Genomic DNA, 70,493 nt, shown 5'->3' on the forward strand with positions numbered 1-70,493 from the left:
AATTAACATACCATTAACTATTTACACGAATAACATAACGCAACGGTTACGTGCAATAAGTTTTTTTGCTAAGAGGGTGTTGTTAACGGCCAGAGTCATGAATCCTTTTTCCTTGCAGCTTCTGTGCTGCATTTTCCATGAGAAACTCCCTTTTCAATGCTTTGGCTTCAACTTTAAACCCTCCATCTTTTTAACCATCATTACTCTAAATAATGTTAAAGGAGTACTGAATCCAATCTAGAAACCGTTAATAAAAGCCGTTAGACTCCTTATTTATATTAGTTAGAGTAGGATTATTTGTTTTCGATCAATTTATTCATTATAATTTATATGTGTTTAAATTGAAAATATTTAAATTTATTTTTAAAAATGTAGCATATATTATGTAAGTTTTATAAGTTTTAAATTTTCGTTTAATTAATTCAATCAATAATTGAATCAATTGAACCAGGAACAAATAATAGTTTGATTTTCAAAACAGTGGTCCAGAGTTGTAAAATTTTAGGTTCAACTTTTTAATCGTGACTACTAAGAACTTTTAACAATTTTTCTAACCTAATTTTTGGTCCACTTGATTATGAATTACTTCATCAATTGCTAGGAAAAGAGTACCATACTAGCATACCTCTCATTTACAGAGAACAACTAATGTTAATTAAAAACATTATAGTTAGGATATAATCATATTCTTGTAAATTTTAAAACAAGACTATCGAGGAATTTCCGAGAGACATTTTTCGAGGGGACTATATCGAGGAGCATTTTACGCAATTCCTAGCATTTTTACCGCCCCCTTCCCCGGGCCCCACACTCCCATGCAGAACACATACACGTGTTGTATGTTGAGTGTCGAGTGCAAACACCTCCATCCAGTCATTATGTATATAGATAGACACACACGAGATTATTAACGAGCTATATTCAAGTAGCATAAACGCTAAAAAAACACATTACGTTAAAGTTGTGGGTCTAATTCATCTCACAATCACTCACTCTTCTCTATTATAAAAAATAATTAAGTATAGATTCATTTTTGTTTTTGAGATAAAGTATAGATTTATCAAAATAAAGAAAATAAAAAATAAAAAAATGGAAAAGTTGACAAATTTTCCACCCCATGAGAACATATGCTGACAGACAGCTAAGTCTTTCTTTTTAGAATAAAAAAAGAACCAGAAAGTCCCTATCTTCTTCATCTTTTTCCTCCTCACCTTTATTACCGTTATACGTTATACTTAACCCCCTTCTGCAACTCCCCTTTACATTCTTCAAGTAAGGCACCACAAAAAACATTATATTATAATTTATAACCACATAATATTACAATTATACGGTACATCACCCATGCTCATGGCGTTCTCTAAATTTTATTTTCTTCTCTGTTTCTTCTTCCTTCATCATTTCTACTTAACCAGTAAGTTCTTACTTTCAAAACGCCGTCGTATTTGTTAATTCTAGAGTGTAGTGATTTATTTATTTATTTACAGGTTCGGAGTCTTTTATCGGCGTTAACTACGGCTTACTAGCCGACAATCTCCCGCCGCCGACAGCCACCGCTAAGCTTCTACAGTCAACGGCAATTCAGAAAGTTCGGCTCTACGGAGCCGATCCTGCTGTGCTCAAAGCTCTCGCCAATACCGGAATCGGCATCGTCATCGGAGCAGCCAACGGCGATATTCCGGCGTTGGCTTCCGATCCCAATGCTGCAACTCAATGGATCAATGCTAATGTTTTGCCATACTACCCCGCCAGTAATATCATTCTCATCACCATTGGTAACGAGGTGGTGCTCTCCGGCGATCAGAATTTGATCTCTCAGTTATTGCCGGCGATGAAAAATATGGCGAATGCGATCAACGGAGCTTCGCTTGGAGGGAAAATTAAGGTGTCGACGGTGCATTCTATGGCTGTGTTGTCTCAGTCCGACCCGCCGTCTTCCGGGTTGTTTAACCCGGCTTATCAGGATACCATGAGAGGGTTACTTCAGTTTCAAAGAGATAATGGGTCGCCTCTTGCTATTAATCCTTACCCGTTTTTCGCTTACCAGAGTGACCCCAGAGCTGAAACGCTGGCGTTTTGCTTGTTCCAGCCGAACTCAGGACGAGTTGACTCGGGTAATGGGATTCTGTACACCAACATGTTTGATGCTCAGGTAATTAATTTAAGACCTAACTGATTTAATTACTTTTGATTGGTTAAAGTTAGGGGAAATTAGAGTTGTCTTTTTTTTCTTTTATTACAATCAATTTTGGAAAGTTGTCAAAGGTGAGAATTAAGACATGGTTGAAAGTTTGATAGGGAGTGAGTGTCCAAAATGGACCATTGATTTGTGAGGTCAATAGGGGGAGTACAAAAGACAAGCTTGAGTGTTTGTGCTATACATTAATATGGTGTTTTGTTTGTTTGGCTCTATGTAAGAGACTCCACTTATTAAAGAATCGGAACGGTCGGTTGAACCGGAAACCAGCCAGCTCTTCACTGCGGAAACCATAAAAAAACGGGAAAATCGGATTGGACTAGCGGTTGAACCGGTAGTTGGACCGGTTAAACCTGTTGAACCGGATATAGAAAATTACCGGCCCATTAATTTTTCGGTGAATAACCAAAATCTGTAGCTAATTTTTTAATTTTACTAAAACCGGACTTAAATTTTGGGTGGGGGGATTACATTCTATGTGGACTTGTGTTTACTTTAACCTATTACCTTCTTTAATCAAATTATAGAAATATTTCTTAAATTTTTTAGTGTTAAAATATCTTACACATTTTTTAAAATTTCAACTTTTATTGGATATGTAAATAATAGGTCTAAATAATAAATTATATTTAGAAGTTAGGTGTTAGTGTTAATGTCTGGTTATTAAGTTTTCTTGTAGCAGCTTCTTAAATTGCACCAATCAAGAATTGCCATTCCTAAATTTTTTTTTTTTTTTGAGAAATCCTATCCTAATTTTTCAGTTGTATTGTTTTATACGCATTGAAAACTAAATATGTTGGTAGAGGCATTAAGGTTCATTTCCCACTATTTCATATGATTTGGAACTCTACTTGTTCCTGAAATCATATAAGGCTAAGAATAAGATTCATTACCAATTATATATATTAAGAATTGAGTTTGCATTAGAAAATTGTAATCTTGGCATATAAGTTACTTGTGCCAGAATGTTAGAGATGCTCATAGAATATTAATTTTCTTGTTACAATCATAATTTGACAATCTGAACAGTAGAGTAGATTGCACGCAAATGCTGCAAAAAGAAAACTCATGAAAAGCATTTGTAACTAATTCTATTGCCTTTCCTTTTTTTCATGAAATATAAAGAGAGCCTTGAACTACATCACTATGATTTGACTTTTGGTGCGCCGTGACAAGCTGCGCATTCAGTTCGAACAGAATCAAACCGATATATCGAACTGAACCCAATTTATGAGAAAAAACTGAAACTGAAACCAAATATTCAATTTTGTTTTTTCTGATCGGTTTGCACTAAAACTTAATCGAATTTTTTTATGTTTAAAATTGAACTGAACCACAAAAAAGTGTCAAGCCAAATTCGTGGGTTCTTTTCGATTTGGTTCAATTTTTGCATACCCCGAGTTACAGGGACCATTCAATTACAAGAATAGCAATTAGACATTGATCAAATAGTTTGCCTATTTGTAAATTTGCACATAATCCGTTACGTTATCAACTCAGGAATGATTTGCAGGTAGATGGGGTGCGTGCTGCCTTGAACGCATTGGGGTTCAAGGACATCGAGATCCTGGTTGCTGAGACTGGTTGGCCTTACCGCGGGGATAGCAATGAAGTTGGTCCTAGCATTGAGAATGCAAGAGCCTATAATGGCAATTTGATTGCTCATCTTAGATCATTGGTTGGTACCCCACTAATGCCAGGAAAATCTGTAGACACATATCTCTTTGCAGTCTATGATGAGAATTTGAAGCCAGGACCTTCCTCCGAAAGAGCATTTGGCCTTTTCAAAACCGATCTTTCGGTGACATATGATGCCGGTCTTTCAAAGACTACTGTGGTAAGATAATTTATTCATAGCTTGATTTTTATACTGCACAGAAATGAAATTGTTGAGACAGAAAACAGCTAAACCATAAGTTATAGATATCAAATGTCGCAGTTTTAGAAGTATTTCTGGAAAGGAATATAAAACGCTAAAACATAGCGCTCAATAAGTTTTTGTGCAACATAGCTTGGCATAACTTGCTTTCTGTAACATGATTTATGCTTTCTCGTGTACTATCAGACTCCATCAAGCCCCAAAACGCCAACGGCTCCCTCAGGAAAACCGACGACAGGAGCAGGTTGGTGTATGCCGAAATCTGGTGTTCCTGATGCTCAGTTGCAGGCAAGTCTAGACTATGCTTGCGGTCAAGGAATAGATTGCGGCCCAATTAACCCAGGAGGCGCCTGTTTCGAACCGAATACTTTAGCATCACATGCTGCTTATGCTTTGAATCTCTACTACCAACAGTCAGGCAAAAATCCTTGGAATTGCGATTTCTCACAGACAGCTATACTTACATCAAAAAATCCCAGTAATTTTTCTTCAACTTCACCTCTTATACATCTATTTATTTGTTCTATATAGAAAATCTGCATCTCAATTTCTAAAATTAATTAGCAACTTCAAAGCTTCATTAGGACTCTGCATTATATATCAACTTGATTTGTAGTTAATGATAAGATGAACCATTTGAATCCTCTCATATAAACATGATTTGTCATGTTAAGTTAATCTATATCATTCATATAAATTGACAAGTTAAGATTGAATTAATGACCATTATTTTGGTAATATTAATAAGAATTAATTACTATCACATTTTGAGATTACGTCAAAATTATATTTTCTCCGTGAATTTTAAAAATTATTCTTTTTCCCTTAATTATTTTATTTTTCTTTAACTGGAACCTCTTTTGCAAGAAAGTTTCAATTATCTAATACCTAAGAATTAGATAGAAAATAGTGATTTCTCAAAATTCATAAAAACAATAATAATAATCTTTTTGATCTATTCTTAGAGGTGATAGTCATCAATTCAATTAATAATGTCTTTCTTGTATAATAATAGTAGTAAGAAATTCTATTTTAACCTTTTATTCCGTAAGAAAATAGGTCGGGGCCCACAGACTTTTTCATTTTGAACGAAAATTCATCGTTTTTCCGCTCATCGTGTTTATTAGAACATGAGAGAGGATTCAAAACATAAGATAAAAGATGAATGTGTATAGTTATGGAGCAACTAGTGGCAAACTCCATTCATATAATGGAGTATAAACTTTATTAAAGAAGTGATGTGATGAGATGAGATGAGATGGGAATAGAATTTAACTAAAAGTTGAACTTTTAATCTAACATTAATCATCTTTTTGTGATTCATATAATTATACTTTATATCCCATCTTTTAGGTTGGAATCAATAACATAAACAGTATTTCTTTCATGCTAAGTAACTTTTTTTTTCTTTTTTTTTTGTGAGCTCAATATTTTAGTTTGCTAATCTAATTGTATGCTCTTTTTCCTCCTTGTAGGTTATAATGGTTGTGTTTATCCTGGTGGAAGTACATGAAAAAACAACACGATTTATATTTTCAGGATAGAATATTAAAAAAAAAGTTAGAGTAGCTAAATAAATTATAGTGCATTTTAATGGGTTTTATTTAAAGCTGTAATTGTAAATTATCCCTTCTGATTTGGAAGCATTGGTGTTGATCTCTTTTCTTCTTTCTCCCCTTTATGTTTAGTTGAGCTTAACTTATTTTTTTGGTTGTTAAAAAGTAGGATTGAATTGCATATATTTTTTTAAAAAAATTAACATGTTTTGCAAATACAACACAAAATCTAAAGTTTAGCAATTTCAAAATCAATTTTAAACTTCCGGCAAATTAAAATACACATGAAATTTTCGATATACTTTTGCCAATATAAAGAATATACTATAATTTTTTCTCTTTAGGCGTCCATATTAGTAAAAATATGTTTAATAAAGAATGTGAATCGTAAAAATTAAAAGCTGGTGGTTAAAACTGCTAAAACAAAAAGTTTGATGATTTTATTTATAATTAACTCTAAAAAGTATGCCAAAAGTGCAGTCATGTTGAAGAAGAATTTGCAAGCTTTTTATTTAAGCTCAAGTGACATGATTTCATATATTCAATTATGATATATGATGATGCTCAACAAGTCGGCAATTGGCATTTTTAGTAAATTTGGTAGTCCTTAAACTCCATAAATATTTGCAAGTTGTGACATAATTTTAGTTTCTTTCATTATTTTTGTCATAAGATTATGTGTCTAACAGAATTTTGCTTGTTGGTAATTGGCGTTTAACAAATAGTATTAAGACCTTAAACTTTATATATTTTTGCAAGTTGTGAATTAATTTTTATTTTTTCAATTTAATTACTTTTGTACTAAGGTTATGTGTCTGACAGAATTTTGCTTGTTAAACACATCTTTTATTTACTAATGATTTGTGCAGATCTCAATTAATTTATAAAAACAAATAAGATGAGATTCTATACAGAATTTCATATGTTGTTGCTTTTCTAAGTATAATTAAATTTTGGATTAATATATATAAAATCACCGCCTTTACACGAATTTTCAAAAATAACACGACCTTTAAAAAATATCAATTCAGAGCATCATCTTTCATTTCTTTTCAAAAACAACATGAGCACGTTTTTAGATAAAATTTTGCTGACTTGGACACCCAATGAAAGTGCCACGTCAACAAAAACGCCACTAAAAATGTACTCATGTTGTTTTTGAAAAGAATAAAAAACAGTGCTCTGAATTGACACGTTTTAAAAGTCGTATTATTTTTACAATTTTATGTAAAGGTGTTGATTTTATATGTAATTAATCCTTAAATTTTATATAAATTTGTCTTTCAAACTTCTCACTTGGTTGGTTCTGTGAAGAAAAAACAAAAGAATATGAGAAAACCAAAATTTAAAAAAAACTAAGAAAAAAATGTTCCGATGCCGGGAATCGAACCCGGGTCTCCTGGGTGAAAGCCAGATATCCTAACCGCTGGACGACATCGGAACCATATGCTGAATTTTAACATTAATAAAATATGAACAAATGAAAAATACTTTTTGCTCGACATATTTTTGGCTTATTGTGCGAATTAACGCCTAAACTTGTACATTCCACATCTTTGATTTTCCATCTCTTCATTCAAATCAAACATGTTTAATAGTAAGAAAGATTAACAATATATGTGTTAGTGATTAAAATAGTGCATGGCACAATGGCCATGTAAAATAGTTCTATATTTTGATTGAGAAAGAAATAGAAGATACAGATGACGGTAAATTTATAATTTTATTTAAAAAAATATATAAATTGTAGAACATATAAAATAAAAGTTAAAAACCAATAAAAATTATAAATCCATAGATTAAATTAGCAGTTCGGAGATTGAAAGAATGAAAATATAGGATTTCAAAAGTTAAGTAACGCTAGGGGTGTGCATTCGGTTAAACCGAACCAAAATTTTTAGTTTTTTAAAAAATCAAACCGAACCGAAGTTCTAGAAAAAATTAATTTTTTAAACCGAACCAAATCTGTCGGTTCGGTCAGTTATTTCGGTTTGATTCGGTTTTTCGGTTCATTTTTTGGTTCGATTTACGTGTAAAAGTGACTGAAATTTTTTTACTCTTAAAACCGAACAGAACCGACCAATCAAAATTATTCCACCTTTTCAAATCGAACCGAATTGAATTTGTTGGTTTGGTTCGGTTATTCGGTTTCGGTCGGTTTTTGCACACCCCTAAGTAACGCATCAAGTTATAGTACATGTCATCTCATTATAGACACGTCGGTAAAATTTTACCGCATTACAACAATTGTTGCTCACTCTTTAAAATATTTTGAATGTTAATTTGGTAAAAAAATTAATAGTTAGTACATTTAATAGATTAAATATTTAGATCTAATAGAATAAAGTGTACAAGTTCATAAGTTTTTTTTTAACAGAGATAGAACTACACTGTTACAAACAAACTATAAATATACTATTATTTACAAATTTAAACGCCATTCACGCCATCCACATCGTTTACGTTGAATACATCGTTATTCTGAACTTGCCAAACATAGCGGACGATGCCGCAGTCGCTTGCTTCTGACGTTTCTGACGCTCTGAGTCTTCCTCCAGATATTCTTCAATATCTTCATCTTCTTTTGTACATAAGGGGATTCGAACCCATGTCCCCTTGGACTTGATGCCTCATTCTTTAGGCAACTGAGCTAGAGGTCATCGGCTCATAAGGTTAAATCAAGCGTATAGCCAATAATTTTTCAGCAATTTAAAGAAAAGTAGAGACTACAGTCTATATTTTTTTATTATAATGAGTATAGAAAATAGAGCTATTATATTACTATTTAATTTTGAGCAAATTACACTAAGACCCGTCACGTTTGTTATAATTTACAGTTTAGTACTATTGTTTAAAAATTAAACAATTTGGTATCTCGTGAATTATAAGGCCCTTCTGTTAAATATAAGTACTAAATTGTTAAATGAATAAAATGTGAGGTACCAAATCGTTTGAAAATGAGGTATCAAATTGTTTACATAATTAAAATTGAGGTATCAAATCGTTTATATAATTGAAATTGAGATATCAAATCGTTTGAAAATAGATTTTAAATTATTAACGAAGTAACAGAAGGGTCTTATAGTTTATAAAATTAAAACTGAGGTACCAAATCGTTTGATTTTCAAACAAGGGATACTAAACTGTTAATTATGACAAACGTGAAGGGTCTTAGAGTAATTTTATTCATTTTGTCCTTAAAAAAAGTTTATTCTATAGGAAAACCAAAAAATGTCTAATAGTAAAATAAGTCTAAAACTTTACAAGTTGTTGAATTTTATATATTTTTATAATTTTTATAATAAAAACTTAATTTTGATATTTAATTACAATTTTAGTCAATTTTTCATGTCAGTTTAATTGTTCCAGTTTTTAGTTGGATTTATAAATTAATTCTGTAATTAACAAATTTATTTTTAGAATTTTAAATTTTAGCTTCTAATATAAAAAAATAAAAAACAACATTAAAATCTAATTGTAAATTCTCAATCTTTTTCGATGATAATAGCAAAAAAAAAATGAATTTGAAGCTAATAATATGCAAAAAAATTATAAGAAGCTAATAGATAATATATTGAGGTGATAAGATCAATAAATTTAATTGAATGAAAAAAATGGCTAATATTGCAATGAAATGTTAAAATTATTATTGCTATTATTATAAAAATCAAAAAATTTGGATGAAAATGTAACATTCCGCAAAAGTTTGGACTTAATTTACTATTAGGCCAAAAAAATAATCGATAAATAGATGTTTCCTTATTTAAAAATTATTAAATTATCTACTTTTAATTTAATTATCTAGATATTATTAATATTATTAATTACATATTGTAAAAATAACAAATTACGGAGAGGAGATCTCATTTACGCTAGGTCAAGCTATCCTCTTGACTTATGAAGATTGTAAGTAAATTCCAAAGAGTGAGGTCTATGCTTACTTTTTGAGATTAATATATTTTCAAAAAATAAATTTCTTATTAATTTTTATTCAAATAAAATGACTATTAATAATATAAATGTTTAAAATCTAATAAATGATAAAAGTAGTGCTATTTTAATATAATTTTAAATTAAAATAATAAGTTCATTTCTATTTTTAAATATAAAGTAATTTGTTTTATTGCATTATGAAGAATATGAGAATGTGAACATTATTTCTTCTATTTAGCACTCTGCCAAAACAAAGTGAGAAAAGTATATCAAATGATTGAGTTTGATCAATCCTTTAGTGTGGTGTGGTGGATAATTCTGACTAAACATGAATATGAATTATTTTGGAAAACAAAATTGTGAAGGTAGTTGAAAAGCTGGTGACAAACTTGTTATCTATCAATATCTGATCTGTATTTCTGGATTGACCATATAACCTTACAAAGTATTCAACTATAGGAATAAAGATTAAAATTAAGGGTTAATGTTTTAAAAAAATCAAGAAATTTACGCGTTTTTTTATTTTAATTACGAAGTTTAAATTTTCTAATTTTTATGCACGAACTAATACTTTTTCTCAAATTCATACACGATGCTGAGGTGGCACTCATTTATTGATGTAAAAAACCTCCACCTCAGCGAATTACACCAATGGAGCCGCGACACCTCAGCTCCGTGCATGAATTTGAGAAAAAGTGATAGTTCGTGCATAAAAATGAGAAAATTTAAATTTCATGATTAAAATGAGGAAACGTGTAAAGTTCGTGAATTTTATAACATTAATCCTAAAATTAAATTATAAGAGTTAATCAATGTCCACCAATGTTCTATTTACCATGATGAAAGAGACTCAAGGTTTGTGAGACAATTTTAAGTTGTATTTTTTCTTCCACAATTAGAATCTATCAATGAAGATTAATAAAAAAATAAATCATATAACAGAATTAATATATAATCTTTCAATTATTGAATTAAGAAAAAAAATACAACAAACATTGCAATAAAAAATCGAAGGAACAAATCTAGACATACATTCCGCATAAGTTTACCAAATAAGAAGTAAAAGTTCCATTGGTGGGGATACTTCGATTTGCCCATGTTTCCGATAATCGACCACACACTCGACCCGCTTGATTTGGTGAAATAGTATTTCCAATCATCTTTATTTATGGAGTCCTTAGAAGCTAAATAGTAAAAACTTTCAAAATTTTAGATCTACAAAAAAATTGACTATGAAGTTTGAAGAATCACTAGAGATTCTTGAGAGATCTAAGAAAACAAACCATTAAAATATAAAACTATAAAATTTCGTTTTAGAAAACGCTAAGATCCATACCGGAAAAACCATATAAGAAGATGTTTTATAGAAATAATGACTAAAACTATCAAATATTAAGTATTTATGGGCGGAGAGGAGTTGATTTCCAATTGAAATCGGAGAATTACCTTCTCCCACCCTTCAAAAGATGGAGAAAAAAGGAAGATGTTTAGAAAGGAGGAGGGGGAAATTTTCTAGAGAGAGAGAGAGGCATATTCCAGTATTTTTTGACAATTTTAAGTTGTAATCTTAAGAGAAAATTCAAATAAACTTCTCACACTATTTTATTTTTAAAATCTATTATGATATAAATGCAAATTTAAATGATATGAAATAATATAAAGTTATAAACAACATATTTAAACTTTTTTACATTTCAATTTGGACAGATTGTTACAATTGAAAGTGAAAATTAAAAATAGGTTAAAATTTAAGATTTTGAAAGATGTGACCATAAACAAAAAAAAAATCAAAAGATTTTTTTGAGTGATTAAACCTTTTAAAAAACTGTTCGCCTGGAAATATTCCGGACTCGAATCTTTGAATTTATAATCGGGATCGGTTTGAGGTTTGATACTTTAACGAACCTATGTAGATATTCACAGGGCTTGTTTGGTTAAAGACACTTAACCACGTGATTTAAGAAGTAATAATCTGGGAGTTAATAACTCAGGCGAGATTAATACCGAGAACTACTCCTAAATTAAAACAATCCGGAGATTGCGAGATAAAAAGCACTGGGCTTGGTTTTTGATTGATTGATTTGTTGATACAAAAATAATGAAGTTCTGTGCTATTTATAGCTCCTCACAATCGAGACTCCTAATCTAACTACGACTAAAACTCTAATAGAAAAACACTCCTAATGAGCTACAAATTCCTATAAAATAGAAAAGGCAATAATAAACAGGCTTTACGTTGGGCCTTAATCCCTGATAAGCCCACATGAAGTTCTACTCGGAAATTATTTGGGCCGGTGTAAACAATGCCCCCAATAAGTCTGAACGTTTATCTTTTGGGCTTGTTCTTCTTCTCAGCACTTCCAAGCCCACTACTGAGGCCCAAATCATTCGAAAACAGATTAAAGGGGTGCGCATCTATAAACCTTTCGGTACCCCCCTTCGGCCACGTCATCTCCAGCTGTTCCCCACGATGCCACGTCCTTACTCCATGACCTTTCGGCTTCTTTTGATTTCCTCCTTTAAACAAAAACAACATTTCAATTTCTCATTTCACCTACTCTCTGATATTTTGCTAAGTTTTCTCTCTCCTCAGCAACTCCAAGTATCTTCGAAACAACTCTCCTGGTAAGTGTTCGCCCTTATTTCCTCGCCTACCTTAAGCGATCTCTTTTCATGTTTATTTGCCTGATATGAGCGATCTGTTTCAGGAATCATGGCTGCTCCTAACAACCTCGCCGAGCAAGTATCTGCAAAGATTGACGAAGTCCGAACCAACGCGCCGAACACAGAATTCAAGGTAATTACTGATGCGGGTTACGGCCAAATATGCGTCGGTCCCATTGTCACCTCTCCGAGTCATTTATGCGACCTAGCCTCTCCCTTTCACGATGCTGCTCCTCCCATATTCTCCCTACCTCATCGATCGTCGGTTTGGGTCGGCACTACGTTGCGAAATTGGCCGATCGAACACGCTGGTTTCTCTCAATGGGTAGTAAGGCTTTCACCACACTTCCGCCAATCCTGGATCGACACTGGCATCCATGATCTAATCGAACTATGCAAGGCAAGCAGGCCGATAGCAAAACACTACATCATGGGGGCCTCTCTATTCTGGTCAAGCGCCGTTAACTATTTCTGCTTCAAATCTGGACCCATGACTGTCACCCTGCTCGACTTAGCTCTTATGCTCAACGTTCCTCTAAACGGCGAACGAATCAACCCCAACCTTCGCGCCGATACTCCAAAGTTTAACCTATCTAAGGCGCAGAAGAGTTATGGTGCCTTTGTGAAGCTTTTCATGGGCGAGGAGCCTTACAAGCCTGACCGCAATGAACATATCGCCTTCCTGGCTTTTTTCATCGCTAAGTACATTCTGTGCACCTCATCCTTCAGGGTAACCGAAGACTGTTTCCTCCTAGCAACAGCGCTTGCCGATGGACGAAGGTGTAACTTGGGCGAATTCATCCTGGCACACCTATATCGATCTCTGGGCGATATAGCACCCCTGAAGGATCCAAGAACTTTCAAATGTCTAGGAGGCCCGCTTTGGATCGTTCAATTGTGGCTCGCACTATACTTTCCCGAGCTATTTGAAGTCGGTCCACCTATCAAGGCCGAATTATGTGGCTTCCAACTGATATCGGCCGGGACTCGCCTTCCTCATGTACTCGACGTTTTACAAGTCTTTAACAACCATGCTATAAGGTCGCCTGAGCTGATGTGCCCTGCTCTTCAGCTTACTTACCCACCGTCTTGGTTGCTCGCCGGCTGGGATGTAGAAGACCTGGAAGAAGCAGCACAAGCCGATCCAAGGCTAAAACTTGGCGGTCCATATTGGGGAATCGCCCTTAAATGCCGAAACTTAATAGCTGGGCTTGATTATGATCGGAGTGGGGTCGAGCCATATTGTCCGAACTTCGTTTCTCGCCAATTTGGCTTCTGCCAAGGCCTTCCCTGTCCTTTATTGATCGCCTTCAATAATCGCGGGACCCATCGAGCCTCTATAGAAAACTACCCCGAACTCCAATACATCATTCGCCTCAATAAAGCCTACATTCCTCCTCTGTCCAAACTGTCTCGCCCTATCATCACTCCTTCCTGTACTCCGGAATTCACCAACTGGTGGACTTCCATCGTCCAAAATTCTTTCGACCTGTCGCCTAAAGAAATTCTTTCTCTTCATAATTTTGATTTACCTCCGTTAAACAGAAAACCTACTCATGCCGATTTATTTCTTTTGCAGGCTCCGAAACGCCAAACTTTCACAGGTATTATTGGCTATCACTATGAAATTGCTCGTTTTGAACGTTTTTATAAATTCAAATTTGACCCTCTAGATCGCCCAGGCATGAATCTAAAAATGCAAAATCATAGGAGAATAGCTCGGCAAAATTTCTACACAAAATGGGATAAAATTTGGGAGGAAAAATATAAACACCTACCCTATCAACTCTTCTTAGAAAAAGTTCGGCCGAAGTTTAAGTATAAGTCCCCAATCGTCCCTAAGTGTAATATGACTACCATCGCCCCAATTAAAAAACCTAAGAAAAGGAAGTCTAAAAAAGCTAAGGTAGATCTAACTGATCTGGGTGTAACTTATACTGGCATCCGATGTCCACCTGATGAAGAGGCTATAAATGAACTGGTGCGCATCGGTTACCAGAGAATCCCAGGTATGGGCGATCATTCGTCATTATAGTTCACTGATTTTGTTTATATCCTAACTTTGGTTTCTTTTCAGTCGGCATTCCTCATTTCGAAAAGGAGGACAACTGGGAGCAAGACGACGAGGAAGAGAACCCTGCGGCCAAGAAGGGCAAAAAGAAAAGATCGGCCAAGACTTCTGTCAAAGAGCCGAAGGCCAAGAAGGGAAGAGCCGAGTCTTCAAAGAAGTCCGGTAAAAAGCCTACCGAGCCGCAAGGTTCGGCCATGTTCAATCCATCCCCTGCGCCGTCTCAAAGCTGCCAGTCTTCATCAAAGGGAGATACCCATACTGACGGCGATCAACAGAATGTGGGCGATTCCTAAGGCGCCGAAGGGGTTAATCAAAGCTCAAAGGCGACCAGCTCTCAGACCCCCAACATCTCGGAGATTTTCAGAAGAATGGAGACACCTGCTCTACTGTCGCCCCTGGCCTCCGAATTCCTCAATCTTGGGGCTGACAAAACTCAATCTCCTACTTCTAAGGTAAGTCCTTTGCATTTTGTACTTCAGAACATATCGCCTAGCAGCTTATCTTTTACTGTGGGCGAACTTGGCAGATTCCAGCCTCTCCACCTTCTATCACCGATGTGGCGGCCAAGGCAGCAGCTTTCCTGGACTCGGACAGTGACATCGAAGAGCCTCTTCCTGTCATTGAAACCGAGAAGGTGACTGAGGTGATCGGTCAAGCCCCGAACTGGGAAGACTACCTCGACGTGATGGCTCGCATGAAAAACGAGGGCATCCAGCTTTTCAAATCTCCCGAGGACGTCGCAAAGTTGAGGAAGGCGACGACTGTTCTGGCCGAGGCTCCTGCTGAAATTTTAACGAAAGAGGCTTGCTCTGCTGTGGCGAGGCTCTCGGCTTCCCTGGAGGCTTTTCAGAGGATGTACAATGAGTCGGTCTCGATTCAATCCGAGCATGAAAAGCTGGCTCGGCAGGAGCTCGAGTCAAGGGAGAAACTGGACTCCTTGAAGGCCAGTGTTAAGACTGCTGTCACCACCCTTCAGGGCCGCCGATCACGTGCCAAGGAGCTGGAAGAGAAGATCGCTTCGATGCAACGTGAGTTGAGTTCTGAACAGAAAAGCATCGGCGATCTTGAGGTCTCAATGGACAAAGAGATGGCAGAGGGGATAGAGGTAAAGAAGCGTTGGAACCTTCTCAAGGGGGACCTTTCAAAGATGAAGCCGAAGTATGATACGGCGATGACTGAGTTCAATCAAGTTCGCAGCGAACTGGGCGCTTGTTTCCGCCATTTTTAAATTAGTTCAGAACAATTTTATCATTTAGATTTTTGCGAGTCCAGAACAATTTAGTCATTTTTTTGTAATAGCACCGAGTTTTGGTACCCTTTGATCGGCCAGGGGGCCGTATCTTGTATTTTTTCGTTATTTTTTCAATGTTTATTCGGCCAGAGAGCCGAAAATTTCACCATTATTCACAACTTGCATTACTTTCATGTCTGATTATTTTCATATTATCGGTCCGTAATTGGTCCGATACGAAATAATGTTATTTATTAAAAAATAATTACAATATGTTGAGAAAAACGGAGAACCCGTTGAAAAAACTCAACGAATGTGAAACGCCGAAAACGCAAACGGTGCTACCGAATGATCGGCGTTGACCTATATTCGCCGCATACTCCGTGAATTGTAACATTCCAGGATACTCGGCGGGAAAGCATCAACAACACTACTCTTTGTCGGCTCCAAATAACCGATGGTCTACGCCCTCCCAACAGCTCGGAACGTACTTTTTCAGGAACTGACCGTTGATCGCCCTGTCGTGTTCTTCCCCATCAATATCTGCCAACAAGTATGCTCCGCCTGTTAGCTTGTTGACCATAATAAAGGGGTCTTCCCAGTTCGGGCTCCATTTACCAAGCCGAGTGTCTTTATGGCCGATAGGCAAGACTGCTTTCCATACTATATCGCCCATGGTAAAAGCTTTCCGTTTTACCCGTTTATTGTAAGCTCTCTCGACCCTTCTTTTCTGAGCTTCTAAGTGATCTAACGCCGTTAAACGTTCTTCGTCAAGGTCAAGAGAATCCATCACCATTTTGTCAAGTAATCTTCTTTGGACAATTCGCTCTGGTATCTGCGGCGAGTAGACGTTACGATCAGCTCCATTGGCAACATCGCATCGTAGCCATAAACCAGTCTGAAGGGCGAGGTCCCAGTAGCCGACTTCTGACTTGTTCTATTCGCCCAAACAGCTTCTGATAAAAACACATGCCATTGCCTTGGGTTTCCTTCAATCATCTTTTGAACTATGAGCTTGATGGCTTTGTTCGTGGCTTCGGCTTGTCCGTTGGCCTGGGCGTAGTACGGTGTTGAGTGCAACATTTTTATCTTCATTTGGGAGGCCCACCAACTTATATCGCTTCCTGTGAACATCGTCCCTTGATCTGTGGTTATGGACTCGGGCAAGCCGTGTCGGTGGACGGTGTATTCTTTGAAGAACTTGATCACCGCTTCTTGTGTCGGCGACTTCAAAGGTTTAGCTTCGACCCACTTGGTGAAGTAGCAAGTGGCGATAATCACAAAAGTGTGACCGTCAGACGAGCCGGGGTATACTTTCCCTATCAGGTCGACCGCCCATCCTCTGAATGGCCATGGCTTGATGATGGAGTGCAGGTCTTCGGCCGGGACGTGTTGTATTGGGCCGAATTTCTGACAAGCTTCGCAACCTTTGGCATATCTTATGCAGTCTTGTTCCATTTTCGGCCAATAAAAGCCGTATTTATGGATAAGCCACTTCATTCTGGGGCCTGCCTGGTGGACGCCTGCTATACCTTCGTGTACCTCGGCCATAGCCAGCATCGCCTCTTTTGGACCGATGCATCTGAAGAGTAGCCCTTCAAAGCCCTTCTTATATAATTCGCCGGCTAAGACCACGTAATTAAGGGCTAAAGTCCTCAACCTCCTATTCGTGGCGTCTGGTTTTTCGAACCACTTCAGGAGCTCGTCCCTCCAATCTTGGGTGACGTCCAGCTGGTAAACCGAGAATTGTCTTTCGTCGATCGTGATGCCCCCGGTGTGGAGATTCGGTGTTTCCCTCTCTATGGCGTCGAACTCTCGGTTTACCTTGTAACCACTACCGTGCTGAGCTAGGTCGTTTGCAACGCCGTTATCGGCCCTCTCTGTGTATTCTATCCTCGTATCCTGAAAGCCTTCGATCAGGTGTTTCGCCTTGTTGCAATACCTCACCAACAGCTCGGACTCGCATTTGAATTCTCCTGTCACTTGTTTAATGACTAGCAAAGAATCTCCTTTTACACTGATCGCCCTTGCCCCTAGCTCGGCTAAAATCTCAAAACCGAATATGAGGGCCTCATAATCTGCCTGATTGTTGGTGCATTCGAACTGGAGTCTGAATGACAACTGGTAGGATGCCCCCAAGGGCGTGACGATGTGTACTCCTGCGCCTGCCCCCTGGCTTGTCCTGGATCCGTCGAACCACATCTTCCACACGGCGATGTCGAAGAACGTGACTGTTTCTTCCTTGAGGGTAATACCAGGGTGATCGGCCAAGAAGTCTGCCAACACTTGTCCTTTTACTGCTCTTTGGGGAACATACACCAATGTGAATTCGGACATTGCAATCGCCCATTTTCCAATCCGATTCCTCAGGTATGGCTTCGATAAGATATACTTAATGATATCGGTCTGGGACAATACATACACTACGACCGGCAACATATAGTATCGCAGCTTGCAGCATGTGAAGTACAGGCATAGACACATTTTTTCTATGTCGGTATAGCGAATCTCTGTGTCCGTCAATCCTCGGCTTAAGTAGTAGACTGCTCTCTCGAACCCATCGTCCTCTTGGGCGAGCATACATCCTAGGGATTCGTGTGCAGCCGATAGGTATAGCAACAACGGCTTATTCGGCTTTGGAGGGGTCATAACCGGAGGTTTTGCCAAGTAACCTTTCAAATCGTCGAACACCCGCTGTTGCTCGTCCGTCCATATCCACTCGTCGGTCTCTTTTCCTCTCGGCAAAACACTCCAGCTGCGAAGTCGGCCCGCTGTGTTTGCTATGAATCTTCTTAAAAAATTGATTTGACCGATGAGCCTCTGGAGCTGCTTCTTGGTTTTGGGTGGTTCAGCATTGATAATCGCCTTGGCTTTGTTCTTGTCTATTTCTACTCCCCGCTGGTGAATCAAGAAACCCAAGAAGTTTCCAGCCGAAACGCCGAACGCGCATTTCAGAGGATTCATCTTTAACCCATTACGTCGTATACGCTCGAAACCTTTCCGGAGATCGGCCAAATGAACTTCGCCGGTATTTGACTTGATTACGACATCGTCGATGTAGACCTCAAGGAAGTCAAGGCCTCTGAACATCTTGTTCATCGCCCTCTGATATGTTGCCCCCGCGTTTTTTAAGCCAAAAGGCATCACGACCCATTCGTAGGCTCCGATCGGCCCGGGGCATCTAAAAGCCGTTTTGGAGATGTCTTTCTTGCTGATTGGAACTTGGTTGTACCCGGAGTGCGCATCGAGGAAACTGAGTATCGTGTGTCCTGCTGCCCTGTCTATCAGCATATCGGCCACAGGCATCGGGTATTCGTCCTTAGGTGTAGCCAGGTTGAGGTTCCGAAAATCTACGCATACTCGTAGCTTCCCGTTTTTCTTCATCACTGGCACGATGTTAGAGAGCCATTCGGTGTATTGGGCTTCCCGAATAAACTTGGCATCTTCCAGCCGCTTAATCTCATCTTGTATGAGAGTATCCACTTCCCTGGACATTCGCCGGGGAGGTTGCCGAAATGGCCGAAACCCACTCTTTAATGGAAGCTTATGTTCGGCGATATCAGGATCAAGGCCCGGCATTTCCTCGTACGACCAGGCAAAACAGTCGCGGAACTCAATGAGTAGGGTGATCAGTTGCTCTCTGAATCCCTCGTCCAGTCCTGCGTTGATATATATAGGCTTAGGCGATTCATCTGTCCCCAGATTGATTTCGAGGAGGTCGTCCTGTACTTGGGCGGGATCGTCTTCTAACTTCCCGGTTGCCAATCGTATGTCCACGATCCGCAGCGATCCTGTTGGGTCCTGATCCTGGTCCTCATAGATGCATTCGGCCGATGTAATATCATACAGCGAGGTTAACTGTCTAATTTTCTCCCTCAATTCTTTATGTCGTGCTATCATTTTGAATCTTTGAGGATAGTGGATCGGCCTTTGCCCCCAAGGGTCACTGATACCGGCCGATCCGAGTTAACAAGCAAGCGAGGAACGCTCGTCTCTCCTTTCGAACTAAGGGATTGTATGTTGCGCACCTCTTCATCATATAAACGTGCTTCGAGTACGTTATGGTCCTCGCCGAAGGGGTTGGGATCACCCTGCACAACTTCGGCCTCGCCGTCATCTCGCCATATGAAGAGCATTTGATGCATAGTCGACGGTATACACATGTTAGAGTGTATCCAATCGCGGCCGAGCAAAATATTGTAGTTGCTCCGGGCATTGACTACGAAAAACCCTTCTTCGGTTTCTACTCGCCCTACCTTAATTCTGAGGGTAATGTACCCCTCGGCCGGCGTTTCGCCCCCTGCGAAGTCAGTCATGTAAACATCGGTCGGGTCAAGCTGATCCCGCGTTATGCCCAGTTTTTTGAGCATTTTCGCCGGTAGTATGTTGACGCCAGCCCCGTTATCGATGAGGACTCTGTTAATCGACACCCCGTTCAAATCGGCCGTGATGTACAGTGGCCGAATGTGCCTAGTCATCCTTGTTGGAGGTTTGCTAAGGGATACTACCGCGGTATCATCGGCGCTATCTCCTTCTGGTACGATTACATCGCCTTCCAACGTTGCCTTCTGCCCCGGTTTACTTCTGTATGAGTTGGGGAGCGTGACCACTTTTACTCCGTATTCGTCCCTTACCACCGGGACCCAGGCTTTCAACACGCCCTTCTTGTGCGAGACGACGACCTCGCGGTCTTTAGGCAATCTTGCTTTAAGCTGACCACCGTGGTGCGATACGAGTACGTCCTTGTAGGACGATCGGCCGCTAGAATCTTTGTAGTCTTTGTGAACTACTGCCGTAACGGACACATTGGCCGCTTGTTTTTCGCTCTTTGGCATCCATACCTTCCTTACCTTGGCATTTCGCCTATCAGGTGATTTGGCATCCGCATCGGCCTGGTTCCTTGCCCCCAGTCTCTCGGCTATTGGCTTATTTCCGTGCTGCTCTCTGGGAGCCGATTCTGTCCCGTGATTCGCCCGCGACTCTTGTCGCAGCCTTTGCATTCGCCTCTTCTGGGTTTTCGTCATACGAGGGGTCTCCTCCGTTGGCCGAAATATCCTCTTGAATACATTAGTGGCAGGCCTCCGCTGTGGCTCATGCCTCTGCCACTGTTCTGTAGGCGATCTCGGTTTAAAGGTCTTGGGATGCTTCCTCGTGTTCTCGCCTCCTTTGACCTTAAAACACGTACTGCATGAGGGGCAAGTCATATCTGCAGTGGGCGAGCTGTATCGCTTCCTCTTCTGTTGCTGAGGTCGCCCTTTTTCTCCTCGCCACTTTGAACCGTCGGTCTCTACTCTCGGCTTGGGCCTTCTAGGGTTCCACTTGCTCTGTATCTGCCCTTGCTCTAGGTAGCTATCAAAGTGAGGCCGAACTGTGTTAATAGACACGTATTTAGCATCGGCCTCTTTCTTTGTTGGGAACAGAAGTTTCCCTTCGTTAATCGCCTTCTGAATCACGTTTCTGAAATTTACGCAATTGTTCGTGCTGTGCCTCCAGGAGTTGTGGTACTTGCAATAATCCTTACCGACTAGCTCCTCCGACGGTGGAATCGTATGACCTTCGCTTAGGGCGATCTGCCCATCCTTCAACAGGGCATCGAATATGTCGTCTGCCTTAGTCAGGTCGAACGAATACTCTTTTTGTACCACCGCGGTTTTATTTCTTTTGACAAAGCCAGGCTTTCGCAAGGCCGAACATTCCAGGGATTTTGTTCCCAAAAATTCGGCCATGTTGACTTCATCTTCGGATCCACTATCCTCGCTATCGGACACCACGGCCACGTCGAGCTGGTCTTTGTAATAGGTCCCTTTAGATGCGCCTCTCCTCTGTTCTCTCCTGGAGGAGTCTTTCGTAGCTCGTCACCCTGTTCGTTAGCTCGAACAAGTCCCGAAACCTGTGGCCCTCGAAGTGCTCCCTCATGGCGAAACTCATCCCTCTTACTACCATAGGTACGCAATCGGCCTCTGACATTTTGGTGGAGCACCTAGTCCTGAGATTTCTAAATCGGCCGATATACTTCTCTGCCGATTCGCTTGGTAGCTGTGAGATTCGGGCGAGGTCGGCCAGGGTGACATCAGGTGGTGCCCTGTAAAACTCTTCATGGAAGAGGATTTCGAGGTCCTTCCATGTGTCCACCGAATTGGGCGACAATCTAGAGTACCACGTAAACGCCATTTTTGTCAAAGAGCTGGCGAAAAGCCGGAGCTTCCAGAAATCGTGAGCGGCTGCTTCGCCGCATTGGGCTGAAAACCGGGCGACATGTTCAACCGTAGATTGCCCCTTCTCTTCGCCTGAAAATAGACTAAACTCCGGCACTTTATACCCCTTTGGGAAAGGATATAACTTGTCGATCCAGTCTGGATATGGTTTCATGTACGATGGGCGAGGCATAGGTCGCAAGTCCACTCCGAGCCTTTCTAGCATGTCCACGAGTTGCCCTTGATTGTATATATTCGGATCGCCTCCCTCCGAGAACGATCGTTCGCCCACGTTGGGCTCCTGGGTGTTGGCTCCAGTAGCTCCCCCTTGTGGTTTAGCTTCGCCTTGTGGGTTGGACGAGCTTGCCCCTGGGTGATCGGCCCTTCCTGAGAACTCGGCCTCGTTCCTTGTTAAGAGCTTAACGGAACCATATGTATACCCCATTTTGTTGGGTTGTTGTTCGGCCGAACCACCTGGTTGACCAAAACGGCTCGGTGTTTGGTTTTGTTCGGCCCTCCTGTACCCCTGATCGGCGGTGGGTTGCCCAGAAAATAATCGCCCCAGGTTTTCCATTGCCTTGTTGAGGCCGTCCAAGTTCCCTTGGATCTGCCTCTGGACCGACGTTTGGTCGGCCATGATGTTCCTCATCACTTCGGACATCTGATGCATAGCACCGTCGAACATCTGCTTGTTCTCCTGTGCTATCTCGCCCCTCATGGCCGAGAAATCGGCCTGTGATAAAGAAGGGCGAGAGGGAGGAAGCTGACATGAGTAGTCTATCATATCATCGGTCGCGTCGTCATTCTTGTCCTTAGGCAGGTTCCCCTCGGTGTCCGTTGTATTCGGCACCTTGTTTGATTGGTTCACCTGTTTGTCCTTGGCCATGGTTTCCGATCTATCCGAATCCGATTCGTCTACTATGTCACCTTCCTTCCGTTGTTGTCGGCGTATGGACCGAGCGTGCCTGGAATCGTCCTTAAAGTCCGTTTTTGTGCTAACCATAAACTGGTGCCCAGTGGAGTCGCCAAAAGATGTTCGCCTGGAAATATTCCGGACTCGAATCTTTGAATTTATAATCGGGATCGGTTTGAGGTTTGATACTTTAACGAACCTATGTAGATATTCACAGGGCTTGTTTGGTTAAAGACACTTAACCACGTGATTTAAAAAGTAATAATCTGGGAGTTAATAACTCAGGCAAGATTAATACCGAAAACTACTCCTAAATTAAAACAATCCGGAGATTGCGAGATAAAAAGCACTGGGCTTGGTTTTTGATTGATTGATTTGTTGATACAAAAATAATGAAGCTCTGTGCTATTTATAGCTCCTCACAATCGAGACTCCTAATCTAACTACGACTAAAACTCTAATAGAAAAACACTCCTAATGAGCTACAAATTCCTATAAAATAGAAAAAGCAATAATAAACAGGCTTTCCGTTGGGCCTTAATCCCTGATAAGCCCACATGAAGTTCTACCCGGAAATTATTTGGGCCGGTGTAAACAAAAACATAAGAACTAGCATGATTCAACATTTTAAAAGACATAAAAATTATCTAAGCGCAGTGATTGTTTTTGTATTTGCTCTATGAAAAATGCGAGGGATTACAAATTTCCCATCTCATTTAGGGCGAAAAATGAATGGACATCTCAATTTGAAAATACTTGTTTATTTTAATTCAGAAAGCCCAGTGAAATGGAGACATTTTATAATAAAATCACACGAATTTATTGGTGTTACACTTTTTTCTTGATAAAAACGGATTATGATAGAGTACGCAGTGTGTCTTTTTAACGAAATTGACGAATTTAATTTGTTGAATAAAAAGAAAAAAAATAAACAGTACTTTATTCATACACACATAAATATAATGACAGATCGATTCGTAACTTTATTTTACCATGGTGTTAATTTTACTTTATTTATGCTCTCTCCACAGTCGAATAATCTTTTTTTATTTTAAGTTAATTATGAGAGTTGTCTGTTTTTTAATTTTTCAATGTGAATCCGGACTAAACTCTATCCAAAATTTGGAGTAGTTTCGTTGTTATATATATTATCGGTTGAATAATAGACATGTGTTTTAAATATTTATATTGAATAAAAAAATTGGCACGTATTCTCTTAAATTCAATTATTAATGCAGAAATGTCTGTTTTGGAAGTTGTATGTTCTCATGCATGTACGTAACTTGCTATAGTGAGCGTGTTTTTGGTTCTTACCACGTATAATGTTTTAGCAACAAAATGAGTCTTCATTTTCGCTTCATATGCTGTTTGTGGTAGCGCGAAGGAGTTGGAAAATCATCTTTTTATCTCTTGCCCTTTCGCAATGGATTGCTGGAAAGACGCGAATCTGGAAACGTTGAATTATTTGGGAACAAGCTTCTCGGATTGGTTAAAGTCTTGGTTGACAGATTTAAAAGTGGAGGAAGCTTGTTTGGCCGTAATGATTTGCTGGAACATCTGGGCGCATGGGAACAACCTAATATGGTTAGATAAAAGATCGACGGTGGCAGAAATTTTGAATCTGGTGGGTCATCAGCTGGTGCCTTGGAGGAAATTACGGGCATGCAAGTCTCTCTCTGATACTTGCAGCTTGATGAAAGAGGATGGAAAAATCAAATGGTTGAAATTGTTGAAGGTTAATGCAAATGCTAGCTGTAGGAGTGACGAAAGATCAAGCAGTGTTGGGATTACTGTTAGAGACAGTTCTGGAGTTAGTTTAGGCGAGGGCTGTTTATTTTATGGATAATTTCGAACCTAGTGTGGCTAAAATTATGGGCATTCGTGTGGCTGTGAGCTGGATGAAAGGCGAGCATAAGGTGGAGATAGAGTCCAACGGCTTGGAGGTTGCGATGGATATTAGAAATTCAAGTCGAGATGAGTTAGATTTCTTGATTTTGGACGGTGTTGAATTAGCGAAACAATTTTCTAAATTAAATTTTATTTTATGAGGCGATCAACGAATCAGACTGCACATGTAATAGAACAATATACTTGTTGTTTGTCAAGTCATCAAAATTTATTTAATCATTATCCTGAATTTCTTACAATTGTTATCGCTACTAATTTTAGTTAATAATGGGCCAAATTACTAAAAAAATGTCAAACGTTTTATAAAAGTTTCACAAAAGTTTAAATTTTATTCAATTTGTTCTAAAACGCGTAATTTTTTATAATTTTGTCCAATTATATAATTGTACTCATGTGGCACCTACATGTACAAGTAAAATTATGCGATCGGACAAAATTGAAACAAAATCATATGTTTCAGAACAAATTGGATAAAGTTGAAAAACATTTGTGAAATTGTTATAAAATGTATGACCTTTTTTATTTATTTATTTATTTATTTGGCCTTAATAATATGTGTCGTTTTACTCTAAAAAAACACAGAAATTTCTCAGAATTGAACATGATTATCCACTAAAAATAAACAAAAGGAAAATATATAATTAAACAGATGACACGGTGTCAACGAGAAAAAATACCGGACACAGATTGACACATCAGCAGAAGCGGGACCCGGCGGCGTCAGTCAATACAGTCTTTCTCAGAAAAAAAATGTTCGTCAGTCACAACTCATTTTTATAATTTCACCACCACCACCACCACCACAGCACCGCCGTGAGTTAACTATGATAAAGCCGTTGATTTTTCTTTAATTTGTTTACGATCGTTCAAGAAGAGAAGAAGAAATGTCAGTAACGGAGCTAAAAGCGCGGCACATAGCGGCGACGGAGACGGTTAATACACTTAAAGAACGCTTAAGGCAGAGGCGCCTGCTTTTGCTCGACTCCGACGGTATTTTCTTTATCTTCTAGAATATTTTATTTTCTTTAATTTGAAAAAGAAAAGAAAATTGAGAGTGATCTGAGTTAATTTGATGTGGCAGTTGCTGGATACGCGCGAGCGCAGGGTAAGTCTCCGGTCAGTTTTGGTCCAACCGATCTGGTTTGCTGCAGGACGCTTCAAGGACATACTGGCAAGGTTTGTTAGGTTTTTCATTTAGTCAATGAATTACTATAAATGTAGAATTGCTTAGGAATTTCATTGTGTTACTTTTAAGTTAGGCTTTGAAATTTATTTGAGTTAGTAGTTATTTAAATTGAGAGATAGGTGTTGTTATGGTGTAGTAATGATATAGATGTTAGGTTTTGTTATGATAATTAATAGAGAAAGGTAGCACGGACATGGACACGGCGAAAGTGTTATTAAGATTTCTTATGTGAAAAATGAAGTTTTATGTCCGAAAAATGAAGTGTCTGAAACGTTTCTGAAACTGGACATGTTGATTGAATGAAGTGTATATCCTTCTTAGGAGGAGGGTCATTTGGTGTATTCTTTTTCTTTATAAGGGTTTAGACTTTGTAATGTTGGAAGAATTTGCATGACTCTCTTGATGTTCAAAATTGATACTCTTCCGTGACGGCAGTGGAGGTTTTTGTATGTTTACGTTGAATTTTCGGAAAAACAGAAAAGAATTTTGCAAATAGAATCCTAATGTTAGAACTTTATAGGTGTATTCTCTGGATTGGACTGCTGAAAAGAATCGAATTGTCAGTGCATCTCAAGATGGGCGGTTGATTGTGTGGAATGCTCTAACAAGCCAGAAAACTCATGCCATAAAGTTGCCTTGTGCATGGGTCATGACTTGTGCCTTCTCACCTTCTGGTCAGTCTGTTGCTTGTGGGGGTCTTGATAGCGTTTGCTCTATTTTCAACCTGAATTCACCAACAGATAAGGATGGGAATCTTCCGGTATCAAAGATGCTTAGTGGTCATAAGGGTTATGTTTCTGCCTGTCAGTACGTGCCGGATGAGGACACTCATCTAATCACGAGTTCTGGTGATCAGACTTGTGTTTTGTGGGACATTACCACAGGTCTCAGAACTTCTGTGTTTGGAGGGGAGTTTCAGTCTGGTCACACAGCTGATGTGCTAAGGTATGCTAGCTGCTTGTCAAGTCGACTTTAGATGTAGTCATTTTTCTATCATTGAAGTGTAATTTTACAATAGTGTCATTTCTCTTGCGCTTGGAGTTTATAATATCAGTTTACCAATGCGCGAACACGATATTAATGCTCCAAATTTTTTGACCAACTTAATACTATTGTATACAGGGGTAACAATCTTCTTAAAGAGTTTATTTTTCTATTGCGTTGATAATGCTATGTTGTCAAGAATCGAGTAAATCTTTTGCTTTCTTTTTTCCTATGTGATGATTCCTTAAGTGTGACACACTTAAGCGATTGGATTACACCTTAATATTTGAACTAACAAAAGGAAAAGTAACTGTAGGTTTTGTTAAAAATGCAGAGCTGTTGAACCTTTTCATCAAAACATGTCTCTCTCCATTGACTGCTTCTAAAATATTACAGTGTACATGTTTCAGTATTTCAATCAATGGAACGAGCTCAAGGATGTTTGTATCTGGTTCATGTGATTCAACCGCCCGACTATGGGACACTCGTGTTGCAAGTCGTGCTGTACGCACTTTTCACGGGCATGAGGGAGATGTTAATTCGGTTAAGTTCTTTCCTGATGGTAATAGATTTGGGACTGGTTCAGATGATGGAACGTGTCGGTTGTTTGACATTAGAACTGGGCACCAACTACAAGTATACAATCAGCAGCCTACTGACAGCGAGGTCCCACATGTGACCTCTATTGCGTTCTCCATATCAGGAAGACTTCTCTTTGCTGGATATTCAAATGGCGATTGCTTAGTTTGGGATACATTATTGGCACAGGTACGTGGTTCTTTCTCCTTATGCTCTGCAAGGGAGTGCTTTGTCTTTTCTTTTTTTGAATATTAGGCAGTACTTTCTCTTAGTCTGCACAGATGATCTTCTGTTTAGCACTTTAGCTTGTGTAGCTCTATCTAGCTCTATTTAAAGGTGTGCTGTTTTAGTTTCTACTTATCAGTGCCTTCGGAACATTTGTTCTATTTTCAACAATTCTTTTTTTTTTTTCACAAACCAAAAATAGTCTTCTTGTTTATTTGAGTTTTTATCATTATCTACACAAGGTTGAAGTTATCGGGCTTAACTATATAATTGGTTTTCATGTAGATGTTAAGTTGATCATATATATATAAGCTAAACCCATATGAGCGCCCCTTTACAATGCATAATTAGATAACCGGTCCATGTATTTCATTTTTGCTATTTTGAATCCCTGAACTTACCATTTTTTTGGAATGGGTCCTTTTTTAACGGATCCGTTAGCGCGTGTGCACAAACTCCATTTCTGCTTGTGTTAGAAACATAATACTGCCACATCAGCCACATACACAAATAGAAAAAAAAACACAGTGTCGTTTTGTTATATCTTCTTCATCTCCTTCCTCTTGTTTTCTTCTTATGCACAATCCCTTCCTCTTCTCTCAACTCCTCGGAGTCTCTACTAGGAGTATAAGGAGGGTAATAACTATCATTACTCTGAAACAAATTCAAGAAATCCATGAACTTGACGGAGGGGGAGGCGGAGGTGGCGGTGGCCGCTTTGAAGATGAAGCCATGGCTGGCGGTAGATGCATAGATCCATATGGAGGAGGTTTAGAACTATTGTACCCACTCATTCCAACGCCATAATCTTGGATAAAAAGATGCAAAGAATTACCAACAGCTTTATAGATTCAATATAAGCTCTACGCTCGTCAGTTAGGAGAAATCTCTGGTTAGTTGCTTCATCAAGAAAAGCACACCTCTCACGGCATAACGACATTGCTGGAAGATTGTCAACCTTTGAACTAGCACAACCCAATTAAAAAATAAAATCCCCAAGATTTGAATATTCGAAAAATCAAAAATAATTAAAATTAAAGGGAGAGACAGAGGTTGAGAATTTGGCCTTAATTACTGGGTGTTAATTAAGTTATCTGGTGGTAGGTAGGTAAGTAAGGTGAAGAAGATTAAAGACAAAAGAATTTCGCCTTAATTGTGTCGTCGTTTAGAAGCAGGAAAAGGAAAGAGAGACAACGAATGACAGTGGGAAAGATAGTGTTAAAGTGAGTGGGCATATTGTTTCTTTGTTAGCAGTAGAAAGAAAGAAGTGGCGCTGAGGAGAAGACATGCATGTTGGAGTTTCTAGGTTGGAGGAGATCAAACAATGGTTTTGGGATTATTGAGTTATGAAACCAGACGTCATGATTTTGGGTTTTGTTGGAGAAGATAAAAAATTTCCAACGTGGCTTTTTTTTATTTTTTACAAAAAAAGGTGGCTTAATTAAATGAGTATTCTGTTAGTTAGACGGTGTGTGAGATCACGCGATCTAGTGCCGTTAAAAAGGACTTCTTAAACAAAATATGGTAAGTTTAGGGACTCAAACTAGCAAAAGTGAAGTACAAGGATCAGTTAATTTAAAAGTGCATAGTATAAGGGTCCTTATATGGGTTTAGCCTATATAATATTAGTGAGGTAGTTACAATTCCCCCACTTTTATGCAGATTGTCATCCTAAAATGCATTGCAAAATAATGTCTCTCCTAGTAGATTTGGCCTTTCCTGTAAGCAAAAAAACATGCATAATTGATGGAAAATACCTTTTGCTTTGTAATAAACTGATGATGACAAACCTTACACTTTGATTTTCTTCTATTAATGCCCCTCGGTTTGTCTGCATCATTGCATGAGTTATGGACTTGGTGGATGATTGTATGTGGTTTTGATAGTAGTGGATTAAAACATTGGTTCATTGCTTGACTTATGTTTTTGCTGTTTTGCAGGTTGTGTTGAACTTGGGAACTCTGCAGAATTCACATGAGGGCCGGATAAGCTGTTTGGGCTTGTCAGCAGATGGAAGTGCCTTATGTACAGGAAGTTATGATACAAACCTAAAGGTGAGTCTGCAAATTGATCACCTGATTCTGAAAAATTTATTCAACAGAAATTCACCCTCATTATAGGATTACCTTTCCCACTATATAAAAACAAAAATAAACTGTAGAAATGTCTTCATTCTTTCTGTAGGGACACTCCACAAAATGTTAAAGGCGCACTTTGTTCTAAACCCATCCTAGAGTCCTTGTATTATTAGCTTTTATTTCACTTGGTCCTTAACAAATATCTTGCATTCCTTTAACTATTTATTTTTTATACATATGGTCATTTAAGGTATAAAACGCTGTTGTTTCATGCTGATTAAAACGACAAAGGTTTTTGTAATTCCGTCCACAGAAGGACCATGAGTATATAAAATAAATATATAAGGGACTGCTTAAATGCAAAATATTTATTATGGAGTAAGTGAAATAAAAGTTAATAGTATAGGGACTTCATGATGGGTTTAGCCCGCATTTAGGATGCTTGGAAACCTTATGTAGGGCGAGTTTCCCCGTTTCGGAAACTCTCAGAAACTCTTCGGGAACGTTTCGGGCCCGTTTCCGTAAATACTAAAAGTTGGAATCTTTTTTCTTAAAAGGAAACATGTTTCCTTCTATAAAAAAAAGTAAATAGTTAAAATAACCCTAAAAAAGGTCACTTATAAATAAAAGGATCTAGTCAATTACTCATAGACTTTATAGTTATAGAATTTTGTTGATATGTTATATATTGTATTATAGACTTTACAATTATGGAATTTATTGATATGTTATATTTGTTATATATTCAAATAATTTATCTTATTAATTGTTATAATAGTTTATTTATACGAAAGTAAATTTTTACAAATAAAATTTAATATATATATATTACATAATTTTATAACTTTTAATATTTATATATACCCTATATTTTTACTATTTACACGTTTCTCCCCGTTTCCTATATTTTGAAAAAATCTGTTTCTCCGTTTCCGTTTCCGTGCAACTTAGGCCAGCATTTTTAACAATATTCGTGCCTGAGACATACCCGATCAACCCAATTTCATATCGCTGCTAGCTAACTTGATAAAGATGAGTAATCAAAGTTTTGTTTGGTGGGTCTGGACTCGAGTCTATGTAGTGGCTCTTTAAACTGTAGTCAACTCATTCCTACTCTTATTTGTATATAAAAACTCAGTATCTCCTGTTTTGGTTTTTTTTTTTGCCGGGTCCTGTTTTGGTTTATATTTTTCTGTTTATGGTGTTCAAGGAGCATGTATTGTGTTTATGCATTTAACCTATATTTTATTCAACATTATTTCTAAGTTGATAGAGGAAGGGTTAAAATTGAGCTTCATTTAACAACCCATCTCTCATTCTGCTGCTACTTGATAGGAACAGTCATTGAACTGTTAATCATGTATCTGAAACGAATGAATAAAAGTTAAACTTTAATGCTACTTATGGCCCTGAAAGCATGCAACATCATTATTAAGTGTACTATTCCTGTGTATTTAGTTTAATGAGCGTATCCTATGTTTTCGTCAGACTAGAAATTCTTGGTAAACTTTGTGCTTTCATGTAGAATTTAGGCGAACATAACACATGGGTACATGTCTTAAGATTGGTTGTCAACTCATGGTGAAAATGATAACTAAATTCTCTGTCAGTATGACGGTGTTCATCCTTCATTACGATAGCGCTGCCATTATTTTTGTTGCGGGTGGCTAATATACGATACCACCCTAGTGTTATGTGTTCTGTCACGCATCCTGCATTCGCTGTAACAATTTGCTGTTTTATACTCTTTCGGTGTTGCAGATTTGGGCTTTTGGAGGGCACAGGAAAGTGATTTGAGAAGAAAATAAGCGGAACTGAACTTCTTCTCTGATTAAAAAAGATGAGCGATGATTGCTTTGTGCTTTCTTGGTATAGATTGCAGTGTATTTTTAGGTGAAGAAACCATTTGCTTCTTGTAACTGTTAATGTAGAAATTGATTATTAAATGAAGAAGAGGGAAAATGCTGCAGACGTTTAGCCGCGAGAGAAGCTATTTGTATATCTTTGGCCGATGTTTAGCCTACGTGCATCCTTTGTGCTCTAGTAGCCCGTCCTTTTTGGATTTGCAGTCTTTAAATTCGGTTTTTAATTATACTTTTTGTTTATTTTTCAACTATTCAACTAATGCAGCTCCCAAAAAAGTGTAATTCACTAAAATTGTTCCTTAAACCAACCTAGGAGCATCTCCCATGACATTTTTTATATTAAAGAGTATCTTTTGCAAAATAGAGAGATCTCAAATATAAAGAGTATAATTTTTAGGTTTAGTCCAATACTCTCCAAATTCATAACTTTTTAATTTATTTTATTATTATTATTATTATAATTATTTATTTATTTTATTATTTTATTATTTGTTGAATGTTAATAAAATTATATTATCAAGATTGTCAAAATTATTTGAAATTCGAATTTTTGTTAATAAATTTTAAATAGCGAGCGAATTTGGCTCTGCATGTGGAGAGTTAAATTCACTCTACTATATATTTAAAAGGCCAAATCCGAAAAAAAATAACAAACCTTTGCGATTTTTGTCAGTTATGACCAAATCTTTCAAAATTTGCAAATATAACCCGTTTTGGCAAATTGTGTTCCTTTTAGGCCTAATCACTCAAAAAACCCTCACCTTTAATTTTTTTTTTTTCAATTCCACCCCGACGTTGAAAATTTGTCAATTTTACCCACTTTTGAATTTTCCGTTTTCAATTGTACCCCAACTTTTTAATTTTTGTTAATTTTTTTAACTTAAATGATGAAATCATTCAATTAACTAAGTTTAAATATGAAATTAAATTCTTTTTTATTCAAAAAAGTACAAATAAGTCCTTTATTTTTAAAAACTAACTAAAACCCATAATCATATTAACACTAACTTAAATTCTTAATTAATTTAACTAAATTTAAGTAAATTTTAAAAACGTACAATTAATATATGCTAGACATGGAGAATGTTTTAAACAAATTTCCAAACGAAAAATACGTTAATTTAATTTTTCAGGGTACAATTGAAACACAAAAATTGAAAATAGGGTAAAATTGACAAATTTTCAACGTCAGGGTATGATTGAAAAGGGGCTAAAAGGTCGGGGTTTTTTAAGACATTAGACCTTCCTTTTATAGCTAAATTCGAATCAAACCGATTTATTTGCCGACATGACAACCATGTATATAAAATTTAATCACAATAAAATATCAAATATTTGCATGTTGTGTCATAATAAAGGTTTAATCACAATAAAAAAAAACCAAACCGATTCAAAATGGCTATAAAAGAAACTTAATTTGCCAAAATGAGTTATATTTGCAAATTTTAAAAGATTTGGTCATAACTGACAAAAATTGCAAAGCTTTGGTATTTTTTGAGGGTTTGGCCTATTTAAAATATAAAGAGTATTGAAATTTATATTTTACATCGAACTCTTTAAAATGAAGAGTTTTACATTTTTAAAGAGTGCATTGGAGATACTCTAATAGTTGTCTTTTGCCCTTTGTTTAATTTGGATTCGCACCTTTAAAATCTTTTTCCACTGAATCATGTTCTCTCTGGAATCTTATCTGCATTGTATTTGTTAAAGGTATCCATTCATTTTTGTAAGCTTCAATGAGAAAAGGGAATACCGTGGTATTGAGAAAAGTTAATCCGGATCTATGACAACATCAAAAGTACAAGGTGGGGAAGATAATTGACTAATAACGATTAAAAATTTAGTTTTATTTGATCAAAAAACAAAAAGAAAATAATAGATACATATCTTGGATCGAACTTGAAAAAAGAACTAGAACTGTCTTGATATGGCTATAAGTGAAAGAACATGTAAAATGTAATTACTAAATTCATAATGTATTTTTAAGCCAAAACAAATGCCCCTCAAAACTTCATGTCAAATAATCTCAAAAGAATATCAAACAAGCTTAATAGAACCTATACTTTTTATCCCACATAAGAATTTTGAACAATAAAAACAAAATAAAACATCCCCCTTTATACTCATTTCCATAATACACAAGTACTAATGCCAGAGAAGCTGTAAAATATAAATGCTAATCCTTCCAGCCTAAGAAACCTCAGCTCCCAGTCCAAAAGTACATATGCATACAGACTCTCTATATAATAAGGCATTATCTGCTTGCAGCTATCCGCCTCTGATCACCTTCACGAAATAGAATATAAAGGCCGATGTTGATGTACAAAAGAGAACGTTATTATGACTGAACAGACAAAATTAGCCGCTTGCTACAATCTCATGGATGGCATCAGCCACAGATTCATCCTCCGATCTAACAGCCAGTTTCATAGCTACCTCCTTTGGACCATCAATGCCAAATTGTAACCGCACAACAACCTTCACGTTGCCAATGAAAACTCCAGACAGTAGGCATGTGTGCGACCTTGAATTGCTGGGGACAACCTCTGAGCCCTGAACAATCCCACAAGACATAACAGAATGCAACCGTGTTAAAAAAAATTAGAAAAACTTGCTCAAGGTTTTCTATCGTAATGGTCCCAATTTTCTCGATGTACAATAAGAGGCCGGGTGGTTTTGTTCACCCTTTAATTCCAATCATTTTAAACATCCAAAGCATTTAACTGATAATTTGTTGAATTAAATAATGAAAAACTAACCTCACAAGGCTGCATCCCGAGAAGGTTGATGACTGCACTAACAGCTTCAGCCAAGCTCTCTCTTGAACCAAGGCCATATTCATCCACACGCTCAGTTTCTGGACCCAAGCTATCCCATACATTTTTGAAATTGGGAATCCCAACTTTCAACATATAATCTGCTGCAACCACCTCCATGTCCTCCAATTGGTATTCATCCTCTACACCATCGTCCTCTGCTTCACCGGTAGATGTATCAACCTGGAATATGGCACGCATCAATGAAATTAGCCAATAATTTGAAAAGCTTTTCTTGGAAGCATAATACATTATTAGACTTGAAGTATGATACTTAAAAAAGTGACCAGTGAACGTGATTATAATTACTTAAACAGATCATTTATAAGCAATGTTCCTCACTAACGACCACACGGATCTTAAAAGAAGCATGCACATCAATATAAGAAGAGGACGGAAGTTTACCTCTTTAACGATAAATCTCAACATATTTGAAAACTTTCCAACTGCTGGCACTCCCTCTGGCTTCTCAAATGCCACAAAAGTTTGTCCAGGTGAATCACAAGGAAGAGATCTCAAAGGCTTGGATCCTACCTCTGAAAATTCTTCTGCTTCTGAAGCATCCACAATCACAGAAACCTGACAACAGATGAGAAAATTATAAACACTGCCTCACCACATCGAGTTGAAAAAGATTGAAGTGATTGCTTCCTAAAATGATTAATTACATTTTCCAGCAGTTGTTCTGGTATTGTATTTGTGCAGTTGTACTGGAACACAACATGCCCATCAAATATATGCTTAACAACATTGACAGCATATTCTGTCTCTGCTTCTGTCAGCTCCACAGGTGCTGAGGACTGTCAATAAACAACAGAAAGAAAATAGAAAAACAGCAAATTAGTCAGTCCAAATAAATCACAGGTACAGATCTGTAATATGCAGCTCGAAAATTTAAATGAAAAAGAAGACCTTGAAAAGCTTGCCAAAGCTTGAGAACTCTGGAATAGAAGAAAGAAGCCTTTCATAAGCATCAACAGTAGTTGGTGGACCAGATGGAGGAGCAGCAAGTCCAGTTGGCTTCTTGCCGGGGGCCTTCTTTTCTGCAAGCGGCTGAGATTTAACTTCCCTTGGGACAGAATTGATGTCAAAAGGCTCTTCTGAGGGCTCCTGTATGAATAATAGCAGCATGAGATAGCAGAAATTCTCATTCCAAAATTATCCTATTGCATTTAATACTCTACTACACCATCAACTATTGGGTTCTTATGTATATATTTCATGGTATTTCACTAAGCTGCTTGCAGGCTTATTAGATGAAGATTTCGCCAGTTTATCTTGTTCTCATCTGCTTATTAAAAGTAGTTACCAGTGAATTTACATTCAAAGCAAAGAAAAAGCAAGAGAGGCCCATGTTAAAGAAAATGATGCACTCTTTGAAGTGGATGTGTTAAGACCATCATTATTGGAGTTGTATCATTAAATGTTATTTCCTACAGTTCAAACCCCACAAAGGTACTAGACTTATAAAGGTAACAATAAATTTGAAGACTTTGTCATTTCATAAATAATCATTTTTATAAAAGCTGTGCAACTTATCACATTATAAAGATAACACTTAGGTTCCATTCATATTTACCATATAACTGAACTTACATAGTTTTTCAAACTTGTCTCCATGTTAACTAGTGGAATATCCAGTGGATCAAAGAGAAAAGCTTGCACATCTTTTTCAGTTTCAACAACTTCACCATCACCACCAAGTGTGTTCAGATACAGTGTTGCCCTATCACGGACCTGCAGTATGAGTCAGCACAGATAGCTTCTTAAAACAGCAAAACATATCCATTTAACAATTTGAAAAACGTTTGTAGAGACAGAGGACAAATAAAATAGATAACCTAAATAATCTACAACAAAGCTATTAAAAGGAATTTAATGTCAGATGTGGCAGAAGAAGACGAACTCAAATACTAAACATTCACATGCACTTGGATGTTTGTATACATAATGCATCCATCAAGAAAAATATTACATACTGCTAAGAAAACTCACCTCGTCATCACCATCATAGAGACAGCGCCTCAGCAGAACAAAAATGCGTGGCTGGAAGTGAAAAGCAGAATAACGTTAAACAAAAGATGGTAAGTGTAATTCACCACATAGTTGTTAAAGCGCAAGGCGCAAGTGAAGCGCAGAGGGTCCTATATAGCTTTAAGCGCAAAGCGCAAAAAAAGCGCACGCCTGAGTGAAGCTCGGCGCATATATGTAAAAAAATTTAAAATATCTAATTTGTAGTTAAATAAATAAATATACCTTTACTAGTCAACTGATTTATATGATTTTTTATTTTCTATTTTCTAATTTAATAGTTAAATTTTATTTTATGAACTTAAATATATTTTTAATTTACATTTAGAAAGCTAAATTGGCCCTTTTTATTAAAAAGGATAGTCATTTTGATAAGTTAACCATTTGTGGTAATTATAAGAACTCATTTATTATAGAATAAAGCCCTTGTGGTTGGTCTTGGGCTGAAAAAGAGAGGCCCATTAAGATACTAAGAGAACCTGAGTCTCTTTCCTAACCTATTTCACGTTTTCTAACCCTAGACAGAGCCGCCGCCACTGGTTGAACTTCAGTCACTTGTTCTTCTTCTTCTTCTTCCTTCAGCAGCGCCGCATGTCGGCCATTTCTTCTTCTTCCTCCTTTATTTTCTTTTTCACCTGTTTTTTTCTTGTAGTCTCCGGGTAACAGAGGCTGCGCTTTGCGCCTTGCAGACGTCGCCACGTCGCTTTAGCGCGCCTCAGGCGCGCCTGGATGAAGGTGGTCGCCTCAGGTGTTTCTGAGGCGCACCACCTGCGCTATGCGCTTTTCTAGCGCCTTAGCGCGCTTTTAACAACTATGATTCACCACCAGCAGTTGAAGTAAATAACACATGCACATAAGGAAACACTACCTTCAAAGAATCTACCAGAGCACCAAACTTTGCTAATGTGCTTACAGCAGCAGCCCGAACAGTTGCATTTTCAAGATGCACGCGATTGTAAATGTAGCGTATGTATTTGCTGGGATCTGAGGTCTTTGGCCCTTCATTGCCCAGAAAATGAAGTATCTAATAACAAGCACAGGATAAGGACTAATGGAAGGGAATAAGAAAACACAAAGAGCTCCAAAACATGCATAATTACATTAAAAGCTAATGTTGCTCACCTGTGTTGAGAGATATGTAAATTCACAATCTTCAATGAACTCACATAAATGAAGCAGCCCACTTTCCTTTGCATCGGGGATATCTCTGATGAGGATCACTATGGAATCTACAATTGCCTTCTTATAATCAAAACCACCTTCTTCCCTGAGGATGTTGCTTAAGAAGTTCATTCTGAAAATAACAAGAGAGGAAAGAGCATTAACTCAACCAACTAGTAAGTCTATTAATAACAAAGGGCCAAAGGCAGGTAAAACACCACTCACAGTGATCTGTATTTCAACGGAAACTTCAAACACAGAGACCGTATGGCTTCCACCACAACAATTTTGAACTCATCAGCAATATCTGACATGAAATTGGTTATCTGCTTCATCAGGCGTTCCACACTTGACTCATTTCCTGTCTTAAGCAGTGTTGTGATTGCAAGTGTAGCAATGCTTCTATTCTGGTCAGAAATTAAACTCTCCATATCAATGTTGCAGTTAGTGACAGCCATTGGATGAGTCATCGCCACCTGCAAATATTTTAAGCTTTCAGAAGCTCAGCAAATTATAGCCCATCTCATTGAAAATTACTAAAAGAAAACATCACCCAGTCCCTCAAGATAGAAATTCCACTAAGACTGGTGATCTTAAAACACCATAAGCCCGGGACATAAAAGACGCAAAATTACAACTTTATTAGCTTTTAGAAAAAGGAAAATTAATTTACCTTGTTCAAAGTACGAACAGCTGCGAATCTCAACACAGGCTTAGAAGAACTCAAAAAGAGCTGGAGAACAGTAATTGCTGGAGTCAATTCTCGGCTGGTCACACCACTAAGCTCAGTGATTGCCCTAGCAGCCTCAAAGATCACCATCTCTGCCTTGTGGCGCAGACAACCCTCAAGAAAGTCATAGAAAGGACGGTCACCTGTTTGTGTATTGGCAGCTGACTCACGAATAACCTGCACAAGATAACAATTTCAAAATAATAAGAGCTGCAAAATAAGTGGCACAAATGCCATAAACATACATTCAAGAAGAACACCCTCACCTGACTAGTATAACGTATCAAGAGGCACTGGGCCAGCGGAGAGCGAACAGTTCCCCTGGTCAAACTGGTAACTAACTTGCTGACAGCTAGTCGGTCATTCTGCCGTATCTGCAAGTTTGAAAATGCACAACATCATTGTAACACTTTTTCATTTAATTGCACACACAAGCAGTGCAGAGTCTTACGCCCTAGCACTTGGTTACATCAAAACCATTACCGTCTGGTCTTATTATGAAAACTGGGAGAAGTTTTAATTAATTTCCTCTCACAAGTTTAAAATTGAAAATGAAATCAAGTATTTCTCAGATATATCATTACAAACAGTTTCTGTTGCTGTCGTATGTCACTAAATTTTCATAAAGTTGCAAATTAAACTTGAATTGGAAATCATACCTGATGGAGCAGAGCAAGTGCATGAAACTGTACAAGGGCAGCTCTTGACTGCACAGCTTCCTGAACCTCGTTGCTCCATCTTTTCACAATCTCTGGGTTTGTCTGCAAAACAGTAAAATAATTAGGACATTGTGGAAAGAAAGATAAAAAAAGTTATCAATGAACCTTGCGGCTAAATTTGTTTAATAATACCTGGAGTAAATGGATCCCACTGACCAAGGCTGCACTAGCAACCACTGGATTCTTGTCCACAATTGCTTGTTTCAAATATCGCTCAATTTGGGTAAGCAGAGTTCCATCTGTTATCCGGCAAAGCACACGGATAGCATTTGCACGGTACATGTCAGTCTTACTATTCATGTCCTTCATAAGGGAGCTTGTGACAATGATAACCTTTGGAAGAAAGGGATAGAGTCAGTAACTATCTACCATAAAACACTATATTCTAAAAAGAACAACATATACGAGTTGCTACATAAAGTATTTGTAGTACCTCATCTGCTGATGGAGATAATTCCTTTATAATCAAATAGACCATTCTCCTCAAAGCTAAATCCCTCGACTGAAAAAGCTTAGTTACCGCAAAGAAAACTTCTGTGGCTTCAACCTATAAGAATAATCCAAAATAGACATGATTCAGACAAGGTCTTCCTACTCTGTATATACAGGAGTTAAGCGAACTGCATTCTGAAAGACCAAAGATCCTATTTCTAACAAGACTAAAGAAATTAAAATATAAGCTCTCTGGGAGAAAAGCTTGACCTTAGTTAGAGAGTCTCCTTGGTTCAGAAGATAAAGAAGCTTTGTGATGACCTGTACACAAGATAGCACCCAAGTCCATGAACAAACAGGTCCTAAATTGTCCCACTGTTGTTCTTAAAAGTCTTTTTTGGGGGAACAAAAAAAAAATGAGGATAGCAGCATAAATAGAAAACCTGAGAGCATTTTCGCGAATCAAGCTGAGGATCGTTAAAGACCCTAGCTTCCTGAAGAACAGCACCTTTCTCGATCCCCAAAAAAGGAGAGTACTCCGCTATTCAGAAACAAAAGGCAAACATTATATATACACTGCTGGTCAATTAATTTGCAACGAAGAATCTAAAATTTGTACATCATTACACAGCATCTAATCAATTAAGAGCTATCAGTGGATTCCAAATAGAAAAGCTCCATCAATCAGATTTAAAACTAAAAACATTTACTATTCAACATTAGTTTTTACCAGATTTAAAAATCTCGACAATTAAAGAACACCATCAGTCAAGTAAGAGCTACCGAAATTCCAAAGAAAACAAAAAAAGCAAACCGCATTACATTATTAGATCACCTTACTAGAACAGAACAAATCTAACCTAAACCTGATCCACAATTTCGAAACGGAAACCGCATTACATTATTAGATCAGATTACCAGAAAATAACAAATTCAACCTAAACCTGATCCGCATTGAGAATTTCAAAACCGAATCACATAATCCAAAATTAAAACCAAATCAGCAATTAAAATTTAAAACTCGATCACTATCTCTCTACAATTTGACCTAAAATCACATAGAAATTAAATAAAACAACACAGATCTGAAAAATCATATAAAGTAAATCGAATGCAACTAACCTAAACGAAATTAGGAAATGATGCTCAAATAAATTAAAATTGAAGAGCGAGAGAATGGAGATCTGATCAATAAAAACATACCTTCGTCGTCGCGGTCATCGTCTTTCTTAATGAGAGGCTGAGCCATTGCCGACTAATCAAACTGTTCTCTCGAAGATCTGTAAATCGAAGTTATGTTAAAGATTTACACAGTACGCACTGTCTCTGAATCAAATTTCTCGTTTTTATATTTCTGCTGTGTTGATGAGTTTATTTATGTTACGCGAAAAATAAAAACGAAAAAAGAGTGAATTCTGCCCTCAAATTTATGTTTTGGAGTCAAATAAATGTATTTTAACTTTTTCGGGTCAATTAAATATTTAAATTTGTGTTTTGCAGTTAAATAGATCAATTTAGTCAATTAGATCCTTAAATGTGTGTCTCGAAATTAATAAAATTTGCATTTAAGGTATACAATATTGGATTATTTGATATTAATTAAGAGAATTTGAGGATTTGATTGATTGGCAATATAAAAATAATTTAAAATGGACTCCGAAAATATAAATTTGAAAATTTAATTGACGAAATAAGTTAACATGTATTTGTTTAATCTTGAGATACATATTTGAGGGCTGGATTAACGCTTTATTTTAAAATAAAAGTATTGCTACAAAATTTAACTGTGAGGTGTAATGTGTGTGAATGAAGTCACTCCGACTAATCACTTAACTCCACGTCAACTATTTTTAAGTTCCTAAAGTTTAATTTGTATTTAAATCGAATTTAAATTACAAATTTAAGTTGTGGCAATTGTCTTTCAATCGAATGCAACAATCTATCTGAACCATCCAAAAGTTTTAGTTTGTATTTTATTTTTTTAAATATTTTTTTGGTACAAGGAAAAGAGGCAAAAGCCCAAAAAAGACTAGGAACTAACATTCTTACTATAAGAGGTACTATAGAGGTCGTGTAAAATCTAATGTCTAAGGCTCGGAGGAGGGCTGTCATGATAGGTACACCCAATAACGTAGTCTTCACCAATCGAAACTAGGTGATTCGCCGCAAAATTTGCTTCCCTATAGATGTGATAAATCTTAAGTTCCCAATTCCTTTTAATCAACTCCCGAATGGCATTAACAATGTTTGACATGTTACCTGCTTCAGCTTGACAGGAAATCTTGTACACGACAGCCTTACGATCCACCTCGAGGGATGACCCTTCTCATACCAAATCTCCAAGCCAGCTGTAAACCCATAAACACACCTCGGTATTCTGCCTCCAACATCGATCCAGAACCCGGCGTGGAAGAGAAACTGGCAACCCAAGAACCCAGACTGTCTCTGATGATGCGCCCAGCTTTTGCAAAGTTTGTGGACGAATTGTAAGCCCCATCTGTATTAAACTTTATCCATAATTTTATAGGACAGTTCCACCCAACATGTATGTCATGTCTCGTACCCATAATTTTTTTGAATTTTTATTTCATAATTAAATGTATTATTAATTAGTGTTGCTTTACTTATTTTACATGTGACTTGTAGTGTTACTCGTCAAATAATGATAATTATATCTATTATGGATTAAAATAGTTATATTTATGTTTAATTAATAATTATTTATATAATTATAAATTGTATGTAAATATAAAATATCAATAATAATTTAAAGGTAGTTAATTAGGAATAATTGATGGAACAGATTTCACATAGAGCATAGTGTAACGAGTATGTGGAATCCACTCACTGAAATGGATCTCATAAGACTTTCCAAAGCCTCGACTTGATAGGTCATAGGGGATTCACTTAGGTGAACTTTGATAGCCATACCAAGACCGATTGAAGGCTAATTCTTATATGACTTGCACCCACTGAGGTCCGAGTACTTAACGACTCACCCCAACTGGAAGATAGTCTCTTAAGACTTAAATAAATTATCAATATTCTGAAATATCAATATACGGATATGATTACAGCGCAGATCTTATCCATCGGCTTGGATTTTCAATCCAAATACAATACCAACAAATCTAGAAGACATCTCTTCTAGAAGGAATATCCAATTCTTGTAATTTAGGAGTTCTACTTGTACTAGGATTCAGATTACCTAGTCCTACTAAAACTCTATTAGGTATATACCCTCATTACACTGCTATAAAAAGAGTCGAGGTATGCTTAAACATCCTGCATTGCAATTATTTTGCAAATTCATAAACAAATATCGACTTAAGTATCGTAGTGCTTATCGAACAACCATGTCCAATCAGCGTTCTAACTTAAGTTTTGTAGATCTACCCGTCAAGTGGACCAACATCCATCAATCGGCGCTTGATAAGTGTTTTTACAACACTTATTTAAGGGTTAATAAGTTTATATTTTAGATTAATTATTTTAGATTTTCAGTTATTTAATGCTTTATTTATATGCACTTTACCTTTTATGTTTTAGTTTACTTCTTGTGATTTTGTGTAGGAATTTTGGGTTTTAATTCGTAAATTCTAACCTGATGGACCTCACCTCAGTATTTGAACCATAAACGGAGCTATAGAAGTTTAAATGATCTGTTTTCAAAGCCCACGGTTAAAGGACTCAATTGCCTACACCTCTTATGAAGAAAGTTATCTCAGATTCTATCATTTTTCAATTCGAATTTCTGCAAAAAATAATATAAAATCTGTCAAGGCAAAACTAGTTTAAAAATTGAAATGTTATCTAATCTCTTTGGTTGTTAAGATTGATTCTTATTTTTCTCTAACAACCAAGAGAGGAGAGATTTAATTGCTGGACATTGAGCATCTGAAAAAAAAAACTATACATATCTTTACACTACACAAAAAAGCAAGAAAAGGAGTTGAAGAACAAAGAAGGAGAAGCTCGAGATTGGAGAAAACGCGCGGAGAAGTCCATAACTATTTTCTAAGTCTCGTTTATGCTTTCTTTGTTCATTTTAATTTCCACCATTTCTATGTGTAGCTAAATTTTTATTGGGTTTAATATTCCCTAGCACATTTGTAGTTATTTGTCTTTCAATTATTTAAAGGTTTTGTGAATTCTATTGTTTTCGTATTAATTAGAACTTGATCAATTTTAGTTAATTATTTGTGTTGTGTTATTGATTGAAAGATGATAATTCAATAGACCTATAGAATTCAATTGATTTTAATTGTTAATGAGACATCTTGATAATTAAATTCAATTTTCTCATGCTTACTTAATAATTTGGTTTATATTTGATTGTAAAAATTGATTAGTTGAATGAAAGTGATTAACTGATTTTTTTTAATTGAATTGAATAGAGTTTTGTGAATTAACGCTTGACAAAGGTTAATTGATGTTTTAAGAGAGTTAGCACTTTAGCCAATATAATTCATTGACCAATAACTGCAATTTTGTGAAGGAGTGTTAATACCCGTTTTACAATTATTGTTTGAATCGTAGTTAAATTACTTTATAGTTTATGCCATTTAAATATTTAGTAAAATTAGCCAACTCAAATCTTCATTTATTAGCTTAAACTACTTCCTCCGTCCCAAATTGATAGGCAGTTTAGGACAAATACGAGTATTAAGAAATTTAGGTTCTTTAAATAAAATGAGTTAATACATAAGAAAATAACATACTCGCCCTCATTTAATATAGTGACAACTTTTATCTTTTAGTGGCTTTTATTGTCTTTTCAAGATATTCTCTATAATTAATAAGGGTATGTTTGACAATTACTTAATGAGATAAATATCTAGTCCCTATAATTTGGGACAAAAAAAATTGAAATAGTATCTATCAATTTGTGTCGGAGGGAGTAGTAATTAGAGTCGATAGACGGATTTAAATTATTTTTTGTTGAGATCGACATCTTTCTTACTCTTTATTAATTGTACAATTTCGTATACTTGCGAAAATAATCAACAAGTTTTTGGCGCCGTTGTCGGAAAATATAATTAGGACGTCATAATTGATTTACCATTATTGGGACTAAGGCATTTTTTAATTAATTTTTTCATGTCTTTAATTGTGTTTCTTCATATATTATATATTTTTATTAGTTTAAAATTTATTTAAATATGTGTTTGTGAATACTTGCGAATTTTTAAAATTTTATATTTTTTTAATTTGATTCGATTTATCTATTTAAAAAATATTTGTTGCTCGGGTCGGGACAGTCTCTGCTCGCCAACAATTTGCGTAAGGCCAAATTTTTTTATTTTCGTTTTGGTCAGCAGCTTATTTAGTGCAACTTGTTTCATTTTGACTTGAATGTAATTATTTTCTATATTTAGGTAAATTGGCCAATTTATATATGCACTTAATCTTTATTTTATTTTTTATTTTCTTTGTTAATTTAATACAGCAAGTCCAGTTGACCTATGCAATTTTTTTTATTTTTTTTTGTTATTCTATTTTTTTTTGTTTAATATTTCTCCTTGTTATTATTATTATTAAATTTTTATTTATTTCAATAATTTATTTTAACTTTATTTTAACTTTATTTTCTTATAGGATTTGCATAGTGTATGCCAAGAATCCGAAGTTTTAATTCGGAGATCGAAGTATACGTTTCGGAGATCAGCAAGCATTTAAGAGAAAACATAAAACAAAAAGAAAAACCGAAGAACAATATGGTAGACGCTAATAACCGTAGTATTTTAGAATTTTTAATGGGCTTAATATATAGTTTGACCCCTGAACTTGTACCCTTTTACCCATCTAACCTCTAAACTTAACGTCTCACCTATCGAACCCCTGAACTTGTTAAATAATCCGATTTAACCCCTGAACTTGATAAATACGTAAATATTGAACCCCTCCGTGCCACCTGTCACTTGAAACATTATAGAAGAAATTGGGCTTAATACATAGTTTGACCCCTGAACTTGTACCCTTTTACCCATCTAACCTCTAAACTTAACGTCTCACCTATCGAACCTCTGAACTTGTTAAATAATCCGATTTGACCCCGGAACTTGATAAATTTGTAAATATTGAACCCTTCGTGTCCACCTGTCACTTGAAACATTCTAGAAGAAATTGTGTACGGAGGGGTTCAATATTTACGTATTTATCAAGTTCGGGGGTCAAATCGGGTTATTTAACAAGTTCAGGGGTTCGATAGGTGAGACGTTAAGTTCAGGGGTTAGATGGGTAAAAGGGTACAAGTTCAGGGGTCAAACTATGTATTCAGCCGTGTGTACGGAGGGGTTCAATGTTTACGTTTTTATCAAGTTCAGGGGTCAAATCGGATTATTTGACAAGTTCAGAGGTTCGATAGAGAAGACATTATGTTTAGGGGTTAGATGGGTAAAAGGGTACAAGTTTAGGGGTCAAACTATGTATTCAGCCATTTTTAATGCCCGAGTTGAATGGTGCTCAACGCGGCATCACTAGACCAAGAGTGTAGGCCAATAATTTTGAAAGTAAGCCTTCACTACTTGGAATATTGCAATCAACTATTCAATTTTATGGATTAGATAATGAGGATCTCAATGCTTATATAGCTGATTTCTTAAAAATTTGCGACAATTTCAAAATGAATGGTGTTACCGACGACGTCATACTACTGAGGTTATTTCCATTCACATTGAAAAATAAAACGAAAGCTTGGTTGAATTTGCTTGCACCTGGCTTAATGACATCATGGGATGAACTAGCTAAAACATTTTTAGCTAAGTATTTTCCTTTAGCTAAGACTGCTAGAATCATTAAGGAAATTGCCAGTTTTGGACAAATTGATAGTGAATCTTTGCATGAATCATGGGATATATTTAGGGAACTTCAGCGAAGTTGCCCACATCATAATCTTCTTAAAGAATTAAAGAATTGTTGATACAAACTTTTTGTAATGGAGCAAGCGAAGCAACTAAAGGCATGATAGATGCAACACCTGATGGTTCGTTGATGAAGAAGACAATTGACATAGCATTCAACTTGGTGGACGAGTTGGCTACTAACAATGGCCTATGGTCAAATGAGAGGGCGAAACAAACACTCGCCAAGGAGCAATTACCAACAGGTGTCTACTCAGTAGACCAAGTGACTGCACTCCAAGTTCAAGTTGATGTTTTGACCAAACAAATGCAAAACATGTCGGTGGCAGCTGTGCAAGCAAGTTGCGATTTATGCGGACAATTGGGGCATAATAGTTTTGAATACTTTTTGGCAGCCCCAAGTGACACCGAACAAGTGAATTTTATTGATGCACAAGGTCAAGGGAGAGGTGGAAATAACCCTTACTCTAACACGTACAATCCATGGTGGAGAAATCACCCAAATTTCTCTTGGAGCAATTCTGCCAACAATGCTCCAAGACCCGCTCAAGGATCACCCAGATTTCAAAGACCACCACCACCACCACAACACCGATTGGATGCATTTGAGTCCAAATTGGACAAGTTCACGGAATCAATCACCAATCGGTTCAACATTCAAGATAAGAATCAGAAAAAGTTAGAAGAGAAGTTTGATCATATCACAAACAATCAATCATCGGCAACACATGATCTTGAGGTACACTTTGGTAGAATGGCTAATACCATGACTACCCGGAATCCAAGAAGTTTACCAAGCCGTACCAAAATTCCAAGAGATATAAAAGCGCTGACATTGATGAATGGGAAGGAATTAGAACCATCCTTTACGAATCATGAGAAAACAAATGTTCATGAAAAGGAAGTGAAGATCGAGGAGGAGCAATAAGTGGATGTTCCCCTAAAGAAATACGTTCCACCTCCACCATTTGCTCCGAAGATTCCATTCCAACAACGATTGAAGAAGTAACAAAATGATCCACAATTTGCCAATTTCTTGGACAAGGTTAAGAAATTGTAAATCAATCTCTCTTTGGCGGAGGCATTGGAGCAAATGCCCAAATACGCAAAGTTCATCAAATACATCCTGACAAACAAGAGGAAATGTACGGATGATGGCATGATCTCGTTAACAGAAAACTATAGCTCCATAATTTCTAAGAAAATCCCAACTAAATTGAAAGATCTGAGAAGTTTTACCATTCTGTGTGTAGTTAATGATATGGAATTCTCCAAATGCTTGTGTGAATTAGGAGCTAGCATTAACTTGATGCCATTATCTATATTCCAAAAGCTTTGCTTGAGTGAGGTGAAGGAAACCTCAATGCTACTCCAATTGGCAGATCAATCCATCAAACGACAGTACAATATCATCGAGGTGTACTAGTGAAAGTAGATAAGTTTATTTTCCCCGTCGACTTTGTGGTATTGGATTTTGAGGAAGATAAAATTGTCCATTGATCTTAGGTCGTCCATTCATGAATACCTGTAGAGTATTAATTGATTACATGATGGAAAATTGATTTTCAGAATAGGCGAGGACCAAGTTAAGTTTAACATAACCAGCCTAATAAAAAAACCTTTGGAGGAGGAGACATGTATGAGGGTTGATTTCACTGATGAGTGTATGATCGAAGAAAAGGATGAGGAATCCATAATCTAGGACTTAAAGAATATGAATTCAATGGACATATCTCAAGTAGAGCAGGAGTTTGAACCTCCAAGACCCGAATTACTCTTGAGAACCGACAAGCCTACAACGCCTTCTACCGAACAGCCGCCAATTATAGAGCTTAAACCTTTACCTAAATTATTAAGGTACTCCTTTTTAGGAGAAAATGACACCTTACCGATCATTATATCCAACAATTTGTCCAAACAACAAGAAGAAAGAGTCATTGATAGCGTTAGGAAAAGGATTAAAGCAATGGGGTGGCAAATTTCGGACATAGGAGTCCTAATGTAGTCTTGCATAAGATGAACCTAGCAGAGGGTAGTTCACCTCGATTGAACCTGGTCACGAAAGAGGTGGTGAAGAAGGAAATCATAATGTTGGATGCATAAATCATATATCCAATATCCGATAGTGGATGGGTGAGCCCAGTATAATATGTATCAAAGAAAGGAGGAATGACGGTAGTGGAAAGCGATAAAGGAGAAATGATCTCAACTAGGATAGTCACGGGATGGAGAGTCTGAATCGACTATCGAAAACTCAATTCCCCGGGTCGAAAGGATCATTTCCATTACCATTTATTGATTAAATGTTGGAAAGAATTGCGGGAAGAGCATACTATTTTTTTGGACAGTTATTCAGGATATAACCAAATCTTTATCTTTCCCGAAGATCAAGACAAGACCACCTTCACATGGCTGTATGGAACTTTTGCTTATAGAAGAATGCCATTCGAGTTATGTAACATGATAGGAGTATTTTACTCCTATAATTAGGGTCGATTTTACTCGGTTTTTATAACGTTTAGTATTAATTTTATACATTATTTGGCATTTTTATGTTTGATAGTGTTTGTTAGTGTTTCAGTGGAAATTAGGTGAAACTCGAGTATTTGGAGCTAATTTATGGTGGATTAAGTGTTGGAGTAAAAGCGTAGCTTGCGGACGAAGGAATTAACGTCGTAAAGAAAAGATTACAAAGTCTCGAACGAAATTTGTGCAGTAAAATGATGTTCCCGTTCGAAAAACACTATTCTCGAACGGGAACCATGAAGAAAAAGCTTGAGTCACGAACGAGAAAGCCATTCTCGAACGAGACTCAAGAGGAAAAGGTGAAGGTACGTTCGAGAATAGGATGGGCAAACGAGAATTTTCCCTCAGTCAAGGTTTTTCCGAACGGGAAAGAGAGGTACGAACGAGAAAGAGGTGAAATTTGCCTAATCAGAATTGGACTTGGACTTAATCTCCTTTTACGACTACAATCGAAACTCCTATTTCAAATTTGATTCGTCAATCGACTTAGAAGATTCCAGAGCTTCCTCCTCTATATAAAGACCTTGTAATAGACTAGTTTGAATTAATTAGAATACATTAGTTTTATTTTCGTTCTCTTAAAATAGCGTTTTAGCTTCTGTTTCTCAGCAGTTTATAAGTAGTTTATTATTAGTTTCTGCAAAGAACGATTGTGAAGATTTCAAGTTTAATCTAGACGATTCTTCCGAAATTGACAACTCCGATATTTATTGTTATAATTATGTTTAATTCTTCATCTTCTTCTTTGTTTAATTTAAGCTTAAGCATGCGTAACTAAATCCTTTGTTCGGGTATTGATATGAACACTTAGATTAGTTTTCGAATTGGATTAGGATTTATTAAGTGAGTAAAATTGTATTTTAATTACTAAAATTAATGCTTGAATTAATTTGATTGCTTAGTTCATGATTTTGTATTTAATTAACTAATTGAGAGATTGTTAATTAAATAGACATAGGTAATTAAAAACTTAGAGGAAAACCCCGTGAGAGCGGGTTGGAATTTAGGTAGTCGTTGAGTTTGCTTCATAATTACAATTTAGTTCTTTAATTCAATTTTAATATTGTGAGAGCAAGTTAATAATTGATTAGTTAATTAGGTTGTGATTTTATTCGAATCGTTGAGGCTTGAGAGAGCGGGATTCGGTGCATTAGAATAGCTCGATTCATAATAAAATCACTAAATAAATGTTAATCCATTCCTTTACTAGTTTATTTGGAATTATCAATCCTTGAGCTTTTTATCATTATTGTTTAAACCTCAATTTATTTATTTAAGTTCAGATTTTTAGTTTAATTACTTAAAGTTGAATTAAGTTAGATTTTATTTAGTTTACATAAATCCATTTATTTTTCTACTAGCCAATTAAAGAAAATTAGAAATTAGTTGTTTAATTCATTGTTCCTTGTGGGATCGATACTTGGTCTTCCAAGTTATATTACTTGCGCGATATCGTATACTTGCGATTATTTGCCAACATAACACACCCGCCACTTTCCAGCGAGGCATGATGTCCATCTTTGCTGACATGATAGAGGATATTATGGAGGTATTCATGGATGATTTTTCAATATTCGAAGATTCTTTTGACTTATGCCTTCACAATCTTGATAAAGTTCTTCGAAAATGTGAAGAATCACATTTGGTTTTTAATTAGAAGAAATGCCACTTCATGGTTGAAGATGGAGTGGTATTAGGACACAAGATATCAAGTAGCGGTATTGAAGTTGATCGGACAAAAATAAAGATTATAGAGAAGTTACCACCACCAATTTCAATGAAAAGAGTGCATGCATTCTTAGGGCACGCAGGATTTTATCGTCGATTCATCAAAGATTTCTCTCTTATCGCTAGATCGCTTACTAATCTTTTGATTAAAGACGCCCCATTTAACTTCACCAATGAATGCGTAATTTCATTCAACAAATTGGAAAACGCACTCCTAACAGCCCCGATTATTGCATCCCCAGACTGGTCACTTCCTTTCGAGGGGATGTGTGATGCGAGCTATCAAGCTCTCGGTTGTGTACTTGGACAAAGGAAAGAGAAAAAGCTACCTATGATTTACTATGTTAGCCGTACTCTTACAGGAGAACAATTGAATTACACAACAACGAAAAAAGAGATGCTAGCAATTGTATTTACATGCGAAAAATTCCGCTCTTATCTTTTAGGATCCAAGGAAATCATATTCACTGATCATGCTGCATTAATGTACCTCTTCTTTAAGGAGGCAAAACTGAGACTGATTCGGTGGATTCTTTTATTTCATGAATTTGATTCGGAAATTAAGGACAAAAAGGGGAGTGAGAATGTAGTGGCAGATCATTTGTCACGACTAGAAGGGTTGGTGTTGAACCATGAAAATGGAATGGAAATCAAAGAAGTATTTCCAGATGAGACATTGATGAGTGTTGAAGAAATACATGTTCCATGGTACGCCGACATTGACAACTATCTTGCTTGTGGCGTTCTTACAAAAGCATTTTCTTATCAAGAACGAAAGAAATTCTTGTTTGAAGCCAAGAGATACCTTTGGGATGAGCCATTTCTATACAAGATTTGTGGTGACGAATTAATTCGCCGATGTGTGCCGAATGAGGAAGTGTTATCTATTTTAACTCAATGTCACGAGTCTCCGTACTCGGGATACTTTGCCGCTCAAAGAACGTCAGCATGAGTGGTTTCTTCTGGCCAACTCTATTTCATGATGCTAAGAAGTTTGTTAAGCATTGCGATAGATGTCAAAGAGTGGGCAATATCTCTCGAAGAGACGATATGCCCCTCACAAACATTCAAGAGGTTGAATTGTTTGATGTTTAGGGTATAGACTTCATGGGTCTTTTTCCCACTTTCTACAGTCACAAGTACATCTTGGTGGCAATTGATTATGTGTCAAAATAGGCAGAAGCTTTGGCTACACCTACAAATGATGCTAAAGTGGTTCTGAAATTTTTAAAGAAACTATGCTCTCATTTTGGAATACCTAGAGCTATTATTAGCGTTGGAGGGTCGCATTTCAAGAACCGCACAAGATTGCTACACCCTATCACCTACAAAAGAGCGGACAAGTGGAGTTATCCAATAGGAAAATCAAGAGAATTCTAGAGAAAACGATGCAACACTCAAGAAAAGATTGGGCAATAAAATTATACGATGCACTATAGGCGTATTAGACCGCATTCAAAACTTCAATCGGCATGTCCTGTACAAATTAGTTTATGGAAAAGCATGCCACCTTCTAGTGGAGTTAGATTATTGAGCTTATTGGGCAATGTAATTTCTAAATTTTGATAGCAAAGAGTCCGATGCTAAGCGTCTTCTACAACTTAATCAATTGGACGAATTTCAACATTCGGCTTACGAGAGCGCACGACTCTATAAAGATCGAACGAAGAGGATACATGATGCAAACATTTCAAAGAAAGAATTCCATGAGGGAGATTATGTTTTGTTATTTAATTCGCATGAGGCAAATTGAAGTCGCGATGGAGCGGACCGGTCAAAGTAAATGGGCAAAGATGCAAACAATACCTCGTTGGATTGATCAAGCTACAAGGGAAGTTTTCTCCCCCACTTAATTTTTTTTTATGATGAAGGATCAAGCAAAAGACCTAAAACTAGCATGTTGTGAATTTTATTTGTTCTGTAATTTTATTTTTATTTTTGTGTTATTTTGGTCATTGGTTTATCATTAGTTTTATTTTAATTGTTATTTATTTTTACTTTAAAAATAAAAAACAATATTTTTTACGGGTTGCCCAGTTTGGACAGCCTGCATTTGCGGCAAAACCCAAACTGGGCAATATCCAATTTATTTTGTCTTCAATTATCCCAATTTGGGCATGTAGTCCATGTTGCTTGTTTTGCTTTCTTTTTATACATTTGTTGTATTACGTTTAATTTTAATTTTAAATTTTGTTTTTATTTTGTTTTTATTAGAGTCTTTATGTTTATCCTATATTCTTTTCATGTGCATTACATTAGAACTCTAGTGTCTAGTGTTTTGAGTTATCTGAAAAATTCAACTTTGTGAGTCCTACTAGGTCTCTTTTATTTTTTTACACTCCGTATTTATACACACTCTCTTCCTTTCTCACCTTTCAATTCTTAATTATAATTTCGATGTGTTTATTTTTCTCTCTTTAATCATAATTTTCCCGCGTGTTTTTTTGCAATGCTCGTCGTACTTTTCCCGACTACCTCAAGTCATCAAACCCGAATGAAATTGGGAGTTTGGAAAACCCAATTGAGGTGGAAAGTTCAAGCAAAAGTGAACCCGAGATTGAGGATATCATGCATGAAGATAAGTACATGGTCGAATTTGACAGTCCAAGCATCTCGTAAACGAAATTGAGAGTTTGGGAAAGCCAATTAAGGTGGAAATTTCAAGCGAAAGAGAACCTGAGATGGAGGATACCATGTATGAAGAGGAGCACATGACCGAATTTGGCGGTGTAAGCATTCCGCAAACTGAAGGAAATTGTGAGATGGTTTGTACTCATGAAGAGATTTGCGGAATTGAATGCTACGATCCCTATTACGATCTTGACGATTGGCATACTGACTATGATTTCAAGGAGCATCTCGGGGCTGAAATTATCAAGGACAAATTGGTGGTAGCGAACACAAAGTGCCCCAAGAACGCATTTAAGAAAGGAAAAGATCGTCCTGACTAGATCGAGTCCGAAAGATGAAATCTAAGTAATTCTGTCTAGTTGATTTGTGTTTAGTTTCCCGTGTCTAGTTGTTGATTGTCGGGTAAACTTGTAATTTACTCTTTAGTTTGTGTTAGTTGTTGTGTGTCGAGTAATTGTTTACTCATTAGGCTAGATTTATTTTTGGTCGAGTAAATTAGTATTTTACTCCTTTGTCGTTTTGATGTGTTTAAATTTTAATTTATTAATTTCTTTTAAGTGTTAATTTTCTTTATTTTATTTAATATTTAATTTAAAAAAAATATAATTAGGACTGCCTAGTTTCAGCAGTCTGCACGAGCAGATTGTCAAATCTGGGCAGTACCCAGTTTTGTAATAAACGGTGAGACTCCTTTTTTAGCCCCACAAATTGAAATAATTAAGTTTCAAACTGGGCTGTCCCAGCCCAGTTTTGAAGCTTAGAATTGAGCCTTAAAATTGGACAATGTTTATTACATATTAATTTTAATTTTATTCTTTTTATGCTTTTTGTGTGTTTTTTTACTCTTATTTTTATTTTGTAGTGTTATGTTTATAGATTATCTCTGAAACGGACACTGCCGGCAACCGTTCACCACCACCGATTTTCCTTTGAGATTTGTTTTTCTTTCCCTTACTCCACTTAAATATTTTTGATTTATTTTATATTTCTTCGCTTTGAGGACAATGCTTAAAATAGTGTGAGGAGGGAGAAAAATATTTTATATCATAAGTTTTTGCTTTATTATTTTATTTTATTTTATTTTGTTAAAATCTGTATTGTGTCATCTTCTTTTTACTTTTTTACTTAGTTAGTTGTTTTGTTATTACCCAACTCCTATCTTGACTTTTGCTTGAGTGTTTTGATAGATGATACCATGCTAATTAACTTCCTTGATGGCATTGAAATGTGATTTGCGTCCCTTTTCCCGAATGATTGATGATGGATTTTAAGTCTGCTTTTAAATGTTATAAGCGGGTTGAGAATGATTTCAAAGTAAAAGGGTATTTTTGTTGGCATGAATCAACATGACTAGGGTGAAACCATGATTTAGCAAAATGTTGATGTTTGACGGCATGTTTAAGCTTGATGTGAATCATGTGTTTGATTTTTTTATTTTGGTCATTTGGTATAAGTTGAGCATGGGTAATATTTTCTTATTTGATCGAATACATGGCACCAAACAACCAAATTGTGAGAGTTTTTGAGCTTTAAAGAAAGAAATTTATTGTTGTGTGAATTGATTACTTGTTAAATCTCTAGAACTTGCCTTGTATTCGTTTGAAATCATATTGTTGAGTTATTAGCACAAACATGATAATGACATTAGGATGAACCATTTTTCTTGAAGCCACTTAAAAGACCATCCATTTATCCATAGTTAACCAACTTTGAGCTTTAGACTTTTTCTTGTTTACAACTAAATTTTAACACACCTTTTAACTTTTTACATGTACCCCTTTACCCTTGACTTGATGATCTATATGTTGTAATTTGGAATAATATTTTATGCTTAATTGTTGAGAGTTATAGCTAGTGTTGATCGTGAACTCTTATTGCTTAAAGGAAAATTTTGCATTGAAAAAACACGAGAAGATATAAAAAAAAATCAAAAAATGTTATAAAAGAGACAATGTATGAAAATATTGAGTTCAAGAATTTGAAAAGAAAAGTTAGAGCAATGTTGAAAAGAATTTGTTCTGTATTTATAAGTGGTTCATCAAGTCTTTATCCTACATTTATTCTTTTACCTACCCTTTTATCCTAGTCCCGTTACAATCCAATAAATCCATTTGATTTGTGTTAAGTGACCGAACTAAGTGGTGGAATTCTGAACTAAAGACAAGCTTATGGTAGGTTTTCTTGTAGCTAACGATGAGCTGAACTTTTTTTACAACCTTAAACACACGAGCATTGGAATGAAAGCATTGTAAGAGTGATTGTTATGATTTTTGTTGCATAAGATTGTTTTACTTTGTGTTATTGACCAATTGTGACCTATTTATTGTAATGATTCGCAAGTGATAAGTATTTTTTCTTACTTGAGAATAAGAGAACGTTCAAGTGTGAGGAGGTTTGATAAGTGTTTTTAAGATATTTATTTAAGGGTTAATTATTTTAGATTTTAGATTAACTAGTTTACATTTTCAGTTATTAATGCTTTATTTATGTGCATTTTACCGTTTATGTTTTAGTTTAGTTATTGTGTTTTTGTGTAGGAACTTCAGATTTTAATTCATAAATTCGTACCTGTTGGACCTCACCTCAGTATTTGGACTATAACCGGAGCTACAAAAGTCGAAATGGCCCGATTTTAAAGCCCAAGGTTAAAGGGATCAATTGACTACAACTCTTATGAAGGAAGTTATCTTGAATTCTATTATTTTCAAATTTGAATTTTTGTTGCAAACAGAAATACGAAATCTGTCAAAGTAAATCTAGTTTAAAAAATTAAAATCTTATCTAATCTCTTAGGTTGTTAAATTGATCCTTATTTTTCGGGTAATTGATTCTGTTGGTCACCCTACTTTTTCAATCTAGCAAAAAGGTCATTGAACTAAAAAGCGCTACAAAGTGCTCTTCAAACTTTCATTTTTGTATCACAAGGATGTCACCGGCCCCTTTCCATCCTATTTTTTCTAACGTGGACACCGGACCTATTGAGCCCCCTCTCTCTCTCTCCTCCACCTCGCTGCCACCTATTGGACCACATCACTTAAAAAAAATACTCAATTCATCCCTGAACTTTGTAAATAATTTTAAAATAAAAATTCTTAATTTTATTTATATTTTTATCATCTTCTACCCTACACCTCCATCTCCTTCCACCTCCACCAGCCCCCACCACACCTACCCACCAAACTCACCCATCTTTGCTGAGTTTATTCGTCTGGGTGTGAACCCAGACGAAAATTTATCGTCTGGGTTCACATCAAGATAGATGAGTTTCTTCGTCTAGGTGTGAACCCATACGAAGATTCATCTTCTGGGTTCACACCCAGATGAGTTTCTTCGTCTGGGTGTGAAGCCAGACGAAGATTCATCGTCTAGGTATGAATCCCGACAAAAATTCATCGTCTGAACCCAGACGAAAGGCGGCGGCGAGTGATTGTGAGGTAGTGGCAGGGGTGGTTGGAGATGGGTAGGAGATGGTGGAATTATATTTTTTTTATTTTAAAATTTATATGGAAAATTAGAGGGTGTAAATTGATTTTTTCAAGGTGACGTGGCTTGTGAAATATGTTGTAAATAAATTCCGGCTGCCACATTGGATTAATTTGACCAGAATTTATTAAGTGACCTCCCTGTGATATAAAAATGAAAGTTCGAGGAGCACTTTGTAGTATTTTTTTAGTTCCGTGACCTTTTTGTTAAATTGGGTAAGTTGGGTGACCCTCAAAATTAATTACCCTTATTTTTCTCAAACAATAAAAAGGGGAGATATTTTATTGCTGGAACTCATCATATGTTTACTGTGGGCTTAGACGTTGATACCTGTGCCTACTTCACCGCAGCTACCACATTGAGCATTCAAGAAAACCATAAACATTTTTACACTACACAAAAAAGCAAGAAAAGGAGTTGAAGAACGAAGACGGAGAAGCTTGGGATTGAAAAAAACGCGAGAAGAAATCCATAACTATTTTCTAACTCTCGTCTATGCTTTCTTTATTCATTTTAATTTCCACCATGTCTATGTATAGCTAAACTTTTCTTGAATTAAACATTCCCTAGCATATTTGTAGTTATTTGTCTTTGAATTATTTAATGGTTTTGTGAATTTTATTGTTTTCATATTAATTAGGACTTGATCAATTTTAGTTAATTATTTGTGTTGTGTTATTGATTGAAAAATGATAACTCAACAGACCTATAGAATTCAATTGATTTTAATTGTTAATGAAACATATTGAGAATTAATTCAATGTTTGTATGCTTGCTTAATAATTTGGTTTATATTTGATCGTAAGAATTGATTAATCAATGCTTTTGGATAATTAGAACCTTAGCCAATATAATCGTTGACCGATAATCGCAATTGTGTGAAAGAATGTTAATACCCTTTTTTACCATTATTGTTTGAATCATAATTAAATTAGTTTATAGTTTATGTCAAATAAATATTTAATAAAATTAGCCAATCAGAATTTTAATTTATTAGCCTTAAACTAGTAATTAGAATTGATAGACGAATTTAAATTATTTCTCGTTGGGAGCGACATCTTTTTTACTCCTTATTACTTGTACGATTTTGCATACTTGCAAAAATAGCAACAACATCGTCTGTGGAAAAATCTCATAAATTTTTGATCGAATAACCTTTTATGCAAATTTAATAAATTTTCATTAAAGATGGTATTTGACATGACTAATCCTAAGAACATGCAAACAGATCTAACGGATCTGCTAGATCTTGAAAGTCCAGAAAAGACTCCAACAACAACACTACTTCCTGACAAAGGATCTTTCGTCGTCACTAGGACCATGTCCGGGATTGACAATTTAGGTAAGGCTCTAATAAATTAGACACCTGGGTACAATTTGGAAGGAGGAAGGATAGGCAACCCATCATTCTTCCATCTTTGGATGGATTTGGGGAGCCTACTCATAATATTATATTTCAAGAAACCTATCATCAAGCCTTAATGAAGTTGTTGGAAATATTCCAAGAAAATTTGGATGAGATGGTGGAGGAAGTAAGAAACGCGACAAAAGCTCATATGGAGAACATAAATCTTCATTAAGATGAATTCATTACTCCACTAATCAACCGTCATAGGCAGAATCTGGAGGCTGAAGGAGGAGGAGAAGCTCAACAACAACGGCCTAAAATAATGGAGACGAATATCTAGAAACTGGAAATAATGGAGAAGAAAGGAGAAATTCAAATATTGGGAATAATTGAGAAGAAAGGAGGAACCTAGAAAATCAAGGGAGTCCGACAAAAAATAATGGGAAACCCCTGATGCAAGAAATTAGAGACCCAACCAAGCTTGAAACAGACAGAACGATCAAGTAGATGAAGAAACCCCCGCAAGAGGCAAGCCATCAGAGAGAACTAAAAAACCAGGCTAGAAGAAGGCAATGAACTAGAATAAAGATGAAGGAGAGTCCTCTGAGTCTCTCCAGAGAAGTAAAACGACTTATGTGGATGAAGAGGATATAAAAGAGAATTACTAAAGCTTTGAAGAGGATGGAGCCGAAGAGTTGGATCTAGACGACTTGAAGCTGAAGAGCGATCGCCCCTTTCAGCCGAAATAATGCAAGAGATCATCCGTGTGAATATGAAGTTGCCAACTTTACCAACATTTAATAAAAAAAGGGATCATACTTCCAAATTCTATGTAAGAATGGTACTACTCAACAAAGCCGATGCTATCATGTGCCGAGTATTCCCAACAACAACGCTCTAGGGCACTGGCCAGCGATGATTCAACATGTTAAATCCAAGATTTATTGAAATTCATACTGTGTTTTTGTCTTTTTTATTTGAAAATTAAATATGAGTTTTTATTTTATTTCCGTCAACAGTTTAATCTTTCCGTCTATTTATTTGTTAGTAAAAAAAGTCCATGTATTTAATTAAAAATTTTAATTTATTTCTTAAACTTATTTTTGACACAAACATGAATAAAATTTATAAATTTGTAAAATTTAAAGCCTGCTAAATTTAATTTATTTAATATTTACTTCTTTTATTTTTAAATTTTTTAAACTTTGTTTTTTTTTTTTACTTTATTTAATTTTTAAAGCATACAAAATTTAAATCTAAAATTTATTTTTGAAAAAATTATAAATATTAAAAAATTAAATTGAAACTATTAACTCACTAAATTTTATAATGATATGATTTTTATTTAAAAATATTAAAAATATAAGTTTAAGGTTAATTTTGACTTAGTTGACTAAAATATTAATATTTTTCAAAATTATATTTGTTATTATTTTTATTTGAATAAAATTATGAAATGATATTGTTTTTAAATTATAACCTTGAAACTCAGGTCTCTTGCTCCTAAATTTCATCAAAACATAAAAATTATCTTCTCAAAACAACAATTTTTTCATCTTCTTCCTCTGTTCATTCTTCCGCCGCTGCCACTGCTCGATCTTCCGCAACTGGTCCGCTACTGCACATTCAGACAGCCGCTGCTACTGCCGAACAGGTTAATCTATTTCCAATTCTATTTAAAATATTGATCTTTTCTTTTTTGTGCACTGTAAATTGATGAACTTTTTATTAGATGAATTCTTGATCCATTAACATTATTAATTCAATTGGAGAGCTACTGCTTTAGTGTGTTGAATTTGGATTTCTTAGGAATTCTTTGATTAGTTTGTTGAAAATTAATCAAAGTTAAGCTGGATTTAATGGCAATTAGTTGACTATTTAAGTACTAAATAAAAATGATGACCTAAAAGATTGTGAATTTAGTTTATAACGATTTACAGCTGACAGTTGGGGGGAGGGAGAAACACTAAAATTCGGGTGAAAATCACTCTCAAAATGACCTAGCTGTGTTCTTTCTCCTTGTGGCTACTCCCTTAGCTGTAAAAACCTAAACCCTATGTTCAAAAACCGACTGAAAGCGTATTTCCAAACCAAATCGATTTAGTAAATTTGTTTCTGTTTTTATTTGTAATTTCAGTTTGGGTTTTCAAAAATTACAAAATCAGATTCTTCGTTCTGTTTGGAAGCAAAACCGGCCGAAATAACCGAATTTCCAATTTTATATAACACATCGTTTTATGTTTTTAGAAATACAACATGGGATAGAGGGAGTATTTATTGTTTATATAGAAGATTATTCTATTATGACAGCCAACTGTTTTAGAAGTATTTTTTCTATGGATTAAAGTAGTATTCCGTCAAAGTTTTTAAACTACAATTCGTAACAAGAAAGTCCCACATATGACATTGAGGCTTACGTGACAGCTGAAACATATAAAAAAAACTAAGGAAAAAAATTTGTTCGTCTATCTTTGTATTTTTTATCAATTTAATCGTGTATTCTAATTGTTAATTTAAATAGGCTTAATTGCGTAAAAAATCACAAACTTTAGCGTGTTTTACAAATTTAACATAAACTTTCAATTTTGGCAAATTAATACACAAACTTTTGATTTTTGGCAATTTTAGCACCGATCAATTTTTTGTGAAAAAAATGCTGATGTGTACACTAGAATAACCACTATTCCGGCGTCCACATCAGCATTTTTCTCTATTTTTTTGAAGGAAAATTGATCAGAATCAAAAGTTTGTGTATTAATTTGCCAAAATTGAAAGTTTATGTTAAATTTGCAAAACACGCTAAAGTTTATGATTTTTTACGCCATTAAGCCATTTAAATATTATAGAAAATTAATTAAACCGTATCATCATCTTGTATTATTAACTAATTAATTTATAAACTTTTTAAAAAGTATGCAATTATAAAAATAAAATAAAATTAAAAACTCCTTTCTCTAAAAACAATTTTTTAACTAATTTTTTAATTTTATAATTATAAACATACATAATTACATATAAACATTTTTATTTTTAAAGTTCGATTTATGTTCGTTTGACTCATGTAAGAGGATGAACTGCTGAACAAATGAATTTATCAAGCAAATCCATGATTATGGATGGTAGATAAAAAAGAGATCTTCACGTGTTTGGCGTTCGTTTTTTTTAGTATAAAACCAGGTCATATCAGAGGATCAGTAGATCTTATATTAAAATTGGTTGATTTTGATTTTTGTATCCGTTGAAGAAGTATTACTTATGTTCATAAAATTTAATTTCCTCTCTAATATATCTTCTAAATTCTTTAATTGTAGCCGCATTTACAGAATTTGTCCTGCAAGTTTGATTTTGCGTTGACAAATTGTAAATATAAAATGTGTTTGGTGCAGGTTCGGTGACCAGCTCCATATACATGGAGTTGAGTTGACGGGAGAGACAAAGAACAGTCAGCATAAAATGTGCGAGATTTAAAGAAAATACAAAGCAAAAAGGTTTGTTCAGTTTTTCCTCTCTCAGTAACTATGGATTTATGGAGTCTTGTTCTTCTATATATATATAACAGAAAAAAATTCAAATAAAAACTTTTAGATTCAAATAAATTTTATTTACACTCCCGTATTGCTAAATTAACAAAATACTACAAAAATTTAGCAACAAAAAGCTTATAACGGTGACACTTTTAACAACTTATTTAGTAGTTCTTATTTGTAATTATGGTCAGTGAGGGGAGGAACCTTTGAGGGACCTAAGGTAGATTCTAAATTGGGCTGACGTTGATTTTTTTTTAAAAGAAACGAGATAAAATTTGTAGTACTAGTAAGTTAAGGGATAAACTGAGGTTACACCCGGACTGCCGATAGATTATAGGTGGATTAAAAATTAAGTCCAGACTTAAATGAAATCTTGGTTCACCCACGGAGTATAATCATTATTGGATTTTAATTCATCTCATAATTATGTGACATTTAGTACTCCTTCTCAATGGAGTATTGATTGAGAATTTTACAAGTTAATTTCCTATAAACAAAACTACTGCAAAGTATAACAATTAGCAGATAGAGCTTTATTAGTAGGAATCTCAGGTCCACTTTTGATATGTTTAAATAGGCAAAGAATTTTAAAATTAAAATCCTAAAGTTATGATAATCCAATTATTGGTCTATTTGTTCTTCGGGCATTCTTATTATGGGCTTGGTTGGCTTTGCAGCAATGTTTCTAATCTGCTTTATTTTCATCTCTTTCCCAATTTTCAGATTCAAATTTCTTCAATTCCCAAACAACTGACGAAAGAAATGAGTGGTCTTTTGATAAACCCAATAATTCAGTTCAAAATACGTCCTGAATTTCGCGCCATAAAAGTGAAATCCATAACTACAACAGCTCGCATGGACAATTCTGGAGCATCAAAAAGCAATCAAAAACAGGAACTAAATCTTTCCGTTCTTCGCTTCACGTTTGGTAAACCTCAAAAGGCCCTGTTCTTTTTAATGCTAAACTTTTGTGTACCTGTGAACTGATAGCTTAAATTTATGATAAATTGTAGGGATACCTGGATTAGATGAATCCTACTTACCCAGATATATAGGATATGGGTTTGGGTCGCTTCTTATATTAAACCATTTTCTGGGTTCTAATTCTGATATAAGTCTGCCCCAGCTGGTAAAGCTTGAATCTTTTTGTTGTTTTGTTTAGGGTTATTGTTATCGTATATCACGGAAGCATAATAATGTTGTTTTTGGCGGGTGAACGACCAAAACGACGTCGTATAAGACATTGAGATGTATGCCACATAATGAAAGGTTGGATATATGGTGACATGTTTTTAAGATTGTGATTAAATTGAAAAAAACGCGAAAGATGGTGATACACGGTAATAATAACCCTTTTGTTTATGTTCTTGTTTGAAATGATAATTTAATTGGTTTGGTTTTGCTTTGGTGCAGACAACAGAGGCTTTAGGCCTTTCTTTGGCAGCATTCTCAAGTGCACTTCCATATTTTGGAAGATTTCTGAAGGTAATTTAGTCATCAAATAGCAGAAATTTGTAGATAATTGATTTTCCCCCCTTCAATTGTCAGTAAATGGATTCTGTATGAACATTTTTGTTTGGCCTGATTGCAATGAATTGCAGGGTGCTACTGCAGTGGATCAGGCAACCCTTCCTCAAGGAACTGACCAAATTTTTGTCATGTCAGAAACTTTATCTGATTCACAAAAGGAGGAATTAGCCTGGGCAACATATGTTTTATTGAGAAATACAAACACCATTGGTGTGGTATGTTCATTTTCTAACTGCATTTAAATCTGGTTAAACTTTTGACCATGTGTAGTATATGCTATATCCTAGCTATAAAAATGATTTCTTAAGTGCTGACCACAAAGCAATTTTATTGTTCATTGTCACGATTTCGCAGTTGATATCAGTTCAGGGGGAATTATGCGTCCGTGGATATTGGAACACTCCAGATAATTTATTAAAATCCCTACTGCTTGATTGGTTTAAAAGAAATATTGAAAATATTGGTCTTTTTGACCTGAAGGACTCTATCTATTTTCCACAGACTGCAGGTACAATCTGATTTTTCCTTTTACTCTGTAAGAAATTCTGTAGTATTTCAAAGTTGTTGTGTTTGTGTTAGTTATATTGGTTAGTAATGGCTTATGAGAAACAAAGAAGTTTAATTGTTTCTTTTGTTGATTATCTTCCCACATGAATCATCTGCAGCTAAACTAAGATTTCCAAAATAAAATTATCAATTCTGGTAATTTTTCAGTGGGAACTGGCTTAAGTTAAAATCATAAAGTGTACTCTTTTGTTATTTTTGGAGAATTACTGAACTCTTGTGATCTTAGTTGTAATAAAAAACAGTGACAAACCTATGCAGTGTGCCCACCTAAGTTTAGTATAGTAAGAAATGATGTTGCCCTTTGAGCTCTAATTGATTTACATGTAACTCATGGAAGTTATTGTTAGTACTGTGGAAAATATGAAGGTTTCATTGTTATGTTATGTCAGACTCTGAACTCTGGGAGATGCTCCCAAAGGGGACTCGTTCTCTTCTGGTTGAGCCTGTGCATTTAGAAAGAGACAAAAATGCCAAGGAGATGGAAAAGACTGTAGGTTTTCTCTTATTGGCCTCAAGCATTGAATATGCATATAGTGACAAGGATAGAGCCTGGATAAAAGCAGTTGCAACCAAATTTGGAGGTGAGAACACATGTCCAGAATTGTAATACATTTCTGATTAGTTTGATGCTTTAATTCAATAATCAGCTCTGCTTTGATTCTGCTCTACATGAATGACATTGTCAATGCTTGATTTTGCAGGCGGCACATAAATATGGTAATTTGTTTGTTGAGTTGACACAATGTAGCTATTTTTGAATATAGTAACTTACAAGGTAATCTCCGTTGCCAAATTTTCTTATTTTTGTATTTTCAATTATTTTGAAAGTCTTCCTGGAAACATATAGTCTGGATGAATAAGTGCATCTAGTGACTTATTTTTGAATTCCTTGTGTTTTTTGAAGTTCTACATCATATGAGGGTGTAGACTTACTAGCCAACTCCAAGATTGATTATCGAGGGCTTATTAGCTCCCAAGTCGCGAAACTGTTCCTGTTGTAGATCTAATATCGGATATTTCTCACAAATTTAAAAGCTTCTTTCAGAAATCCTTGGGTTCTGAACTAAAATAGACTTTTTCTGTTTGGTAAATGCCACAGTCCACAAGAAAAAAAACAAGTAATTACCTTTGCTTTTAGAACCTTCTCTAAACTCCGGTGACTAGTTATTATGGGGATTTTCTTTTGTGATTTCATTTCCAATAAAGTCCATAGTTATGTCAGTAAAGTAATTGACCAGGGAGGAAAATTGAGTTTGCAAATAAATTGATGCAAAGCAGAACTCATGTTTTGTGAATTGGTGTTTGTAAATAGAGACAACATAATCTGGGACTTTAGCATCTAAATGATGAAAGTAAAAGTTTACCCTTCTCTTAAAATTGTAGGTTTAAAAATATCTATTGATTCTTCATATAGAAGAAGGCAAAATGTGCATGGAACACATGTTAATCCAGTTAAATCCGTGATACTTTCCTAGGATGTTGTGTCTCTTTGTCCATATGCAACACTAAGTTCAAAGGATCAAGGAAAATTAATTATGCTTTGACAATTAGATAATTTTAAGGATTACCACCTGAGCAGTGGAAATTGTGGATTCTGTTATAGCTATAGCTTTTGAGTCCCGACTGCTGCGAGATGGATATATATATATATCTTTCTATCTTACGTTCATGTTTATATTTAACGGCAAGTCCAAAACTTTGAAAAGGTTAATTGAATTAAAAAATTTGGTGAACTGGAATTTGCATGTCTTCTTATTTTTGAGTTTACAAAAATTCTTCTTATCCATGTCTAATTTTGTCGCTTAAATTTCCTTTCTCGAATGCCTGATGCAGGATGGCATGAATTCTTCATTTGATATGCGAGTTTACCAGAGGCTAAGTTCCATGCTGAGATTCAAGAGCATATGACATCTTATAGAAATTTTTCCAAGCCATACACCAGATTCTGCAGAAGTAACAAAAACAAAAAGAATGGTATTTTTTGAGAGTGGCTGTGAAAGTTGAAGCAGGCAGAATCAAGGAAGAAATGAAATATCAGACAATTATTTACCTTAAGACGGATGACCTTTCTAATAGCCAAGAGGAGGCCAGGCATGAGGCATTCTACATCTGTGATATCATGTTTGATAGAGTATACCTGTGAATAACAGTGGCAAATTATTGGATTATCATATTTGGAAGGAATAATCCAACAGTTTCATCTATTTTGCTGATCAGAAAAATAATCAGAAAATGCACCTCTCCTGGCCCAGAGAAGTAAACTGTTGTGCTGGAGGGCAGCCCTGGTAACACCAAGCTATGAACCCTAACACCATCTTCTCCTAGAACTTGGCCCCTAGCCTTATAATATAAGTAAATGAGTTGTATTACGAGACATTAACGTTGCTCTCTATATTGCATTTGACATCAAAATAACTCCATTCTGAGAAGTGCCAGATTACCAGAACATCAGTCGACATATCTCCTTTATTGTAGATCTGACCCAGGTTGGAAAGATTCTTTGCAATTTGGTTTGCATCCGCTGATGGAAGGTCCTGTTGATGAATGGCTTTTTTAGTATAAAATTTTGGATGCTTCATTTATCCACAAGGTTTGCAATTTTTTAACATTTAGAGTAAATTTAATTCAACTTACTGATCCATGTGCCCTTGATTCCACAATTTCTACATTATTGAAGTGGAAGGAAGCTGAAATGGCAGCCTGTTGCAGGAGTATTGAACCTATGGATAGAGTCGGTGCAACCAGACAACCCTATTGTTCGTGTTGCCAAAGTTAGACAAGTCAGATAGTGAAGAAGAAATGTTGGCGCTGAAACATGAATGGAAGTGTTCACCGTCAAATAACTGTATTATTATCTCACCCTGTGCTCACCATGCTGGCCTTGTCACATAGTGCAGATAATGCGGCAACTGTGTCCGCTTCAATTCGAGGTACGTAGACTATGCTTTTCATGCCAAATGCTGTTGCCTAACAAAGTAGGAACGTCAACAGAAAGCTCTAGTTAGTAGCTGCTAACTAATCGTATACGAAATTACGTGTTGCTTTGTATTTCTAGGCTTAATCTAAAGTAGGATGTTTTTCTTTGTCAATGAAATCAGTAGAAAGATGATAGAACCTGTTTCACATTGTCATAAACCGCTGAAGGTTCAGTGAAATCAATAACAACTCCAGTTTCTTTTGACTGCAAAATATCATAATTAAATTTATGATTATAGTTTCTTTATGGATGACTAATACGCAAAACTGTATTTTCAGTACATATGATATTACCTGAGATATGGAACCTAACACCATAGTAATGTCATTTAGAACAGGTATTTCCAATGGCTCTTCCATGTCACAAAGCTATTTGAGAAAATAGATATCGAAAATTGAATTAATTGTCAAATGAATCATAGAAAAGGATTAATTTCATCAGACACTGACTATTCCGATATCTTCTCCAATGAAACGGTTATCCACTGCGCCTGCAATTTCCATCCCTCTAGCTTTTGTGACTGCAATTACTGCTGCCCTCCCTATTTGCTTTGCTGCTCCATTAATAACTACCTATAAAACAGTAAAGATTATAGTTTTGAAGTAGCAATGAAGCATGAAGTAAGAAATGACCACCTTAATATTGGTTTGAGCAGGTTGGATCGAACACGAGATAAAAGGCTTAGTTTTTGCATTATTACGTTTGTTGTAAACTGTAAGTTGAAAATGGCAACTCAGGGCTGCCATTATTATGTTGTCCTAAAAGCTTTAGTATGAATAAGCTATTTCCATAAGTTTCACCTTTTGTTTTGCTGATAAGGTTTTTTATCAACTCCCAACTGTTTTTGGACCACAAAGAGTTGGAGATTATTGAGGCTTGAAAGTGTATATATACATGCAATGTTTGAATAACCTTTGTTTTTAATGTAATATTTTAACATTTTGTATCAATTTCATATCATGGATTGGTCTGTATTTGACATAATCCTGATTGTGCATTTTACACATTTTTCCTGCTTGCACTTTCCTAATTTTCACTTTTGTATTAATTTGGAGTAATTAAGAAGAATCGCTCTTGTATTCTATCTAAATATTTCCACATTCTCTATCCTTGTGTTGATATTTTTTTTATCGAAAGATGTAATTCCATTAAAAGGAGAAATCGGCTATGAAATCCTCGACACAAGCCACATCAACTGCGCTTGAGGGTTACAGCAAAATAAAACATCTCTAAGGGCTTTTTTAGCTAAAGCATCCACTAAGAATGTGGTGTCGTGGTCTCTAAATTTACAATAATTTTTGTTATTTTTATATGATTTGCCTAAAGATAGATGTGTTGATAAATACAATGGAAAAAGCTTAATGGATAGAATCTAACAAATAGAAGGGTATAATTTGGTCATTTTTCATTGTCAATTGATGTTATAGTAATTATTGAAGTTAGTGACTATAATAACCTTTAATAAGTATTTCACCTTTTTTTTCCAAATTTAGAATTCATTGATGAAGATAAAAACAAGGCTAAATGTCGTAAAAAGGTCAAGTCCTGACCTTTTAATTTTGTCGATTTTGGCCAAAAATAAATTATTTGATTTCAGTTGTGGCCAACTCTCAATTTGATTTCAATTTGCCTATGTGGCGCCTATGTGGCATGCCAAATATTGAAAGTTCAGGACTTTTGTGAAACCAAATAATCCATTTTTGGCCAAAATTGACAAAATTGAAAGGTCAGGACTTTTGTGAAACCAAATAATCAGTTTTTAGCCAAAATCGACAAAATTGAAAGGTCAGGACTTTTGTGAAAGGTTTGACATTTTTATAATATTTGGCCTAAAAACAAAAGGAAAGTCATATAATAAGATTAAGGGGCAATATCATAAAAATTCACAAATTTTACATGTTTTTTCAATTTAATCACGTTTTTTAAATTTTTTTATAAAACTATTAATGACAGTAATTTAGAAATGGAGACACAATAATTTTAAAATGTAAATGCAGTAATTTAGGGATGTAAATGCAGTATTTCAGGACTGACTAATTGCAGGATTTTAGGCTCTAAATTAGGATTTGATATGTATATTGATTGTATAGTTATTGCTGTATATTTGCCTTTCTTATTGGGCAGATTGTAAACCATATATAATAAAGGGACTCTTAAGGAGAAGTCAAGACACTACAATTTACACAACTCATTGTCTATTTTAACATGGTATCAGAGCCACAACATTGAAATTGTATCTGTTTTTGGTACAAGTGTTTCTTGGTGACTTGGGATTTAATTCTTGTCTTGTCACACACTTGCAACATCATAGCAAGAGTCTCTCTTGTTTTTTTTATGGTCAAAATTTCTTGATTAAAGCTCTTTTTGACTCTGTGATTTATTCTAATTTTCTGGTTTGATTGTGATTATTCTTGCTGGTTCATCATGACTTCTGAAAAATCAGAATTTGGTTGTGTTCGTTTTACTGGAAAGAATTACTATGCCTGAGAGTTTCAATTTCAATTGTCCGTCAAAGGAAAAGAATTATGGGGTCATATTGATGGGAGTGATTCAGCTCCTCAAGACAAAGAAAAATATGCTAAATGGGAAGTCCAAGATGTTCGCATCATGTCTTGGATCATAAGTTCTGTTGCTCCTCAATTTATTCTTAATCCGAGGCCTTACAAAACGGCCAAAGATATGTAGAATTACTTGAAAAGGGCTTATAAGCAAGATAATACAGCTAGAAGGTTTCAACTGGAGTATGAGATGACAAATTTCACACATGGGAGTCTTTCTATTGAAGAATTTTTTTTTCTAGTTTTCAAAATATCTGGACTGAATATTCAGATATTGTTTATGCTGATGTTCCTATTGAAGCTCTTGCAGCTGTCCAAGCTGTGCATGAAACCAGCAAGAGGGATCAATTCTTAATGAAGTTGAGACCTGATTTTGAAGCTACACGCTCTAATCTCATGAATCGTGTTCCCATACCTTCACTGGATGTTTGCTTTAATGAGCTTCTTCGTGAGGAACAACGTATTCTTACTCATGCTGCCATGAGCCAGCAATCTAGTGAAAGTGCTCCTGTTCCTATGGCTTATGCAGCACAAGGGAAGCATAAAGGTCGTGATATGAGCACTACGCAGTGCTATAGTTGCAAAGGATATGGACATATTGCAAGCAATTGTTCTCAAAAATTCTGTAATTATTGCAAGAAGTCAGGACACATCATATCCAGTTGCCTCATTCGACCTCCCAAGAAACATGAGAGAGTTGTTCATGCCTCTGTTGGTGCTTCAAGTTCTGCCTCTCCAGATATCTCTCCAAATCAGCCATCTCTCGCTCCTGAAATGGTACAATAAATGACAGTTTCTGCTTTTTCTGCCTTGGGGATTTCAGGTAAGAAAATTACCTCTTCTAAGCCATGGCACTTTAATTCCGGAGCCTCTAATCACATGACAAATAGTATTGTCCCTCTTACAAATGTAAAAGCTTATACCGGACCCCTTGATATTCATACGGCTGATGGCAATGCTCTGCCTATCATGGCTGTTGGTGATATTTCTCCTTTGTTAACTGATGTGTTTGTATCTCCTAGCTTGTCTACTAATCTTATCTCTATTGGTCAATTAGTTGACAACAATTGTAATGTTCATTTTTATCGTGATGGTTGTATTGTTCAGGATCAGGTGTCCAGGTCATTTTTCTTCCAGAAAACCAACATGGGTATGGTTCTTCTCTTGGTTTATGTGGATGACATACTCATTACCGGGACTGATGTTACTCAGATTAACAAACTTCAGAAGCTGTTACATGACTCTTTTCATATGAAAGATCTTGGTCATCTCACCTATTTCTTGAAATTGAAGGTTCATCCTCAACCTAATGGTATTTTCTTGAACCAGCACAAGTATGCCCAAGACCTTATCACCTTGGCTGGTTTGGAGAATGTTAAATCTGTTGATACTCTTTTGGAGGT

The 70,493-nt window shown here is 35.9% G+C and overlaps 6 protein-coding genes and 2 non-coding genes across 12 annotated transcripts; 4 read left to right on the forward strand and 4 right to left on the reverse strand.

Annotated features, from left to right (window-relative positions):
* The first annotated feature begins 1,125 nt into the window (after positions 1–1,125).
* Positions 1,126–5,744, forward strand: LOC126683241 (glucan endo-1,3-beta-glucosidase 7). Its single transcript, XM_050379091.2, has 5 exons — positions 1,126–1,414; positions 1,488–2,152; positions 3,711–4,034; positions 4,263–4,554; positions 5,552–5,744. Exons 1-5 carry the CDS (start codon positions 1,345–1,347, stop codon positions 5,587–5,589), a joined length of 1,389 nt encoding a protein of 462 aa, XP_050235048.1. The 5' UTR covers positions 1,126–1,344; the 3' UTR covers positions 5,590–5,744.
* A 1,257-nt stretch (positions 5,745–7,001) lies between these two features.
* TRNAE-UUC (transfer RNA glutamic acid (anticodon UUC)) lies at positions 7,002–7,073 on the reverse strand. The gene has a single exon. It is a non-coding gene; the product is annotated as a tRNA-Glu (tRNA).
* An 18,218-nt stretch (positions 7,074–25,291) lies between these two features.
* LOC126682594 (guanine nucleotide-binding protein subunit beta-2) lies at positions 25,292–31,641 on the forward strand. The gene is made up of 6 exons (XM_050378319.2): positions 25,292–25,536; positions 25,628–25,722; positions 26,253–26,677; positions 27,127–27,484; positions 29,461–29,574; positions 31,360–31,641. The coding sequence occupies exons 1-6, from the start codon at positions 25,431–25,433 to the stop codon at positions 31,393–31,395; spliced, it is 1,134 nt and encodes a 377-aa protein (XP_050234276.1). The 5' UTR covers positions 25,292–25,430; the 3' UTR covers positions 31,396–31,641.
* Positions 31,642–33,510: 1,869 nt separating this feature from the next.
* LOC126680781 (coatomer subunit gamma-2) lies at positions 33,511–40,708 on the reverse strand. Its single transcript, XM_050375960.2, has 18 exons — positions 40,556–40,708; positions 39,796–39,893; positions 39,623–39,673; positions 39,354–39,467; positions 39,053–39,253; positions 38,861–38,962; positions 38,468–38,575; positions 38,145–38,378; positions 37,697–37,947; positions 37,433–37,604; positions 37,179–37,334; positions 36,275–36,325; positions 35,876–36,016; positions 35,192–35,389; positions 34,948–35,079; positions 34,685–34,858; positions 34,223–34,462; positions 33,511–34,016 (listed from the first exon to the last, which is right to left on the reverse strand). Exons 1-18 carry the CDS (start codon positions 40,599–40,601, stop codon positions 33,822–33,824), a joined length of 2,664 nt encoding a protein of 887 aa, XP_050231917.1. The 5' UTR covers positions 40,602–40,708; the 3' UTR covers positions 33,511–33,821.
* Positions 40,709–46,142: 5,434 nt separating this feature from the next.
* Positions 46,143–46,249, reverse strand: LOC126685190 (small nucleolar RNA R71). The gene has a single exon (XR_007643303.1). It is a non-coding gene; the product is annotated as a small nucleolar RNA R71 (small nucleolar RNA).
* A 1,059-nt stretch (positions 46,250–47,308) lies between these two features.
* LOC126681970 (uncharacterized) lies at positions 47,309–47,917 on the forward strand. The gene is made up of 2 exons (XM_050377525.1): positions 47,309–47,634; positions 47,785–47,917. Exons 1-2 carry the CDS (start codon positions 47,309–47,311, stop codon positions 47,915–47,917), a joined length of 459 nt encoding a protein of 152 aa, XP_050233482.1.
* An 11,497-nt stretch (positions 47,918–59,414) lies between these two features.
* On the forward strand, positions 59,415–66,744 carry LOC126680949 (protein COFACTOR ASSEMBLY OF COMPLEX C SUBUNIT B CCB2, chloroplastic). Of its 5 annotated transcripts, XR_008790705.1 has the most exons (11): positions 59,415–59,585; positions 61,318–61,419; positions 62,182–62,386; positions 62,472–62,587; positions 62,872–62,943; positions 63,060–63,203; positions 63,343–63,496; positions 63,945–64,136; positions 64,257–64,330; positions 65,389–66,145; positions 66,265–66,744. XR_008790705.1 is itself a non-coding variant. In XM_050376262.2 (8 exons), the coding sequence occupies exons 3-8, from the start codon at positions 62,221–62,223 to the stop codon at positions 64,160–64,162; spliced, it is 870 nt and encodes a 289-aa protein (XP_050232219.1). In that variant the 5' UTR covers positions 59,415–59,585; positions 61,318–61,419; positions 62,182–62,220; the 3' UTR covers positions 64,163–64,334. The 5 variants fall into 5 exon arrangements, 1 of the variants encoding a protein (XP_050232219.1); XR_008790702.1 differs by having other exon boundaries at positions 63,945–64,330; XR_008790704.1 differs by lacking the exon at positions 64,257–64,330.
* Positions 65,267–67,285, reverse strand: LOC126680948 (dihydrodipicolinate reductase-like protein CRR1, chloroplastic). The gene is made up of 10 exons (XM_050376260.2): positions 67,168–67,285; positions 66,982–67,104; positions 66,826–66,900; positions 66,671–66,736; positions 66,427–66,522; positions 66,190–66,306; positions 65,997–66,089; positions 65,794–65,895; positions 65,606–65,692; positions 65,267–65,500 (listed from the first exon to the last, which is right to left on the reverse strand). The coding sequence occupies exons 1-10, from the start codon at positions 67,276–67,278 to the stop codon at positions 65,468–65,470; spliced, it is 903 nt and encodes a 300-aa protein (XP_050232217.1). The 5' UTR covers positions 67,279–67,285; the 3' UTR covers positions 65,267–65,467.
* Positions 67,286–70,493: the final 3,208 nt, after the last annotated feature.

Source organism: Mercurialis annua, linkage group LG5 (genome assembly GCF_937616625.2).
Source record: "Mercurialis annua linkage group LG5, ddMerAnnu1.2, whole genome shotgun sequence".
Lineage (NCBI taxonomy): Eukaryota > Viridiplantae > Streptophyta > Magnoliopsida > Malpighiales > Euphorbiaceae > Mercurialis > Mercurialis annua.

Bases quoted from the DNA above. Each gene is read 5' to 3' on its own strand.
- LOC126682594 (XM_050378319.2), top strand. From the start codon at position 25,431: ATGTCAGTAACGGAGCTAAAAGCGCGGCACATAGCGGCGACGGAGACG. The intron at 25,537-25,627 runs GTATTTTCTTTA...TTGATGTGGCAG, and splicing joins GCTTTTGCTCGACTCCGACG to TTGCTGGATACGCGCGAGCG. The intron at 27,485-29,460 runs GTACGTGGTTCT...GCTGTTTTGCAG, and splicing joins GGGATACATTATTGGCACAG to GTTGTGTTGAACTTGGGAAC.
- LOC126680948 (XM_050376260.2), bottom strand. From the start codon at position 67,278: ATGGCAGCCCTGAGTTGCCATTTTCAACTTACAGTTTACAACAAACGT. The intron at 67,105-67,167 runs GTGGTCATTTCT...ACTGTTTTATAG, and splicing joins CTGCTCAAACCAATATTAAG to GTAGTTATTAATGGAGCAGC. The intron at 66,901-66,981 runs GTCAGTGTCTGA...TTTCTCAAATAG, and splicing joins TTGGAGAAGATATCGGAATA to CTTTGTGACATGGAAGAGCC.
- LOC126681970 (XM_050377525.1), top strand. From the start codon at position 47,309: ATGCCCAAATACGCAAAGTTCATCAAATACATCCTGACAAACAAGAGG. The intron at 47,635-47,784 runs GTACTAGTGAAA...ATTGATTTTCAG, and splicing joins CAGTACAATATCATCGAGGT to AATAGGCGAGGACCAAGTTA.
- LOC126683241 (XM_050379091.2), top strand. From the start codon at position 1,345: ATGCTCATGGCGTTCTCTAAATTTTATTTTCTTCTCTGTTTCTTCTTC. The intron at 2,153-3,710 runs GTAATTAATTTA...AATGATTTGCAG, and splicing joins CCAACATGTTTGATGCTCAG to GTAGATGGGGTGCGTGCTGC. The intron at 4,035-4,262 runs GTAAGATAATTT...GTGTACTATCAG, and splicing joins GTCTTTCAAAGACTACTGTG to ACTCCATCAAGCCCCAAAAC.
- LOC126680781 (XM_050375960.2), bottom strand. From the start codon at position 40,601: ATGGCTCAGCCTCTCATTAAGAAAGACGATGACCGCGACGACGAAG. The intron at 39,894-40,555 runs GTATGTTTTTAT...GTTTCTGAATAG, and splicing joins CGATGACCGCGACGACGAAG to CGGAGTACTCTCCTTTTTTG. The intron at 35,080-35,191 runs GTCTTCTTTTTC...GTTTATTGACAG, and splicing joins GCTTTGGCAAGCTTTTCAAG to TCCTCAGCACCTGTGGAGCT.
- LOC126680949 (XM_050376262.2), top strand. From the start codon at position 62,221: ATGAGTGGTCTTTTGATAAACCCAATAATTCAGTTCAAAATACGTCCT. The intron at 62,944-63,059 runs GTAATTTAGTCA...AATGAATTGCAG, and splicing joins ATTTTGGAAGATTTCTGAAG to GGTGCTACTGCAGTGGATCA. The intron at 63,204-63,342 runs GTATGTTCATTT...ACGATTTCGCAG, and splicing joins ATACAAACACCATTGGTGTG to TTGATATCAGTTCAGGGGGA.